The sequence below is a fragment of the Erythrolamprus reginae genome, chromosome 2 (assembly GCF_031021105.1).
Source record: "Erythrolamprus reginae isolate rEryReg1 chromosome 2, rEryReg1.hap1, whole genome shotgun sequence".
NCBI classification, from domain to species: Eukaryota; Metazoa; Chordata; class Lepidosauria; order Squamata; family Dipsadidae; genus Erythrolamprus; species Erythrolamprus reginae.
This window is the reverse complement of record NC_091951.1, coordinates 195605963-195673736: the sequence shown is the minus strand read 5'-3', so window position 1 is coordinate 195673736 and position 67774 is coordinate 195605963. Positions and strand designations below refer to the sequence as shown.

The 67774-nt window shown below is 41.6% G+C and overlaps 1 protein-coding gene across 1 annotated transcript; it reads left to right on the top strand.

Annotated features, from left to right (window-relative positions):
• The first annotated feature begins 9675 nt into the window (after window positions 1–9675).
• ENDOU (endonuclease, poly(U) specific) lies at window positions 9676–37396 on the top strand. Its single transcript, XM_070736069.1, has 9 exons — window positions 9676–9816; window positions 19920–20054; window positions 21895–21918; window positions 24208–24373; window positions 25578–25780; window positions 27706–27822; window positions 29590–29696; window positions 34508–34650; window positions 35724–37396. Exons 1-9 carry the CDS (start codon window positions 9759–9761, stop codon window positions 35836–35838), a joined length of 1068 nt encoding a protein of 355 aa, XP_070592170.1. The 5' UTR covers window positions 9676–9758; the 3' UTR covers window positions 35839–37396.
• Window positions 37397–67774: the final 30378 nt, after the last annotated feature.

Here is a 67774-nt window from a genome sequence, read left to right as displayed (position 1 = left end):
CAACTCCCCCCTGGTTAAGAAGGGAGCGGGTCACCCTAAACAGAGCGGCCGGGCGGGATTCCGCTGATGCAATCAAGGCGGCATGGTACGCACATCTTGCCGCCTTGAGCGCCACTTTGTAAGTCTTAATAAAAGCTCTTACAAGTGTTCGATCAGATTCAGACCTACTCTTCCTCCATCGCTTCTCTAGACGTCTCTTTTGGCGTTTCAACTCCCGGAGCTCCTCGTTGAACCATGGGGCTCTACGGGGTCTAGCGCCACAGAGAGGTCGCAAAGGCGCAATCCGGTCAAGAGCCTCCGCAGCAGCCCTGTTCCAGGCCTCCGCAAGAGACTCCGCCGAACTGTGGACGAGTGCCTCTGGAATAACCCCAAGCGCTGTCTGAAAGCCCTCTGGGTCCATCAGGCGTCTGGGGCGGAACATCTTCATTGGTTCCGCCTCCCTGCGAGGAAGGATTGGAGCCAGGAAGTCAAGCCGTAGTAGAAAATGGTCTGACCATGACAAAGGCAACACTTCTAAGCCCCTTAGTCTCGGACCATTACTCAATTGCTCGGAAAGGAATACCATGTCAGGTGCGTGCCCTCCCTCGTGAGTCGGACCCTGTACTACTTGAGTCAGGTCCATGGCTGTCATGGTGGCCATGAACTCCTGTGCCAACCCAGAGGTTTCGCCGAGTGATGGCAGGTTGAAGTCCCCCAGGACAATAAGTCCGGGGAACTCCACCGCCAACCTGGATACCTCCTCGAGTAGCACAGGCAGGGCTTTTGACACGCAGCTGGGAGGCAAGTACGTGAGAAATAAGCCCACCTGAACCCCTAAGTCCAACTTCATCAAGAGAGACTCGCAACTCGCAATTTCCGGAGCAATGAGTCCACGTAGGCAAAGGCTCTCCCTGGCTATAATAGCCACTCCTCCCCCCCCTTCCCTGGGGTCGAGGTTGATGCCATATCTGAAACCCAGCTGGGCAGATTTCAGAGAGAGGAACACCTCCCTATGGGCCCAGCCAGGTTTCAGTAATACATGCCAGGTCGGCCTCCTCATCCAGGATCAGATCCCGGATGAGGAGAGCTTTATTTACCACCGACCTGGCATTGAGCAGCAGCAACCTGAGCCCAGGGCCAGAGTTACACTCACCACCAGTATCCAAGATTGGGCTCACAGAGCCAGAACAAGGGATCGTTATTAAGCAACGATCCCTCGTTCCCCTGGAACGGCTAACTCTGTGGCCCCCGCCATATCTGCCTCTCCCCAGCAACACTGGAATATTCCGACCCTCTGCCACCCCAGAGATCGGTGCCCCTTCCTCTCCTGTCTCCCGAGCGTCAGGTGGGCCAAAAGTGTCATTCATACTATTTTCATTCATCTCATGCATACCACAACCCCACCCACTCCAACCGTCACACTCACACCAATCATTCATCCTATGCACAATATTACATACACCCCAGTCATCCATTCATTAAGAAGCCCCCCCAATAATATTAAGATTAAATTAGCAATAATTAAAATAGATTAACTTGATTATTAAAATACAGTAAGAAAAATATCTAAATTTATCAAATTTAAAAACTATAAATATTATATATATATATATATATATATATATATATATATATATATATATATATATATATATATATATGTAGATTGTTCTGAGTTCGGGTTTTGCCCTGTGTAATATTTTGCATGTTTATGCGACGTTTCGGCGAAATCATATTCACCATCATCAGGCTAAAGTTCCAATCTTTGTGTTGTTGTAAAATGGAATGTTAGCAACTGACATTTCTTCCTAGTATATAGTGTGGGGGTGGAGATTTGTTTTGAATGTAGCAAATAGATTGGGTGATTATGTTTCAGTGATCTGATTGGTTGGTGTAATCATAATTATTAGAAGGAATGACATGGAGATTTTTATGAAGTGTTTTGTTTAAGGCTGATTTCCAAATATCAAATTTCTAAAATCATAATTATTAGAAGGATTGACATGCTGATTATTATGAAGTGTTTTTTTTGTTTAAGGCTGGTTTCCAAATTTCTGGTAGTCGGGACGTGTCATCTCTTTTATTTATGCAAAGGGGTCTCCTCTCAATCTCTATAGCTTCTAGAGCAATTCTTCTGTATAAATTCTCTGTTTTGTGGAGTAATTTAGTTTTTTCAAAGTCAATTTCGTGCCCTGTTTTTTTAATGTGCTGGACAAGGGAGGAGGTCTTTTCTTCTTTTTTGACTGCATTCACATGTTCTGCTATGCGTTGGCTCACTCTTCGGTTAGTTTGTCCAATGTATGTGGCTGCACATGTTTTGCAAGGGATTTCATAGATTCCTTGGTATTCCAATTGGATTTTATCTTTGGGGCTCCTTAGGATATTAGATATTTTTGGGTTGGTGCAAAATGAAGTTTTGATGTTATGTTTGTGCAGAATTTTACTAATTTTATCCGTGGTGCCTTTGATGTAAAAAATATCAACCAAAAAATATCTAATATCCTAAGGAGCCCCTTTTTCTAGCACTATGTGTTCACTTTCCTATTAAAAACACTTCCCTCCTGGACCTTATTTAACCCTTTAATATATTTAAATGTTTCGATCATGTCCCCCCTTTTCCTTCTGTCCTCCAGACTATACAGATTGAGTTCATTAAGTCTTTCCTGATACGTTTTATGCTTAAGACCTTCCACCATTCTTGTAGGCCGTCTTTGGACTCGTTCAATTTTGTCAATATCTTTTTGTAGGTGAGGTCTCCAGAACTGAACACAGTATTCCAAATGTGGTCTCACCAGCATTCTATATAGCGGGATCATATTTATTTATTTATTTATTTATTTATTTATTTATTTATTTATTTATTTATTTATTTATTTATTTATTTATTTATTTATTTATTTATTTATTTATTTATTTATTTATTTATTTATTTATTTATTTATTATTTGTTTGTTTGTTTATTTATTCATTAATTCATTTATTTATTCATTCATTTTATTTTATTTATTATTAGTTCAATTTCTAGGCCTCCCTTCTCCAAGGACTCAGGGCGGCTTACAATATAAATAATACATAAAAACATGTTAGAAATTGAAAATTTTAGGCTAAATTATAAATTAACCCCAATAAAACATTTTAAAATCTTTCCAACCCGACTCATCCCAACATTCATACCATCCATTCAATCTCCACTCATACCAAGGCTGGAGCAGTGTGTCCAAGCTCAATGGCCCCAGGTCCGCTGGCAAAAGTGCGTTTTAAGCATCTTCCAGAAAATCGGGAGAGTGCGAGCGGTGCGAATCTCTGGGGGAAGTTTGTCCCACAGGGCCAGGGTCCCCACAGAGAAAGCTCTTCCCCTAGGGACCACCAGCCAACATTGTTTGGTTGACAGGACCTGGAGAAGGCCAACTCAGTGAGCCCTAGCAGGTCTCTGGGATACATGAGGCAACAGAAATGTCACACACGCGTGTGAGAGAGCACATGAATTGGTAGCAAAATTATGTAGAACCCACCACCGATGAGGTTGGTGTGGTGGCTGTGGCCTGCTGTTCCAGGCAGCAGGGCTTGCAACAGGTCTGCTTCTGAGGCTCTATGAGAAAATGGTATTGCTCAAGACAGGATACAAAACAACTTCACTCTCTTTCAGTTTTACAAAATCAGTGGGCAAGAATCATTCCTATTTGCTCACGTGTAATCTCCTAGTTGACTATAGCTTCTATGACACAGGTACAGCCTCTGTGGGCTGGATGCATCACATGCTGGCCACCCCACCCCCAATTTAACAAAGGGGGCAAAGGATGTGATACATCACATGGTCACAATGTAATGCCGTGTGTTTGACACCCCTGCTTTATGAGATGAGGCAATTGGGTCCATTTGGTGATGATTAAATCCCTGATGAGCTGGTGGTTTCCTCCTCTTCAGTAAGTCATTGCTCGACCCTTGTCAGGTGCAAGCAATTGGAACAGCTCTTAGGCCTAGGTCAAGTGGTTTCTTTATTGTTGATTCACCAGTTCACAGGCATCTCACAAGACTTTCTGCTTTCCCCTGGAGAACCTCATACAGATCTAAGTGTTTGATCTCATACAACTTATAGAGTCCCAGTTGAAATATATCTCAACTTCCCTTACTCTACCAGAACCTCCTTCCTTTCAGCTGTTGATTCTATCAAAGCCCAACACTTCTGGACAATTTTTATGCAATCTCTAACAGAGCCTTTTTAGGAATAGTTGATGAGAAAGTGATCAGATTGCAGATTTAGAATAAGGGGATTATTTGGACCCATTTCTAGTAGGCTAGATTTGGCACTCACAGATGATTTTGGGTGGAGACTGGATGGAAGTGGTACAGTCATCCTAATTTTCTTTGATCATTAAGCAGCTTTCAGTATCACCAATCATCGCCACCCTGAGTCCGTTGGAAAAGGGCGGCATATAAATCTAATCAATTCAATTCAATGATGCCCCTCTAAACTGATTATGGGAATTGGGAGTGGAAGACAGTTTGTTATAGTGGTTCTCTTTTCTCCACTAACGGCATCGAGGAAGGGAAGAGATTGAACTCAAACACCTGGTTTGTGAGTTGCTGTAGGAACTCACTTTGGCCCCTCCTGTGCAAGGTCTACAAGAAGGTACTATATGAGATCATCTGTCAACATGACAACACCAAGTATCAGGAATATGGCATTGATACTCAGTTATAGGTCAATCAGGTGATGATATCATTGTCTCATCCCAATACATAGAATAGAATAGAATAGGATAGGATAGGATAGGATACAATAGAATAGAATTTTATTGGCCAAGGAATTTGTCTTGCTTCATATGCTCTCAGTGTACATAAAAGAAAAGATAAGTTCATCAGGATCATAAGGGACAACACTTAATGATAGTCAAGGGACAACACTTAATGATAATCTAGGTACAAATAAGTAATCCAATCATATTAGGAACCAGTCAATATAAATTGTAAGGATACAAGCAACAAAGTTAAAGCCATACAGTCATTTGTGGGAGGAGATGGGTGGTGGGAATTATGAGAAAATTAATAGTAGTGCAGATTTAGGAAATAATTTTACACTGTTGAGGGAATTATTTTTTTAGCAAAGTCATGGTGTTCAGGAAAAAACTCTTCTGTATCTAGTTGTTCTGGTGTGCAGTGCTCTATAGTGTCATTTTGAGGATAGGAGTTGAAACAGTTTGTGTCCACGATGTGAGGGCTCTGTAAATAGTTTCACAGCCCTCTTTTTGACTTGTGCAGTAGCCAGGTCCTCAATGGAAGGCAGGTTGGTAGCAATTGTTTTTTTCTGCAGTTCTAATTATCCTCTGAAGTCTGTGTCAGTCTTTTTGGTTGCAGAACTGAACCAGACAGTTACAGAGGTGCAGATGACAAAATAATAATAATAATATAATATAATAATAATATAATAATAATAATAATAATAATAATAATAATAATAATAATAATTCCTCTATAGAACTGTATTAGTAGCTCCTTGGAGGTGGAGATGATTTAAATGGAAAAAAACAGGCAACCCTGATAAGACTGACTATACAAGGCAAGGTTCTTCCTGCGCCAGGAATTTTTCATCCCAGATGGAATTGCACTTTCCTAGGCAGAATAGTATGAAATTTATGAGACTTCCTGGACTCATAACTCGTGCTTAAATTGGAAATGGAAGCTATGGGCAGAAAAAACCCTTGAAAGATTCTTTTAATGTCAATTGCACACTTTCTTAAATTGTAAATCCTTTCTCATTGTCATTTATATTGTATAGCATTATCCATGAATATAACATTTTTCAACCACCGATAGTCTCACTGTTGCATATCAATTGGTCTGCCTTAAATTCTGCATCACTTTACTCATCAAGTCTTTGACTTGGTTCCTTTCTGAATTCTATTTCAAGATATAGATCAGCTCCCGGAAATAGAAACATAGAAGACTGACGGCAGAAAAAGACCTCATGGTCCATCTAGTCTGCCCTTATACTATTTCCTGTATTTTATCTTACAATGGATATATGTTTATCCCAGGCATGTTTAAATTCGGTTACTGTGGATTTACCGACCACATCTGCTGGAAGTTTGTTCCAAGGATCTACTACTCTTTCAGTAAAATAATATTTTCTCATGTTGCCCTTGATCTTTCCCCCAACTAACTTCCGATTGTGTCCCCTTGTTCTTGTGTTCACTTTCCTATTAAAAACACTTCCCTCCTGAACCCTATTTAACCCTTTAACATATTTAAATGTTTCGATCAATTTTCTGAATTTTGTGTAACAGGTTTTTCAAACTGTTGAATTTCTCAGCATTCTGTCTTGATTTGTAATCCATTTTGAACTATTCTGCTTATTTGTAGATACTGAAACTGAAGATGTGGCTCTAGCAATTTGAAGGAGAAAATTTTGAAGTATTTCAGTTATTGTCCCTTCCTGATTACATTTCTTTGTACATTCTCTATCATGGAAATTACTATTTAATATCAAAGTAAGTTTAAATATATAATATAATATAATATAATAATATAATATAATATAATATAATATAATATAATAATATAATATAATATAATATAATATAATATAATATAATATAATATAATATAATATAATATAATATAATATAATATAATATAATATAATATAATATAATATAATATAATATAATATAATATAATATAATATAATATAATATAATATAATATAATATAATATAATATAATATAATATAATATAATATAATATAATATAATATAATATAATATAATATAATATAATATAATATAATATAATATAATATAATATAATATAATAAATAGAATGGAATGGAATAGAATGGGATAGAATAGAATAGAATAGAATAGAATAGAAGACTTGGAAGGAAATTTGGAGGTCTTCTAATCCAACCCTCTGCTTTGGCAGGAAATTTATTTATTTATTTATTCAATTTTTATGCCGCCTTTCTCCTCAGACTCAGGGCGGCTTACAACATGTTAGCAATAGCACTTCTTAACAGAGCCAGCCTATTGACCCCACAATTTGGGTCCTCATTTTACCCACCTCGGAAGGATGGAAGGATGAGTCAACCTTGAGCCAGTGATAAGATTTGAACCGCTGACCTACAGATCTATAGTCAGCTTCAGTGGCCTGCAGTACAGCACTCTACTGCACCACCCCGGCTTCAGACAAATAATTATCCAATATCTTAAAAACTTCCAGGGTTTGAGCAATCACAATTTCTGAAGGCAAGCTGTTCCACTGATTAATTGTTCTAATTGTCAGGAAATTTCTCCTTAGTTCTAAGTTTCTTCTCTCCTTGATTAGTTTCCATCCATTGCATCTTGCCCTACCCTCAGGTGCTTCTGAGAATAGTTTGACTCCCTCTTCTTTGTGGCAACCCATGAGATATCATTTAATATCAAAGTAAGAGGCCATAAATCAGGCCATAAATCAGGACTGTTGCTCTATCCATACTTTTACAATGCTATTTATTCATTTCTTTCTCTTTCTCTCATACATGCACAAACCCACATCTATTTATTTATCTATGCAGAATATCATGGTACTATGAACTATAGGGGTGTGTGGGGTGCTCAGGGAGGGGTAGCACCTCTGGTGTAGGGGCATGTTGTATCCTTTTATGGCAGTTCATTTAGGGCAGCTCATTCACCTTTGGTCCCCACCTGTCACTCAGCTCTCACTTGTGGCTCCTATTAGTTGTAGCATGTGCAGCGGCCACACCCCAGGCAACAGGTTTGACAGGCTGGCCAAACCAGTTTGATAGTAGCTGGTGGGTCATTGACCTTTGGCAAGATAGGGACTTGTCTATCCTGAGCATGTGAAGCTAGATTCTGGTGGACTGAGCAGATGAAGTCTACTAGAATAGGACAATGGTCATGAAGGCAGTCTCTGCAAGTGATGTGGTACGCTAAGAGCACGTCAAGACATGAAAGACGCCTTAGTCAATCACTAGGAAAAGGGGAACTCTGACTGCAAACTTCCTTTGCCTTGTGACTATATCCATCATTGGAAAAGGCTTCATGAGTAAACCTTGAAGCAAAATCCAAAGCCAGAGTCCCGGAAGCAGTTCTGATAACTCCTGCGACATAACTGGAACAAGTTGTATTGGCCTTTGCCATTCCATTGGATTATTTCAGAGACGTGGAGAGGGGGGAATCTGCTACTTGGGTAACAGTCTATCCTCCATACTAACCTACCCTGGCTTCATGCTTTGGGGTGTCCAGAGAATGATACCATGGTCTTTTGAGACTGAACGATGCCAATGCAATGAACTATACAATTGGCTGCTACTAATCTGCAAACAAAATCACAGAATGTTAGGATTTAAAGGGCCTTTTAATAATCCCCCTTACCCATACGGGAATGTACTATCTTTGAAGTCCCAGGATTTGAAGACAGGCTCAGGATCCAGATGGATCTTTGCAGACTTGAACACTGGGCCCAATCAAATAAAATGAAATTCAATGCATAGAAAAATAAACTCTTACATCTAGGTAAGAAAAGCCAAAGGTATATATATAAACTGGGTGAAACCACACTCAATAGCAGTGACTGCGAGAGAGATCTTGGAATCTTGGTGGACAACCAATTAAATACGAGCCAGCAATGTACAGCAGCAGCCAAAAAAGCCAATACAATCCTAACTTGCATTAACAGAGGGATACAATCTAGTATTAGGGAGGTACTAATACTACTCTATAAAGCCTTAGTTAGACCACATCTAGAGTACTGTGTTCAGTTTTGGGCACCAAACTACGAAAAGACATTGAAACTCTAGTGAAGGTGCAGAAAGGAGCAACCAGCATGATAAGGGGACTGGAAACTAAAACATATGAAGAGGAAGGTACTGGACATGGCCTGTTTGGTGAAGAGAAGGATTAGGGGAGCCATGATAGCAGTGTTCCAATAGCAGAGGGGCTGCCACAGAGAGGAGAAGGTCAGGCTGTTTTCCAAAGCACCAGAAGGCCAGACAAGGAACAATGGAAGGAAGCTGACCAAAGAGAGATTCAACCTGGAAATAAGGAGGAACTTTCTGACAGTAAGAGCGATCAACCAGTGGAGCAGCTTGCCTGCGGAGGTTGTAAGAGTTCCAACACTTGAGACTTGTTTGAAATGGTATAGGGACTGCTGCTTGAGAGGAGAATTGGACTAGATAGACCTACTCTAATAAAAAAAAATTAAAAGTCATCTCTGACTTTAAGGACCCCAGTGATATTTTGCCAAATCCTCACACATTGCTAATGGATATGAAGATGTGTGCCTGAAAATATGTAGCTTGTCTAATGCTGCAAATTTTGTGGCTGAGAGGTGAGATTGTGTCAAAACTGACCTAGATCAACTTCTTAGTGATGCTATCATTTTAGCATCATGTTTTGAAGGTGTTAATGGGCATCCTATACAGATAAAAGCCCTTCCTAAATGAATTCACTACAAATAGCTGTATCTCAGCACACTTTTGTCTTATGGGCAGATGCGTGTGTCACAGTAGCTGCAAACAGGAATTTCCTGCTTGGATTGATTTCTATCAGACTAGAAGACATAGACTCATGCCTATGGCAAGGGTTGATATTGGTGGACACGCCTCTTCCCTTCTTGTGGGATGCTGTGTTATCTGTCCTTGAACCTCAAGCTCCTCCTAGCCTGTCTTCACATGAACCACCCATGTAATATATACTGATGTAGCAATGACAATTGACTGAAGTTGGCTGAGTCTGTTTCCTGTACCTCTTGGAGACTTAGCATCTGGGCTGCGGCGATAATGAAGAGTTGGACATTTCTCCTCCTGCCCCTAATGATTTCCAAGCTAGCATCTGGATGTAAGTTTGCTTGTAAATAGACCTTGTATTGTTTAGATGAATTGCAACCAGAGATGGTGGCTTCATAGTCTGATTCTTTAACATACTGAGAACGAACTTGCTAAAGGAACTTCAAACCTTAAGAAATACTTAAATGTCCATTCTTTGTAATCCCATATGGGAAGAAAGCTGAAGTCAGTTATGTATAGGCAGTGATGGCTAGGCTGTCAATCCACAATAAAGCCAAAAGGTAGAAAGCAGAAAACAAAGCTTTAGATCAGGTTTACATGGATGTTAGTTAAGTTTTTACATATTTTAAGATGATGTGTTAAAAAAGCCACAGCTGTACCGATTTTGTAATAGATGATTGAGTTGAGTGATAGGAAACTGAGGTTGAGTAATAGGAAAGATTCAGTATGACTAGATGAAGTATACGTGAATGTCAACATTCCCTTGCAGACATCAAGTCAGTGGACCTAGAAGGGAGGACAGTTCTCCAGCTTGTTTCATACAACTATGTAACTCAATCAAGTCTATTGCTAGTAGAAATTTGTAGATCAGGGTTGAATTGTTGGGTCTTTGGTATTCTCTTGGCTTGGTCATTTTCTTGCAGCTGTTTCATTACTGAACTAGATAACATCTTCAGTGCTAGGAGGGAGCGGTATTTGATCTCTGTTTATGTTCAGTGCAGGCAGGTGTTGCCGCTCTCACCACTATCAGTGCGCTGTGCATGCAGTTCTACATCTCCGGCATGCGCGTGTGCATGTCCGAGCAAGATTTTGCTCCCTGCACATATGCAGAGCTCCATTTTTGCTACTGATATAATGATGTTGACCATACCGGTAGTACAGTGGCTCGCCAACCTCTAACAGAGACCAAAGAAACATCTGCAGAAAAGCAACCAAGCTCAGGGAGTAACAAGGATTCCACAAACCTGTTGCTTTGGTAATTTTTCCTTCTATGGAAACCCTCACCTATAGTCCCTCAACCAGACACACACATACACAATGTATACAAGTGTACACACATACACACACGTACGGTATATACTGGGTTGTAATTTTCCCCCTTTTAAAATTATTTGTTTTATTTATATATTGCCATTTCACCTATGAACTTGGTGTCAGTTTTCTTACTATTACCGTAGCTTGCTGGATGGAGAGCCCTCATTGTTGATTGTAGACTTTTATTGGAGAATTTTGTTACACATTCACGAAGAATGCCATAATTGCAGCAACATCCCTGTACTAAAATAAGATTGAACGTGTTAAGAATCTGTTCAGTTCTCACAATTTATGATTCCTTGATTATCCCTTCAAGTAAGAGAACTCTAGAGATATACAGCTTTGTAAAAGTGGTTTCAGAACTTGTAGTTTATGAATGGCTGATATAATGAGGAGCAAAAAAATGGGCTGAATATTAAAAGTGGTTAATTGAAGAAGAAAAAAAGTTGGATATCATTCCTATTTATGTCACACTTGGAATTTTCTCCCCTGGAGTTTGCTAAATTTTTGTAATGTTTTTGTTGCATCAAGTGATGCGGTTGGTAAGCAAGTCATCGGATGATTGGAACCAATTTGATGACCATTTTAAAAATCATGATTATTAAGTAAATTTACATCATTGTTAAGGAAATCTAGCTTACTCAACTGATTGGTTTTTCGGAAGCCATCTGGGCATGTTGTAATCACATGACCCCAAGACTCCGCAACCATCATAAGTGTGAGCCAATTGGCAAGCACCACAATTGCAATCACATGATTGTGGGGTAGGGCAACAGTCATAATTAGGAGAATGGGTCATACGCAATGAAGGGCTACCAAAATTTTTACTACCAACTGTGGGCGTGGCTTATGCAGGATGCCCTGCATTTTCTTTCAGCGTCTTTCAGTGCAAATTGGGTACTCTTGGGTGGAGCTCCATTTTAGTTACTCCACTGTGTTCCTCCATGTGCGGGCAGCAGCCCGCCCCTTGTCATGCATCACTTTTTCTGGAGCTGTTGTAACTTCAAGCCATCAATAAACAATTGTAAGTCAAGGACTGTATGGCATCAAGAAAATATTAAGATATAACAATATTGGTGGGGAAAAGGTTAACCATCAGAATTGCCTCAAACTGGAACAATCCAGAATGCATTTTAGGTGGGAGGAAGAATAAAATGCCTCCTCCCAACCATATGCACAATTTTTCAAGCAAGCTTTGGATACGTTTGATTTCTTTTCTGATCATAAAAATGTTGCATATGGCAGAACTCAACTCATTTTTTATTTAAAAAATCAGATATTATTTTTTGAGGATTTATACTGTTGGACTTGGTAAAAAATATGATTTTCTGTTTCAAATGAAAGAAACAATATATTAAAAAGTTAGGATATTTATGTAGTTACTTACCAAGCACATCTAAATTATATATATATTATTTATTTATTTATATTTATTTATTTGTCAAACATGTACAGGATAGTAGTTTGTAAAAAAAACATAAGATACGTAAAAGGTAATGATAAAAGAGGACAATAGGGCAGTAGGACAGGGATGGTAGGCACAGTGGTGCGCTTATGCATGCCCCTTGCATACCTCTTAGAAAAGGGGAGAGGTCATCTGTAGACAATCTAAGGTTAAAGTTTTTGGGGTTTGAGGAAGAAACCACAGAGTCAGATAGTGCATTCTAAGCATTGATCACTCTATTGCTGAAGTCGTATTTTCTGTAGTCGAGTTTAGAGCGATTTACATTTACTTTGAATCTATTACGTGCTTGTGTGTTGTTGCGGTTGAAGGTAAAGTAGTCATTAACAGGAAGGACATTTTGGTATATGATTTTATAAACTACAGTTAGGTTGCATTGGAGATGACATAGTTGTAAATTGTCTAATTGCAGTATTTCAAGTCTGGTGGAGTAAGGTATTTTGTTGCAAGTGGAAGAGTGAAGGATTCCTCTTGTGAAATATTTCTGGATTTATTTATTTATTTTATTTTATTTATTTATTTTGTCCAATACACAATGAGGGTTTTAGTGGGTATATATCTATATACACATAGTAAAATACATGTTGAAGGTTATAGAGGAGATACTCATAATAAAATATATTTAAGAAATAATAGAAAAGAAAATATAGTAATAGAACCTAATAAAAGAATAGAAGAAGAGATACAGGAATAGAAGAAAGGAATAGGAGATTGTGTTAATGTCTGATATGTAATGCGGGTTCCAGACAGATGAGCTGTATTCTAGAATTGGTCTAACAAATGTTAGTAAATAGTTAACTAACTAACTTTAGTTAACAAAACTAACTTTACAATCCCCAAGGCATGCCACAACTTTTGAGCACTCCTAATGTTTGGAAATTAAAAGCTGGAAAAAAAATCTTTTCACTGTTCTGGTCCAAGTGTAGTGATTTTCTCAGTCAGATAAAGCTCAACGCAAATGGGTAAAACATATATTTATTAACATTATATTTATTGTCTGGCATCATGCACATTCAAGATGAGGTTCTTCAGAGACAATATATTCATAATCTGTCCCATTACATGTAGGTTAAAAGAGATTAATTTCTCCCAACTGCAGGCTTTGCATGGTCCTTGTATGACTTAAAAATAGTTGTTGGAGAGTATGGCACAATTACTGAGCAGCCTAGGCATGGCTTAATGGCCAATAAGTACACACAGATGAAGTCACATGTCACGGACTACATTACCCAGAGTGCAATCTGCTTCTATATTCCCCTAATGCAATCTCTTAAAGAAGCAACTCTTAAACTGAGCTAGGTATCCCTATTAATTTTTTATTTGTTTGTTTGTTTGTATTTGTATGCTGCTCAACTCCCGAGGGACTCTGGGCAGCTCACAACCAGAAAATAACACATACAATGTAATATTTAAACCCTTTAAAACAGTTTAAAACAATTTAAAACCAATCAGTCTACCAGCACAACGCCCTAAGCCCAAAGACATAGTCATAGGAATCATGTTAGGTAAGAGGGCTAGGCTACTCCTTGAAGTAATGATTATTGATCAATGCAGTCATAAAATGTTCTCCCAGTATTTTAAATTAACACTAAGAAAAACAGCATTTGAATGCTCACAGAAAGCCATAGTTGTGCCTCCAGAAATAAGCAAATCGGTGCATCTTCTTCATTAGTCTTCAGCGCATTAGGCTGAGTCAGATGGCATTTTCAAGCTACAATTTTGTAGCATTTTCTTCCTTCCAGCTGAAATAAGGGTGGAAATCAAAGGAGCTGGTGTGGGCGGAAGCATGGCAGCAATGAGAAACTATGAGTAAAGAGGTGTCCGACGGGTCTTTGAATGCAAAGCAAGAAATGCAGATGTATCAGGTTTCTTCCGGCAGGTTACATCGGAACCAGCTCGACTGGCATATCTGATTGGGAGTTTTATAGTAGAAAAGCTAAGAAGTGATTAAGATAGAATTCCAAGAATAGCAGTGTATTAAATCTGATTCTTTGCGAAATCAATGTTCAGACCCTTTACCTCTTTCTTTGACCTAGGCTTTGCCATGGGACAGATGACCTCCTCTTATGAGTGAAAGGTGTGTGGGTGGTACTTTCCATATTGCAATTTCTATCCATTTTGATAATAGAAAGATCAATTATCAAAGTGTTTATGAACCTCAAATATTCATTGCAGCAAAAACTCATTGCTAGAAACATGGAAGAAGAGTTTGGGAGAGGGGAACAGTAGTAAAATAGGCACCTAAGGCACCAGGGTGTGGTATTTACTTCAAGGAGTAAATTGTAGTTAGCTGGAACCATTTATGCTTTTCATCAAGTTAAATTGTCCTCCATCTGAGCTCACAGTTTTTGGGGGGATGGTTTGCCAATGTTGTCTTCAGAGAGTTGTTTCTCCCTCACCTCCCCCAGTGCAGGCCTGGGATTTCCTTTAAAAAAAACTTCATTTAGTATCAAAAAGAACACAAGTTAAAGAAACATGGAATATTTAAGAAAGCAGGAAATAACACAGAGATAATAAAGCCTGGGTATATAAATAAATAGATCTAAGAACGAAGCTCCTAATATGTTTGTCATCTCACCTCTCTTTTAAATATTAGATTTTTATTCCATCTTTATTACTTTATACATAACAAAAGGTGGCAAGTATATAGTATCTAATACTCCTTCCTCCTCCTATTTTCCTCATAACAACAGCCACAACAATCCTGGGAGGTAGGTTGGGCTAAGGAAAAAGGACTGGCCCAGTAACCAAGCCAACTTTACTGTAGTCTTAATGTATACACCTTCCCTAAAGATGAAAATGTACACAAATGAAAAAAATAAAATAAAAGTTTGGGAAAGGTGGATTTATTGCAACAATGTAGCCAGAGGTGGGTTCCTCCTGGCTCGGACCAGTTTGCCTGAACTGGTAGTGACCCATGGGTGACATCATGATGATATCACAGAATGGGCTCGGTTGGTGCCGGTCCGTGGGGGCTGCCATCTTTTTTTTTAATTGAATTTTTTTTCTTCTTTTGAGCATGCCCAGAAGCTGAGTTTCTGGCACTGTGCATGCGGTAGCCATCTTGGTTTTGGGTTTTTGTTTTTTTTTAAGTTACATTTTTCAGCACTGTCAGTGATGGGCTCCTACAGGAACGGTCAGGAACGCAGTTCCGGTAGCAAAATTTGGAGCTCCACCCCAGAGCACCCAATTTGCACTGAAAGATATTGAAACAAAATGCATAAGCCACACCCACAGTGTGGTAGTAAACATTTTGGTAGTCCATCACTGAGCATTGTGCATGCCCGTGCAAGCAGAGTGCACACACACAGCCATGCGGCGTGGGAGGAAGTGAACTGGTACCAAGCTAAATTAGAACCCACCCCAAAATGTAACCAAAAGATTCTTTACATCCCCCTGGACTCTTACTGCAATGACCCAAAGGGGATAACATTACACAATTTGGGAAATCCTGAACTAAGGTATCATAAAAACTAACATGTTTCAGTATATATTTAAGGACATATATTATTCTGGAATATTTCATCTCCTTTCTCTAAAGCAGTGGTTCTCAACCTTTCTAATGTCATGACCCCTTAATACAGTTCCTCATGTTGTGGTAACCCCCAACCATAAGTCTAGTGCCAATTCTCCCGACAGAACTTTAAGCTGATTGGCAGGAAGGTCAGAGAGACACCCCCACTGTAAACACCTGATTGGTTGGCTTGTAAAAATATGTTCCAAGGCGCCAGAATAGAAGCTTTAGTTCCTAACACCATGGAAAATTTGTCTTAGGAAATCCCTGTGAAACGGCCATTCGCCCCCCCAAAGGGCTCCCGGCCCCCAGGTTGAGAACTACTGTTCTAAAGAAAGCCCAAATATCCTTATAATGTAAACACACATGGTGAACATGGTCAATTGTTGAGATGGGCAGCTACAGAACAGAACATTGGAGTGGAGTGGAACGGAATGGAGTGGAGTGGACTGGAAGGGAAGGGACAGAATGGAACAGAACAGAACAGAATGCCTTGGGATTTTCTGGATTCAAATTCTAACCAGGCTGCTTAGTTTTCTAGGTCAGCTAAGGTTGGTTAATATCATCAATTCCTTACGTAGGAAGGATCCCATAGCCCTGGCAGAAACTATATCCAACAAATAGATATAATCTGGGTCAGATGTCCCAAGAGCATGGCTGATATAAACCATCTTCTCTTGCTCAAACACAGTTTGGAACTTCAAAACACTTTTATGGCTTAATGATCCCCCTTGACACTTGGCCAAGTTGTGCAAGAGAAGCACTTAATGGGTCACCATAGTCGCTGCAGGGCACAAGTGCTTCTTTCATCATTCTGCTTCTTGTTGGTCTGACAACTGATTGCTAAGTGTTCAGTGTTGATTATGAAGTATGAATCACCACCAAAGCGATGATAACAAGAAGTGAATATCTCATAGATTGAAATTGCATTTCTTAGTATCGAAATTAACTGCTCCAAGGTTGGGCTTTCAAATTAAAATTTCAAAATATGAGGGGAGACAATGGGAAGAGTGTAGCATGATGTATTATGTAATATCTGCAAGTTATGTAACATCTGCAAGTAATGCATTAAATGAAATGAAAAGACCTTAAACCCGAAGATCAGTATTTTGTAAGAGAGTTGAAGGCTATTAAAGAGGACTTACTTTTCAGTTTACTTAGGTTCATGTATTTTCATCATTATCAAATTATGCATCCTTATGGCTAGACGGCCAGTATGATTATGGAAGTGATGGCAAACCTATGGCATGAATGCCACAGGTGGCACACGAAGCCATATCTGCTGGCACGCTATCCATTGCCTTAGCTCAGCTCCAACATACATGTGTGTGCCAGCCAGCTGATTTTTGGCTTGCACAGAGTCTCTGGGAGGACATTTTTGGCTTCCAGGGGGATGGGGAAGGCCATTTTTACCCTACCCCAGCTCCAGGGATGCCTTTGGAGCCTGGGGAGGGTGAAACACAAGCCTCCTGGGCCCAGCAAAGTTGGGAAACAAGCTGTTTCCAGCCTCCAGAGGGTCTCCAGGCAGTTTTTGCCCTCTCCAGGCATTGAATTTTGGGCGTGGGCACTTGCCCTTGTGGCACCCGAGGAAAAAAAGGTTCGCCATCACTGATTTAGGGGTTATAATTTTGGACTAGGACTGGAAATCCCAGGTTCAAGCATGCACTCATTCATGAAAGCTGACCAATTGTTAGTACAATCCAGGGGTGGGTTTCACTAACCTTCATTATCAGTGCGCATCGCAACATTTCATGCATGCGTCACTCACTCTGGTCTCTCTCTCACATTTATAACTGGTATATTCCTGGAGAAAATACTGTGGTTTACATAACAAGTGAGGACATGCATGAGGTTAGACCGTGGGATTGCAAGTAAAAATCCCTACCTTCTTTATGAAATTAAAGCACGGAAACCGCTTTGGTCGCACTGATGGATGATCTCTGGTGGGCCCGGGACAGGGGCTTGTCCTCTGTCCTGATGCTTCTTGACCTCTTAGCAGCTTTCGATACCATCAACCATGGTATCCTTCTGTGCCGGCTGGAGGGGTTGGGAGTGGGAGGCACTGTTCTTCAGTGGTTCTCCTCCTACCTCTCCGATCAGTCGCAGTCGGTGTTAATGGAAGGTCAGAGGTCGTCCTCTAGGTCTTTCCCTTGTGGGGTGCCACAGGGATCAGTCCTCTACCCCCTGCTATTTAATATCTACATGAAACCGCTGGGCGAGATCATCAAAGCCAAGGGCATGAGGTGAGGTATCATCAGTACGCTGATGATACCCAGTTGTACATCTCCACCCCATGTCCAGTCAGTGAAGTGGTGGAAGTGATGTGTCGGTGCCTGGAGGCTGTTGGGGTCTGGATGGGTGTCAACAGGCTCAAACTGAACTCTGACAAGATGGAGTGGCTGTGGGTTTTGCCTCGTAAGGACAATTCCATCTGTCCATCCATTACCCTGGGGGGGGGAATTATTGACCTCCTTGGAGAGGGTCCGCAACTTGGGTGTCCTCCTTGATCCACAGCTAACATTAGAGAACCATCTTTCGGCTGTGGTGAGGGGGGCATTTGCCCAGGTTCACCTGGTGCACCAGTTGCGGCCCTACCTGGACGAGGAGTCACTGCTCACAGTCACTCATGCCCTCATCACCTCGAGGTTCGACTACTGTAATTCTCTCTACATGGGGCTGCATTTGAAGAGTGTTCAGAAACTTCAGATCGTGCAGAATGCAGCTGTGAGAGCAATCATGGGCTTTCCCAGATATGCCCATATCACATCAACACTCCGCAGCCTGCATTGGTTGCCGATCAGTTTCCGGTCACAATTCAAAGTGTTGGTTATGACCTATAAAGCCCTTCATGTTATGGGACCAGAATACCTTCAGGACCGCCTTCTGCCGCACGAATCCCAGTGACCGATTAGGTCCCATAGAGTTGGTCTTTTCTGGGTCCCATCGACAAAACAATGCCGTCTGTCGGGACCCAGGGGAAGAGCCTTCTCTGTGGTGGCCCCAACCCTTTGGAATCAACCCCCTCCAGAGATTAGGACTGCCCCCACCCTCCTTGCCTTTTGCAAACTCCTAAAAACTCACCTTTGCCGCCAGGCATAGAGAAATTGATTCCCCTCAGTTGCTCCGTTTTATGTATGGTTTGTTTGGGTTGTATGAGTGTTTTTAATTAAGGGTTTCTAACTGTTTTGCTTTATAATCATTGGATTTGTATTTTATATTCCTGTTGTGAGCCGCTCCAAGTCTTCGGAGAAGGGCGGCATACAAATCTAATAAATAATAATAATAATAATAATAATAATAATAATAATAATAATAATAATAATAATGGTAGCAACAGATGCAGAATTCCATCAGGCAGAGCCCAAGATAAGAGTATTCTCTTTACAAATAATAAATAATATTATATATTATAGCATTATATTATACATATTATTGCAAATAACACAATGCCCACCAGGGCCTGGCCCAAGCTGTGCTATAAAGAACAGCAAAATAAAACAGACTTGTCAATAAATTTGAAGATATTTGTGATAATTTAAGTTTTCTTTGTCTGCTGTGAAGCTCATGGGAGATTTCTTGACTTCAGATAAAATCAGTGATAGTTCAGAACAAGCAACACGGGAGAGTGCATCATTAGTCTGGCATTTCTGTACTATAATGAAAAAAAAAGTGCTTTCCCAGAGCAAAAAAAAAAATGCTGAAATCTTTCTTGTGCACGTGTCCTCTTGCGAGATTTTGCTTCCTGCATTTGTGGACGCTTGATTTTTACTACTGGTGCGCAGTGTGGTCTGTACTGGATAGGAACCCGCTATTGGCTTTTGCATTTTAAAGATCATCACCATTATTTTGAGCAGGTACCAAAAACTAATGTGGTAGCCAATTCAATCAAGTGTTCTCTATATGCCATCCACACTGCATTGGGGTGTTGTAATCTCTATACATTTAGAGAGACCACCCCCCTCCTTCTTTGACAATATTCAAAGGAACAGAACCCAAATGTTCTTGGAGCCAACTTCTAGCTGAGGGAGACACTCCGTTAGCCCTCAAATACTGCACCAGGATCATATTTTTCACTGCCACTTGCTGCTAATATTCGTGGCCCTGCTAATTATTTTGCCCCTCCAAATATACTTCTGTTTTTCAGCTTTGTATGGTCCTGTGGATTCCTGCAAAGGACGATGTAATGAAAAATATAACAGGGAAGATGAGTGCCACTGTGATGATAACTGTGAACGAAATCAGAACTGCTGTGAGGATTACCATATCCACTGCAAAACAGGTAAACCATTCTCTGGTCAAGCTTGACTAAGTGGCTATCATTACTATCTATTAGTTGTCCTGTAATCAGAATGGAACTACACTGCTCAAAAATATAAAGGGAACACTCAAAAAGCACATCCTAGATCTGAATGAATGAAATATTCTCATTGAATACTTTGTTCTGTACAAAGTTGAATGTGCTGACAACAAAATGAAATTGATTGCCAATCAGTGTTGCTTCCTAAGTGGACAGTTTGATTTCACAGAAGTTTGATTTACTTGGAGTTCTATTGTGTTGTTTAAGTGTATCCTTTATTTTTTTTTTGAGCAGTATAGTTTATGCATTGCCTTTCCCCCAGGTATTATACTTTTCAATCGAGACACAGACTTGGTATACTAGTTGTCTCCCATCTTACTATTTACCCTTCTGACTTCCTGATCTTTTTTAAAATTAGCCAGGATTAGCAGCAGACTGCCTTCTATTGAACACACACACACACACACACACAAACACAAACACCCACCCACACATCCATAAAAAAAGTGACTGTCTTCAGGCATATCCATATTCTCCAAGATTGTGCAGATTTAACAAGAAATAAGATAAAACGTTCTATAATAATTCCTTGTTTCAAAAAGTTACGGTCATATAGAAAATGCTGCATTGTCAAATTGGAGACACCTAATCTGGGGTAGAGATTTGATATGTTGCTTCTTGTTGTTGAAGGCTGTTTGCATCCAGCCAAAGAAAGCATGGGGGCCTAAACCCTGATGGCTAACCTTTTCTGGACTGAGTGCCCAAAGCGTGTGCATTCGTGCATGCGTGCATGAACTCCCAAAATGCAATGCGCGCACAACCCCATGCATGCACTCCACCCATGAGCATGCATGGCCTCCTTCATGTACCCCGTCCTCAAGCATGTGTGGCAGAGACCCAAAGACCAGCTGGCTGGTGGCAGGCATGCATGGAGCTGAGCTGGGTCATGGCTCATGTGCCCACTGAAAGGACTCTATGTGCCATAGATTCACCATCACTGGTCTAAGCCAATGGAAGAAGATGGTTTACTAAGCTATTTAAACCACGTCCCATCTTTTGCCAACTTAAGACTCTACTTTGCAGGATGGACTCTGGGGTGGATGCCTGAGCCCCCAAAATTCAGGAAGATGATACACCCCCCTACAAAAAAATAATCTCAGAGGTCCAAGCTATATGGCCTCTGTACATTTCTCCCACTTCAGTTAAATCCTAAGGCAAGACCTCAGGAGATCAAATTCCTCCCATGAGACTTTTTCAGTAGCAGCATGGTTGATTTTGTTGCAAAATTTCTTTCTTCTTGTGCCCACTCCTAAATCAATGAGATGCTGTCTTTGAGGATGCAAAGCAAAATAGGGTAGATAGTGTCAAGATAGTGTTGTTACATTGCTTTGAATGTGGGTGGCTACTTGTGTGGTTTATTCTTTTAGCAACATGTGTTTAAATTACCATGTTGCCATGATTTTATATGTTAAGTGCTTGGGCTTTCATTGGGCTGGTTTTAATCTGTTGTAAGCCTCCCTAGGAAAACCTGAAGGTAACATTTTTAAAAATAAATAAATAAATGTATAGTTCAAAAGGGCAGCACCTAAATAGTCCAGCTGCCGGCCCTAATCTCTATTGGGAATCAATAAATTGGAAAGTGTGGATATATTCCTCCAGATGAGATGCAAAAAACCAAAATGGATAAGTGCATTGCAGCCGTCTTTCCAACACTGACAATATCCCCTGGTTTTGACAAGAAGGCCATATCTATAGAAATAAATGACAAGTTTTATGCTCTGTAACCAGGGGATTCACACCAGATTTCTTCCTTCTTTAACAGGTACTACAGATGACAAAGAAAAGGGCAAGTATTGGCACCTCCTCTTCTTTATATGAAATGGGCAATGAAAACTGCTAACTGCTTAAGTCATGCAGCTATTTGCAAATTTTTTGAGGAGCTAATGAAGACAGGAGTGAGCTGATTGGGTAGAAGTTCCTAATAAGAAGGAATTCCTAGCCAATTATCACCCCTACTTTATCTAGGCTCTTAGTTGCTTAATTTTGCTATTGCAGTTTCAACAGTGACTGGAAGCTGCTTCTATCAATAGTAATTGCTAGCTTACCATCAGTTTTTTACTTCATTGATGATACAGACATTCCCCAGTTCTATTTCCTTTAGCTAAAATAAACTTTTACTTCCCCTTCACTGACACCCAGTGGTAACAACTACTTCCTCTGGAGATCTTTTAGATGACAGTTCTATCACTCAGTTCTATCACTCTCCAACTCTGCTGGTTGGAGTTTATAGGAACCATGTTTAAAATACCTTTAAGGCAACATGTTGTCTAACATTGCAAATCAAACATTAGCAGTTACAAAACTGAATTTATCTGTAGGCCTTTTTGGTCTTGGTTCTCTTAATTTTAAGGATTTTGCAGGAAAAAAATACCTTTAAAAACATGTTTTCCCTTCTAATGATTTATAGCCAGAAGCATGTGGATCTTTTGACACTGCTAGGAACTACAGTGAACAGAAAACTAAAGTCCAATGTATACTTGAATCCAAGAGGTACCTACTCTATAAGTACTACTTTGCCACGAATGTTTTCCAAAATATCATCCATATACCCCAGGTTTAGGGGTCTTTCTAGATCAGTTGCCCAAACTTTTTGAGCACCGGGGACTGGTTTTATAGGGAGAGTTTTCTATGGACCAGTGGGGGCATGGTTTTGCATGCTGCCTGCATCCCGAGATGGGCTTTTGCTTGTTTGTGTAGCCCTGTTTCTGGCATGCCAAGACCTAGTACCAGTCCACGGCCTGGGAGTTGGGGACCCTTGTTCTAGATGACTGGTTCTTAAACAGTTTGATCTTATTCTCAAGCAATTTAAATTTTTCATGGTTTTAAATAATGCCATTAATACCCCTCCCCAAAAATCAACCTCAAATTAAAATAGGCTTGTTGTTTTATACAAGTGTTTCAAAAGCAGCAATCCCAAACTTGGACCATGACTAACAAACAATTACCAACTTGTTCCTTACCCTCAGGATACCCACAGTTTAAGAACCATTGCTCTAGAATCTAGATAGACCTTGCTGTGAAATAAGAGGAAATTCATCAAGTGGCTTTGAATGTGTTCTCAGGTGGCTGTAACAATATCTGGAGCTCTCCATGGTGATCAGAACATGGAACACTGGGGCAGTCAGGCTGGATCCCTCCTGCTTTGTGATCTAATGATTCTAGTATAAAAACAGAACTAGGAAGAGACAGATGTCAATCCCCCACAGCCATAAAATCCATGAGGACTGCCGCCAATTGTATCTTTCGTTATTGTGCCTCAGCCTATAAATATCTCACTACATAGTTGTAAAGATAAAGTAGAAGTAGACACCTTAGGAAAAAGACAGAAACCTTGGTAGAATTAGGTCTTGCACACAAGACACAATGCGTGCATTAAAAATTAATCATCCACATTCTAGGTTGTTCTGTTGAGTAGCCTAATCTCACTGTTGAGTAATGTGATTGTGCATGGATTATTGAACCACTCTTACTCAAATAATTTGGTATATATACATTGTTACTAAATGCATTTGCCAAAAACTGATTGTGCTACTATGTGTGCATGTGTGTTATACAATTTTTGCAACTTTGCACTCCCAGTATCTTTGTTTCTTACAATGATGTGCTAATCAGAAAATAAATCTTTACGATAGTGTTTTTTTTTATTTAAACACAAAACACAAATGATATATGATGTATTCTGATATACAGCTACATTTAGAAATGTATCTTTTGAAATTTAAACAACTTTAAAATAAAACATGGTCAAAGATCGATGTTAAATACATATGAATAGAATAGAACTCTTTATTGGCCAAGTGTGATTGGACTCACAAGGAATTTGTCACTGGTTCATATGCTCTTAGTGTACATTAAAAAAAGATACAGATAGAGATGACAGAGACAGACCAGAAATTATTTCTGCTATATTTTCTCAACACATTATACTTAAAATAATTTTCCCATTGTACTAAAAATTCTTCAGAAGCTTTTTATCTGCTATCTTTGAATCATCCTGGATGGATGGCATCGTTTCCTGTTTTCTAAGCAGCTTTGCCCAGTGACTGATTAAGCTAAAATAATTATTTTTCAACAGAAGGATTCTCATACAGAGACAATACTATAACGGATGAAGAACTACAAGAAGCATCACAGAAGATTTATCATAGTGACCACAACAGAGCAGATGAATCTGACATTGTCCTGAACAAGCAATACTTCACTTCCGAAACAAATGGGCAAGAAGATAATTCTCCAGATAAGTGAGTTTAACTTAATATAAATTACAAAGTGAAGATAGGCATAGTGGATCCTTAATTACAGATAATCAAAATTCCAGAGATGGAAAAATAGGGGGAAAATAACTGTTTAGCATTCTTGTTTCTAAATTTGGAGCTGGAAATATTTATTGGTGTCTATATCAATAAATGGAATGCTTTACATTATTAGATACTGTATTTATGTTCATTCAGCCATAGTAATGTATTCCAGGAGTATAGGAACTTCAGCAAGAGCCCAGATTTAATGGCCAAATGTTGCTTTTTCATGTAGGGGGAAAAAATGCCAGGTTCAAACCCAGGGGCTGCTTCATTAGAAAATTGACATTAGAAAATTATTATTATTATTATTAATATTATTATTATTATTATTATTATTATTAATAATAATATTTGTTATTTATTAGATTTGTATGCCGCCCCTCTCCGTAGACTCGGGGCGGCTCACAACAGTGATAAAAAACAATACATGGTAACAAATCTAATAATTAAAATCTAAAATAACAGTTTTACATTAAAAAGTCTAAAAAGAAAAAAAACCCAATAGATAAAATACATACACACAGTCATATCATGCACAAAATTACATAGGCAAGGGGGGGGATGTCTCAGTTCCCCCAACCCTGACGACAGAGGTGGGTTTTAAGGAGTTTACAAAAGGCAAGGCGGGTGGGGGCAGTCCTAATCTCTGGGGGGGGAGTTGATTGCAGAGGGTCGGAGCCGCCACATAGAAGGCTCTTCCCCTGGGTCCTGCCAGATGACATTGTTTAGTCAACGGGACCCGGAGTAGACCAACTCTGTGGGACCTAACCGGCCGCTGGGAGTCGTGCGGCAGAAGGCGGTCTCGCAGTTATCCTGGTCCGGTGCCATGAAGGGCTTTATCTAAGACAAAATATTGACCGGTTACAATCCACTTGGAATGGATCCTGAAAAGACATATGTCCATGGATGCTTGACAGAAATAGGGAAGGCAGTAGATGGCTCTCAGCATTATAATTCTATGGTGGAAAAGTCAATTCAGTTTATGTGTGCTGCAACTGGGAAACTTCCAGTCCCTCACAGGAACAGCCAAGAGGCTCTCTGCCTCTGGTTATGAATGAAATCACTCTTCCAATCTGTTATGGAGTGTGGGATGAATCCTGAGCCTGTGGTAGGCTAGCCTCATTCCAAATGGTTTTTCATTGGGCAGGCTCTTCAGCTATGTCAACCACGATAAACTCTTCTCAAGGCCAACTTATGCCAGTTTCATCAAGCTACTGGATAATTATAATGCACATGTTGGGACAGGGGAGAAATTCACCAAAGAGCAGATGAAGGAACAAGACGTTTTCCTCCAGGAGATCATGAAGACTGAGGTCATGAAAGAGCTCTATACGTTTCTTCACAGCAAACGTAAGTCTTTGGAAATTGAGGGACAATGAAAATTATTCCATACAGATTCACAGAACCATAGCGTTGGTCAACCTCAGTGTTGTGCTCAATGCAAAAATCCCAACCCCATTATCCCACCTTGTAAAATGTATGGTTGCATGAAAAAACATTAGGCAGCCCTAGTCAAAATTCATTCCAAGGAATCTCTAAGTCAGGGGTTCCCAACCTTTTTTGGCCATGCCCCACTTAAGCTTTTATAAAATCCTGATGCCCCCCCATCTCCAAGTGACATAATTCTTACTATTCAAAAAGTGAACTCCTCTCACCTGGATGAAGCCTAAAAGACCATTAACTTGGTTTAAACAGGGTTCCAATTGCCCCCATTAAAAATAAAATTGCCTCCCTGTGGGGCGTGGGCCCCACCTTGGGAACCACTGCTCTAAGTGAACAGAAGCTGACGTAGTTTGTACATGGTGCAAATCTAAATATCTTTCTAGAAATTTGCTTACTATTGTCTTGGGGGATTCATTAAAACCTACAATTTGACCAGGGTTGTTGCAAATGTTGTATAGACAGTAATTATGCTTAGCATGGGGAACCCTCAATTCCTCCAGAAAATTGGTTTTTCTCTCAAACTCCTTCCTTTGTGGTATAACTAGGGATAGGTTCCTCCCAGTTTGGACCAGTTCACCCAAACTGGTAGTAACCCATTGGTGATGTCATGATGATTTCACTGAACGAGATCAGTTGGTGTTGGTCCTTTGGAGCTGAGGTCAGGAAGGCAAAAGGGGTGGTTGTGGTGGCAAGGGCTCTCCAGGACAGCACATGGCAGGGGATGCACCACTGTTGGGTTAGGCTGGGCCGCTCACCCTCCCAGTCCCAGAGCACTTTCTTCCTTCTCCCACTGTTGAGAAGAGAGAAAAATAAAGTTAATTTAATTTAATTTATTTGACTTCTAGGCTGCCCAATACCGTAGGACTCAGGCTGGCAAAGAAAGAAAGAAAGAAAGAAGGAAGGAAGGAAGGAAAGAAAGAAAGAAAGAAGGGAAAGAGGGGGGAGGGAGAATGAGACAGGAAAGGAAAGGAAGAAAGAAAAGAAGGAAGGAAAGAAAGGATGAAGGAAAGAAGGAAGGAAGGATGGAAGGAAAGAAAGAAAGAAAGAAAGAAGGGAGAGAGGGGGGAGGGAGAAAGAGACAGGAAAGGAAAGGAAGAAAGAAAGAAAAGGAGGAAGGAAAGAAAGGATGAAGGAAAGAAGGAAAGAAGGAAAGAAGGAAGGAAGGAAGGAAGGATGGGAGGAAAGAAAGAAAGAAAGAAAGAAAGAAAGAAAAACTTATGACCACAATTAAGCCCAAAATTTTGGTTCCTAAGCAAAGGTGTTGTTAAGTGAGATTCACCATATTATACAAGCTGGCCACGCCCACCCAGTCACCTTACCAACAAGACATGCCCATCTGAAGCCACACTTTGCTGACCTCCAAGCCACACCCACAAAATAAGCCACGGCCACAGAATCTATAGTAAAAAAAAATTAGAACCTCCTATGGGTCTAATGTTGCATCACGGGGAAGTTGGATCTTCTTTTTGCAGACTGTATGGATGAATAGATCAAGCATTTATTCTCTCAGACATTCCTGGAAATAGTACTGTGACTGAAGAAAGTAACATATGAGATGGTTCACAGTACTCTCATAGCCTATGATTCCTAGAGCAAACAAATTAGACATTTTCAGAATGAATGGGAAAGTTGTGCAAAAGCAATTTCAAAAAGCACATTTTTTCCCCTCCCAGCCTTCTTCCCACCTCTGTCCAACATGTCTCCTTTGGATTTCTTTCAAAATATCTCTGATCCAAAGAGCATTGTTGGGATGATGTGAGTATTCTTTGTGGGCTCCTTGAGTAATGAGAAAATCAATGATTGTTGGCCATCCCTCTGTATCTCCATCCTAGATCGTTATGACACAGAAGCAGAGTTTGTTGACGATCTTAAAAAGATGTGGTTTGGCCTTTATTCCAGAGGCAAAGATGAGGATGATGACTCCAGTGGCTTTGAACATGTCTTTCTAGGTAGGTTTAATTAAAACAAGTTGACATTCATTCCTGTATTTAATTACAGGTGATACTCGGGTTATGAGCTTTCATTCAGCAACTACTCAAAAATACGACAGTGCTGAATGAGGGAGATTCACAATGAGTTCTTGACGTTCTGGCTGTTGCAGCATCGTCATAGTTACGTGATTGCAATCGGAGCGATCCCTATCAGCTTCCCACAAGCAAAATCAATGGGGAAGCCAGCAGAAGTTGCAAATCTGGATCATATGAGATCTTTATTTATTTATTAGATTTATGTGGCAGCCTATTGTAAGTAACTCCGGGCAGCTCACAACAACCATAAATTGGGATTCCTTGGACTGCTGTCGTTAAGCAATATGATCCCATGAAATTGCACTTTGCAACTGCATCACTTAATTGGGTTCTCAGTCCCAATTGCTGTTGTAATTACCAGTAGAACCACAATTTGTCTGACTGATATTGTTTTAGCACATTTTACCCCTTTAAAAAAAGATGAAAGAAAGACAGTTCTGCTAAAAACAAATTGATGACCTTGACAGGATGAAGAGCTTGCTGATATAAAATGATTTGGATTAAGATATTCCCTACTTGGGACTCCCTCATGCCTTTTCAAAATATAGTTGCATATGAACTCCATGTTGTTGAGGTGCACCAACAGGGAAGAGTGGTCTATGTCAGTGATGGCGAACCTTTTTTGGTTTCATATGCCAAAAAAAGGGGGGTCATGTAAGGGTTACGTGTGTGCATGCCCTCACCCATAATTCCATGACCCCCCACCTGTGCATGTGTGCATGACATCCTCCTGGCACACAATGGCATTTATTTATTTTATTTTATTTATTAGATTTGTATGCCACCCCTCTCCAAAGACTCGGGGCGGCTCACAACAAAACACTGATACAATGCATTACAAATCCAATAGTAAAAAATTTAAACCAATTTAAAAACATTAATAATATAGTAAAATCCCTAACTACACAATCATACACATTCAACCCAGTCCATCATACAATAAAATCGAAAACATAACAAAGGGGGAGGTGGTAATTATCTGTTTATTATAGTAATTATAATTGTAGTAATTATCTGCATGTCTGTTTATTGCTGTCCACAGACTTCAAAAGCTTTCTAGGAGCCTACGGAGGGCAAAAATGGCCTCCCCCCTGAAGGCCCTCCAGAGGCCAGAAACGGCTCATTTGCCAACTTCTTCAAGTTGGGAAACGGGGCATTTCTGCTCTCCGGAGGAGCTCTGGGGAAAGGGGAAGGAAGAGGCCATTTTCTCCCTCCCCAGGCTCCTAGAAAGGTTTGGAGCTTGGGGAGAGCAAATAATGGTTTCCCGACTCCTAGTGGCCCCAGAAGGCCAGAAAATCAGCTGGCCGGTGTGAGCATGTGCACTGGACCTGAGGTCGCATGCCCACTGATATGTCTCCATGTGCCACAAATCGCACGTATGCCATAGGTTCGCCACCATGGGTCTTATAGTTCAACTTGCAGAAGAAAGTCATTAGGTTTTTTGGGGGTCCATCTCTCTGAATTTCCAACCAATATATCATTTACTGATTCAATTTCATTTCACCTTTCCATTAAGCTTTACCCATGTCTTCCTTTTTGCTATTAGCATCCTTCCTGTTTATCCTCCATCATAATATAGTGAACTTTCTTAATAGTATATAAAACTTCTTTGCAAGGAATTATATTGCATGACTTATAATTTTTGTTATGAATATAAATTACTGTTCATTTTTTTATGTTTCTTTCTAGGAGAAATCAAGAAAGGAAAAGTATCTGGATTCCACAACTGGATTCGTTTCTACCTTCTGGAGAAACAGGGCCTTGTTAATTATTTCAGCCATAGCTATGATGGTCCGGTACGTTTCACTGGGGAAAATGAATACTCTTGCACTACTGCGGAAAAATTAATGCACTTTATGAGAAGAGATTCCAATTCAGCTGTTAATTCACTGGCACTTTCCCCAGCATGCCAGAGCACATTGCCCGATGAAATAGGCATGCAGTGTTGCTATTTAGCCTCTCTGTGAAATAATGAGCTATACTTTCCAACATCCTTTGCTATTGACTGGATAGTATCTTGTCTATAAAGCCAATTTCTCCTTGTTTAAGGGATAAACATCCACACAAATATTAGGGAGGCCTGCCATTCATCAGGAAGTGGAAGTGGATGAGAAAATAATGACAGGAGTAATGGCACTAGTTATATTGTTGCAATGTCAGGCTGTTGCTAAATTTAATGGCACATATGGCTCCCTCCCTCCCTCCCTTTCTTTCTTTCTTTCTTTCTTTCTTTCTTTCTTTCTTTCTTTCTCATCTATTTGTCTGTCTCTGCCTGCCTGGCTGCCTACTTACCTAATCTATGTATGTACTGTATTTTTAGCTCTATAAGACGCACCTGCTGATAAGACGCACCTAGATTTTAGAGGAGGAAAATAAAAAAAAATATTTTGAGCCAAAAAGGGGAGAGGAAGAGAGGAAGGAGTGAAAGAAGGGAGTGAGGGAGGAAAGAAGGGAGGAAGGAAATTAAAGCAAGAAATGGAGGGAGGAAAGGAAGGAAGGAAAGAAAGAAAGAAAGGGGGAAGGGACAGGAACAGAGGAAGGAAGCAAGGAAACTTATGAAAGGGGAGAGTAAGAGAGGAAGGACTGAAGGGAGGGAGGGAAGAAGGTAGGAAGGAGAAAGAAAAGAAGAAATAGAGGAAGGGAAGGTAAAAGAGAGAAAGAAAAAGAGAAAGAAAGAAAGAAAGAGAGAAAGAAAAAGAGCAAGAAAGAAAGCAAGAAAGAGAGAAAGAAAGAAAATGAAAGAGAAATAAAAATAGAGAGGGGGAATGAAAGAAATGGAAGGAGGGAAAGCAAGAGAAAGAAAGAAAGCAAGAGAAAGAAAAAAGAATGAAAGAGCAAGAGAGCAAGAGAGAAAAAGAAAGAAAGAGAGAAAGAAAGAAAGAAAGGCAACTTCAAAGAAAGGCTCACTGAGCATCTCTCACTCTCTCTCTCTTTCTATCCCTTTCTTTCTCTTCCTTTCTCTCTCTCCTCTTCCTTTATCTCCTCTCTCTCCTTCCCTCTCTCTTTCTCTCCCCCCTCTCTCCCCCTTTCCCTCTCTCTTTCTCTCTCTCCCTCTCTTGCTATCTCTCCCCCCTCTCCCTCTCTCTTTCTCTCCCCCCTCTCCCCCCTTTCCCTCTCTCTCTCCCTCTCTTGCTATCTCTCCCCCCTCTCCCACTCTCTTTCTCCCTCTCCCTCTCTTTCTCTCTCTCCCCCTTTCTCTCTCTCCCCCTCTTTCTCTCTCTTCTTCTCACTTTCTCTCTCTTGTTTTCTTTCTGTCTCTTTTGCTTTCTCTCTCTCTCACTCTTTCTCTCTTGTTTTCTTTCTCACGCTCTTTCTTTCTCTTGTTCTCTCTCTCTTGCTATCTCTTTCTCTCCCCCCTTTCTCTCACTCTCTCTTTCTCACTTTCTCTCTATCTTGCTGTCTGTTGCTCTCACTCACTCTCGTTCTCTCTCCGTTCTTCTCAGCGGTGACGAGCGCACGCCCTGCCCGCCTCACCTTTGCCGAGAGCACTTTCGTCCCGGGCTCTCAGCAAGGGGGTTGTAGGAGAGGCGGGGCCAGCGGCAAAGGTGATATTCAATGTCGGGGGCGCACGGGCGGTTGCACGCGCTCCCTATCTCCCTGCTAGCCCACTTGGAATATTCAAAATAAGAAAAACCTTCGCCGGCAAAGGCTTTTCTTATTTTGAATATTCCGAGTGGGCTAGCAGGGAGATAGGGAGCGCGTGCAACCGCCCGTGTGCCCCCGACATTGAATATCACCTTCGCCGGCCTCCGCTGAGAAAAACCTTTGCCGGCATTTCCTCTCGGCGTCAAGGAGACGCAGCGGCAGGCGGAGAGAGGGAAGGGGGGGCAGCGGCATCCCTCCTGGCCTTGGCCGGCCGCCCGACCCTCCCCACCTCCTGCAAACACGGCGGGCGGCGGGGGGAGAGCGAGGAGCCGGTTCCGGTGGGCGCGGGGCTTGGCTGGCTGGCTGGCAGGGGGAGCGCCGCTGGTGGTGCGGAGGGAGACCCTCCTCCAGGAGGGAGGGGGCCAGGCAGCAGCTAGCCAGCCAGCCGGCGCGATGGCGCTTCCGAGTTCGCAGCCTCCCCCCCTCCCTGCCTGCATCTTCGCTCCATAAGACGGGGCTGATTTTTCATCCTACTTTGGGAGAAAAAAACCTGCGTCTTATGGAGCGAAAAATACGGTATGTATCTATGTATGTATCTATGTATGTATCTATCTATGTATGTATCTATCTATGTATCTATGTATCTATGTATCTATGTATCTATGTATCTATCTATCTATCTATCTATCTATCTATCTATCTATCTATTATCTATCTATCTATCTATCTATCTATCTATCTACAGTATCTATCTATCTATCTATCTATCTATCTATCCATCCATCCATCCATCCATCCATCCATCTATCATCTCTCTCTCTCTCACCACCACCACCACCACCACCACCATCATCATCATCTATGTAGAAAATTAACAAGCTATCTTGCAGGTTTTATTCTTTTTTTTTAGTATTTTAAGTATTTAGTGTTTCCCCTGGATTTGTTTCTAATGGAAAAACAGTATCATAACTATGTAAGAAGAGTCAACCCTATTGCAATAAAAGCATGAAAGATCATTACAGTATGTTAACAGTTGACTCCTATTTTATGGGTGCAAGGTTTCTCAGATTGTAGCCCAACAGCTGGGAGATGTGTGGCTTGGAGCAAGAGGAATGCCTGCTCCCCCTGCCCTAAAACAGACTGCAGAAAATAGGTTATTAACAACAGTGGTTCAAAAGAGAGAGAAGGAGGAGGAGAAAGAAAAGGGAACATCTTATACATAAGTATCCAGTTGTGACTGATGATGCATTTTAGGGACACACCATGTCACAAAAACAGTCTTTCCCTGGATTTAAGCCTCCAGGAAATGCCATGAGTTAAGTCCTTGTTAGATGCTTCTTTGCGGACTCCTCTTAGTAATGCAGGATAGGTTCTTTAAGACTAATGAGAACAACACTGTAGCCATCATTCATTTCCTCTTCTACTCCTTCATGACACACTCATCATCTTGTTCTAAGAATGTCTGGGACACAGCACAATTTCTCTTTCACAAAGAAACAATGGTTTGATTTTTCTCTAGGGGAAATGCTTGCTTGCTTGCTTGCTTGCTTGCTTGCTTGCTTGCTTGCTTGCTTGCTTGCTTGCTTGCTTGCTTGCTTGCTTGCTTGCTTGCTTGCTTCCTTCCTTCCTTCCTTCCTTCCTTCCTTCCTTCCTTCCCCCACTGAACCAGCCTTTCCAAGTCCCCCTTTCCACAGGCTATATTACTAGTTGCCTTTCTTCACCAAACTTCACTATCATGCTATTGCTTTCCCGAGTCCATCTGATCTTTTTCTCCTCTGCTATTGGCTCAAATATGGAGCAGCATGACCAATCAGGAGCTTCCACTGGAATCTTCTTTTCTTACAAACACTGTGTTAGCCTGCCACCTAGCATTGCCAGTTGGTGAGGCAAGACCGGATGGCATCTTGGTTATGGAACGATTTCTAAGGTATTGCAGGAGCTTGAACATGTCGAGTACTAGGATGTCAGTCACTTGTGGGAATCTAACCCAAGACATTTTTCTGAGGGTGAGATAAAATCATAAATGCCCTCCCACCTGACCAAGTCTGGTTGTAATGCTTGGCTATGTTATTTTGATACACAGTTAATCTTACAAATATATCTTTTCCTATATGTATGAGTGTATGTATTTATAAACACTCTTATACTCTTGAAATATGTTTAAATAATCACTTTCTTCCGTGTTCATGTTGTTATCTCTGTCTAGTGCAAGGGTAGGCAACATTGGCTCTTCTATGACTTGTGGACTTCAACTCCCAGAATTCCTGAGTCAATCATGCTAGCACAGGAATTCTGGGAGTTGAAGTCCACATGTCATAGAAGAGCCAGCGTTGCCTACTCCTGGTCTAGTGGTAGGGCTGGCCATGGTCACATGTTAATATCCATTGACTTTGTTGGAACCCTGACTACGTTGGATTCTGAGCCAAGCAAGGATAGATTGAGAATTAGAGACTTGAGAAGAGTTTAGGAACATTTCTTTCTTGAGCTTTTCTTGGGCTGCTTTGGGCATAGGCCATCATATGACTTATTTTACTAACTGCTGTGATATTTGTCACCCCATTGATTATTTGGGATGATTTGACCTGGCTGGCTAGGTGAATGTCCCTTTCCCCCCTCACTGTTCCATGTGCAACTAGAAGTTCCATACTCATTGAACGAGGACAACAATCTCCAATAGAAGGAATGTACTCATCTTCAGTCAAAACGACATTGGTGGCCTCACTGGTCAGCTTTATGTGGAACAAACACTGAACCCTGCTTGCCATATGACAAATCTCTCCCACCCCTTCTCATAAAAGAAGCACCAATGTATTTTCTTTGCCTCACACTGCTGAGAGAATATGGTATCTCTCTGATGTTCACTAGATTCCACAAATAGTCATATCTCATTGAACAGGTATAATAATTTGTGATTTGTATGGCTTCCCAGTGCAAAATTATTCCTGGGAATTATTGTTGCAAACACCATAGACCAAAGCTCTTGAAAAATTTCCAGCATCATTTTTTTCTCCCCTCTCTTTAGTGGACCTCATATCCAGATGTGCTGGGAATGCAATTCGACTTTGATGGGTTTTACAAACAGGTTGGAAGTGCTTTTATTGGAAGCAGTCCTGAATTTGAATTTGGACTCTATTCCCTGTGTTTTATTTCTCGGCCTGGAAAAGTGTAAGTATATTGTTGGGGCCAACAGTTATTTTCATGGCAAGGGTAGCTTGGAAGCCAATGCATGTTTTTGATGCGCTACGTCCCATGTATCAAAAGTGAAAATATTCACGTTCTGAATGAAATTGGATTGTTCTTTCCAAGTGAAATGAAAGCTTCGATCCAGTCAATTGTTTTCAGAAACAGGGCTGACAAGCAGTGAATGAAATAGCAATGTTCTTACATCGACTGCACATTCCCTAACATCTGATTTGAAATGATCTGCCACTTTTGAAGACAAAGGTTCCATTTAGCTATCTTAGTCAATAGATGGCAATAAACTTAGCCTTCAAATCAAAGCCTGAGCAAAGTAATAGTCATTAAAACATTTCAAGATCTTGATTTAAGGTGGCAGCAAAGGTCTGATTTTTTTCCACTAATGTTCAAGCAAATTATTTTCATGATTTAGGAGTAGTGCATAATAACACCTTGCAGAATTTAGCAGCTTCAAGGCATGAATCACATCAGTGGGTTTATTTCAAGCAGTTTATTAAGGTTGTTCCATACACGATCCTACTCAAGGAAGAGCTGAACTTTTCATGAAGAGGTTTCCAAGGGGTTGAAGCAGATAACATTCATAAAGGTGGTGCTAGAGAGAAAAGGTGAAATTGTTATAAGGCTTGATTCAGCTAGTAATTTGACTCAATTGTAACCTATTCCAAATAATTATCTAGAGCAGTGGTTCTCAACCTGGGGGTTGGGACCCCTTTGGGGGTCAAACGACTAATTCACAGGGGTCGCCTAAGACCATGGGAAAAGACAATTTTTTCATGGTGTTAGGAACTAAAGCTTCTATTCTGGCACCTTGGAATATATGTTTACAATCTGACCAATCAGGTGTTTACAGTGGGGGTATCCCTCTGACCTTCCTGCCAATCAGCTTAAAGATCTGTGGGGAGAATTGGCGCTAGACTTATGGTTGGGGGTCACCACAACATGAGGAATAGTATTAAGGGGTCATGGCATTAGAAAAGTTGAGAATCACTGATCTAGAGCTTTTAAGAAAGATGATTTTATACCAATTTTCTATCCTTCAGGTGTCATCTGAAAATTGGAGGCCACAATCTGGATATCCAAACGTATACTTGGGATAAATCCACTTATGGCAATGGCAAAAAGTATATTGCCACAGCTTATGTGGCTACCCCATGAGATTGTGAGTTGAAAAAACCCCAAACCTCTGAAAGACCCAGAAACAATCCACAGAAGATCCAATGTTAATTCCTCTTCATGCCATTTCACAACTGCTGTATATTGTAATGTGTTCTTTGATCTTTTAATGTTGTACTCCTGATACAGTAGTACCTCTAGAAACAAGTTTAATTCGTTCCAGAACGGAGCTCGTATGTCGATCAGCTCGTATCTGAAACAAATGGCTTTAGACTTTGTTTTTCCCGGGGAGATAAACAGAAGCAAGGATTCTTGCGCCATCTAGTGGAAGCTCGGCTCATATCCCGAATTTGAGCTCGGGTCTGGAACAGAAATTTCGCTCCCATCGTGGCTCGTATCTTGGAATACTCGCATGTGGAGCAGCTCATATCTAGAGGTACTACTGTAGTTGGAATCAGTCATAGTGAAAAGCGATTATAAATCTACAAGTCTTTGGCAGACTGTAAGTTCAGCTGGAAGGCCTAGATGCCAAGCAACTTTTTTCAGGAGATGACACACATTTTGCCTAAAGTGAGAAGAGAAAGAAAAGTAAAATAATGTTTGATTTTTTAAAAAAAGAACAATGGAGAGCACGCAGTTTCTGAACATTTCTAAAGTTACCTGCCATTTCTTGAAATAAAGCTGCTTTCTATTTAGACATAAAAGAAGAAACTTTGCAATAAGTGGAATGTATGTGTGTGTGTGCTCTCTCTCTCACAAACACACACCACACACATCTCATTCTTTCATGTATTCATCCACCCTATTTAGTAAGAGTAGCTGCTCAGGAAACTAAATGGAAATGGGGACAAGAAGGAGAAGAGAATCTAAATCAGTATTTAATATAACTATATGAAATATCTAAACAGAATCTTTAAGAATGGTACTTGATTTCCTATTTCTGAGTTGCTGAGTTCCTATTGAGTTGCTCTATGACATTTTTTTCTTTTGTATAATTGTTTAAAAAACCAAAATCGGTTCTCAGGTACCTGCCGTGTTACAGAAACAGGCACAAAATTAACTGTCCAGGGTTCTTTGAATTCCTTCCCTTATGCTGGTCAGCCTCTAAGCAGCATTAAAATTGAGAAAACTAAGAAATTGCACTAAAAGTTTAATACAGTATTTGTGTTCAAATGTTGCTGAGCCATGAACCAAGTGATTAGTCTTTAACTAAACCACCATTTCTCATGCCTTTGATTGGTCATATAGAGAAAATGGTCTCCTACCTACCTCATAGGGCTATTGTAAAGTTATAAAAGTCTGATGGCAAAATATATATGTAATAAGATGCAAAATATTATATATTAATAAGATAATGAACCTATATGATTTGGTTAATAAATCTTTGTTTGAGTAATTTATTTTCAAAACAGCTATGATGATGTTTACATTAGCCCTTTATCTCCAGTAGTGATATTATATATATTTTTCGGGAGATATGCATATCTTGAAGCTCTACAGTTTCTTCAGATTTTCTTTCTGAATCTGGAAGAATTTAACTGTAGCATTCAATTGAAACTCAATAAAATGTCCAATAAATTCACATTTCATGTGGTGAAAACTGTGTCCTGTTTGACTGATTCTATCGCATTCCAATTCTAATCTCAGGAAAGATAAATATGTAACTGATCTATTTCAGTTCAAAAGTCAAAGATTCAAGAGTCTCTATTTCTGAAGCTGCCTGTCATCACAACGGAACTGATAGAATAAGTAACAACTTCCAAGAGGAAATTTTCAAACAAAAGTTTGCCAGTACATTGGGGTCTGATAATTTAAGTCATTATCAAGCAGCTAAATAATTAGTGAGGAGAAATTCAAATAAGAAACTTTAATTTTAACTTGTTTAATTTCAGATGTTTAGATCAATGCACAACCAAAACAGGGTTATCTTTGGACTTTCAGACCTATTGAATTTTGCAATAAAGTTGCTTTATAATAATAATGCATCTTGTGATGACACTTTTAATACCATCAACAACAACATCTACCCAAGTTCTTCGGAAGGACTTGACAGGTGGACAAAAATGTCAAATCCTGTCTAACATACCTTCATGATACAACAATAATAGATATTTTATAAAACCCCTTTGCACTAGAATTTCTTGCAAATTATTTGCCAGGTTGAACTATATTTGGGGAAACTGTAAATCGGTGCACATGAGCAATGAAGTATTATTGTGTCTCACTGTTGAGTGACCAAGTTAGCCTACTCATTAGCTGAACATCCAGAAACTTGATACTACTAACCACCTCCACAGGTGAATCATTAATACACAGAGGTGGGTGGCTGGCTCTTCTGAAATCGACAATGATCTCTTTAGTTTTTCCTACATTGAAAAGGAGGCAGTTTTTATTACACCAGTCCACCAAGCCCTTTACATCCTTAGGGTAAGCACTCTCATTGTCTTCCTGAATAAGTCCCACTACTGTTGTATCATTCACATATTTCACAATATGGTTGGTGGCAAACCTTGACCAATAGTCATGGTTGAACAATAGCGGACTTAGAACACAGCCCTGTGGAGAGCCTGTGCTCAAGAAAATGGTGTTAGAAGCATTAATCCCTATTGCAGAGGTGGGTTCCTGCCAGTTCAGACCTGTTTTATAGAACCAGTAGTGGGGATTCCCCCTCCGTTCGCCAAACTATCCATGATGGCCAACTGGACATGCCCCCCAACTGGCTCTTTCAGTAGCGCCGTAGGTGCCGCCATCTTGTTTTTTGCTTCTGTGCAAGCAGAGAAGGTCCGAGAGGAGCGGCATACAAATCTAATTAATAATAATAATAATAATAATAATAATTATTATTATTATTATTATTATTATTATTATTATTGTTGTTGTTGTTGTTATTATTATTATTATTATTATTATTATTATTATTATTATTATTATTATGTCAAAACAACTCAGGAAACGAGATCACTATGCTGGATTTCGTATTTCATCACCATTCGGGCGCTTCCCAAGCACCTAGGACTGCATGATGTAGCGGCGAATTATGTTTGCCGATCCCAGTAAAGCAGCCTTTTGCAATTGACAGATGGAGATTTTGTCAATTCTGATGGTTTTCAAATGTCCGCTGAGATCTTTTGGCACTGCGCCCAGCGTGCCAAGTACCACTGGGACCACTTTCACTGGCTTATGCCAGAGTCGTTGCAGCTCGATTTTTAGATCTTCATATTTCACTAATTTCTCTAGCTGCTTCTCCTCAATTCTGCTGTCCCCTGGGATTGCGATGTCGATGAGCCATACTTTCTTTTTCTCCATAATCAGGATGTCTGGTGTGTTATGCTTCAGAATTCGGTCAGTCGGAAGTCGGAAGTCCCACAGTAGTTTTGCTTGTTCATTTTCAACCACTTTTTTGGGCTTATGATCCCACCAGTTCTTTGCCACTGGTAAATGGGAAGCAAACTGGCAGTGAGGTAAGGCAGAACTCACCCCTGCTCTATTGGTACTCCATTACCCACTGCACCTGCCCGGCGTAAGAGAGGAGCAGCAGCAAAAGCAGCCTCCTGGGTGGATAGATAGACCCAACATATGCAGGAAAGTTGCAGCAGTTTGAATAGTAGCCCAGCGGATGCTGAGCTTCAAGCTGGAGCTGCAGAGAGCTGAGCCATGAGTGGGTTTGACAGATGGCTCAGCTGCAACTGTTTCAGAGCAAAGAGGTTGGTCTGCCTTCGCCATCTGCCAGGGGGTCACAGGTGACACCCAAACATCGGGGTCATGTGTGTGTGTGTGGGGGGGGGGGAGGGGAGCTAGAGAGCAATCACACAAACAGAAAGGGAGATGCCAGCGACTGATTTATAGGCATGCATTTGTTGGGCTCAACTGGACAATTTGCTTATTCCAAAAGATTCTGTACAGAGTTTACAGCTGTGGCCTGTGCAAGCTTCCTAAGTAGAGTGGAAAGGAAAGACTATGGACCTCTGGCTGAAAGCACATTAGTTGGTATGCATCAGTATGTGGCAAGCTGACCATAGGGCCCAGACCATATACTGATAAGCTGACTTGTTGGCCAAGCCTCTTTAAGGCTCTTAGCATGCACAATCTGACATTTGCCAAATACCTCTATCTACTAGCCTTCCAAAAGGCTGTGAGGACCTGGTTTTGCCGGCAGGCTTGAGGGCCGTGAATATTACATCTGTCATGGCCAAATTGTGTATGAGTAATATGCATGTGTGTTGATTGGAATGCTTGCCTTGTGGGTTTTTATAATGGAGTTTGTATGGTTTTAATTTAATGTTTGACTAATATTTTTATTATTGTGCTGTTTTTATATTGCTGTAAGCCACCCTGAGTCCCATTGGGATTGGGCAGCATAGAAGTCAAAATATAAATAAATTCATCATGACATCATCATGCAAATTATGTGCCATAAGGCATTGTGGTGTTTTGATGCAGTTAACACAAATTACATATACCCATTGTGCTACTAGCATGACTTCATTGTGATGCCTACAAAAAGCCTACCCCGTGATACAGATTGGGATATAATTGCACAACACACTGTGTCATCTTATTAGAAAAATGAGGGTCCTCACAACTTACAGTCTGGTGTGGCTCCTTATCTACAAAACTAGTGGCTTTCCTGATTTAAGCATATAATCTAAATGTGGATTAGAACCATTTCCAGTTAATGTAAACTAAAACTGAACATATTTTCAAATCTCAATTTGTATTAATCCAAAATGGCCACTCTGAGTTTAATCAATAAAATACAGTACAGTACAGTACAATAGGAAAACTACCAGCTATGATCAACTAGCCTCACAGGCTGTGAGCTGTGGTGGCACAGTGGTTACAATGCAGTATTGCAGGCTAACTCACTGCTCACTGCCAGGGGTTTGATTCTGATGGCTCAAGTTTGATTCAGCCTTCTATCCTTCTGAACTTGGTAAAATGAGGACCCAGATTGTTGGGGGGCAATATGCTGACCCCAGTGAAGAGCTGCAAACATTTTTACTACCACACTGTAGACGTTGCTTATTTTATGGGTGTGGCTTGCCAACCATGTGACCAGCTGGGAGTGGCTTGACGATCATGTGACCGGGGGTGGCTTAAAGGTTATGGGACTGGCTTAAAGGTGGCCAACTTGACAACACGCACGTCAAGGGTTTGGGTTAGGGTGCCTGGCCTCTCCTCGCCTCAAAGAGATACAATTTCCCTATCTATTTACTATTACTGAACATCCAAAATATACTATTTAATTCTATGTATATATGCCATATATGTACATACATGTTACACACAGGCACACACAAATATACATTATCTACTATATAAACTGTATGTGTATGTACACACACATGCACAGCTCTTCTAAAATTATACACATTCAACCTCATTTACTGTGATAGGAAAAACATACCCAGAGCCCAAAAGGGGGAAAAAAGAAAAAAAATCAATTTTTTTTTACCAGTTCTGTGGACCTGACCAAAGTTTTTCTACCAGTTCTGTGGACCTGACCGTACCCACAGGAGCCCATCACTGACCAGCATCTTATTTTCTGGCAATAGTAAGAGACAAGAAGTAGAGATTGGTTATGCTGTGTGGTTTTAGTTTCCATTCATCAAGTAGGCATTATAAGGTTTGGGCAGAAGGGGGAAACACTGTGCATATTTATGTATGAGTTTATGGGAAAGCTTAAAGCAAAGAGGACAATCTAATTCAGTCATTATTTTCAGGAGTGACTTTTTCAGCGCAAGTGGCTTGGGAGGACAGAGGCTGGGGAATGGATTGTTAGACATCTGTTGCCAATGGAGGGGCTGCCAAGGGGCTCCCCTAGGCTTGCATCTGACAGGGGGAGCTTCATATCTCAAAGGGTTTGTCCAAGCATCACACCCCACCTGAGCGCAGCAAAGTTGGGGAATTTAAAAGGGTGCTGAAAGCCAACCTTATCCATGATTTCCTCTTTAGTTGTGTTTAGTTAATGACTTTCCAACCGAGCATCTGGGTGATAGTTGGATAGTAGTCCCTGTAGGTTGCTTTCTGGCACGGCTTGGAAACAGCAGAAGGGGCTTCCAATGAGACATGGTTGGTCCTAAGAGGCATCTTCTTCTTCTCTAAGTAGGGGGCGGTGAAACCCTTTCTGCATATTTTGGCTCAGAATGACAAACGATTCCCACCTACCCTTCAGCTGTAATTTTGAACAGCATTGTTTTCCAGCCAACGACGCTAATATTACATGCCTAGAAGTTGAGAATAAGCTGATGGGGGAAATTTTAGCATTTTGCCCTGGGAATGGATATTGCAGCCAAATGTCAGAAGTCATGTCAGAAGCCCTAAAGACAGCATCATTTTCGATGTTTGGATTAATACTTGTCTCGAATTGTTCAAAGAACTGTACACCGTGCAGAAAAAAACCTGCCTGGGATTTTGGTGATTTCTCAGGAAACCGTAGTTTGCCCAGAATGAATGGCCCTAGAGATAATAGAGGAAGAAGTTTAATTTCCCAGGTATGCCAATGCAAGCCCCAGTTTGGTGATACCACAATCCCTGTAGAAGGCTAAGAGCACCCAGACAAATCAATAGCTAAAGGAATAGTTACGGGCATCTTGTCTTGACAAATAAAACAGTGTTTCCTGAATGCGAAGAATTTCTTAAGTGGAAGATTTTTTTTTACTTACATGGATGATCAAGTGGAACCATTATTAAGGAGATGTGTAATTATTGCAACATGCTCTACATGGGGCTACCCTTGAAGAGCGTTCGGAGACTACAACTAGTCCAGAATGCAGCCACACGAGCTGTTGTGGGTGAACGCAGGTGCACCCACATCACACCAACTCTCTGCGAGCTACACTGGCTTCCAATCAGTCTGTGGATGCAATTCAAGGTGTTGGTTATCATCAGTGAAGGGCTACCAAACTTTTTACTACCATACTGTGGGCGTGGCTTATGCAGGATGCCCTGCATTTTCTTTCAACATCTTTCAATGCAAATTGGGTGCTCTGGAGTAGAGATCCATTTTTGCTACTCCACTGCATCTCCCCTCCCCCTGTCTGGGCAGTAGCCCACCCCTGGTTATCACCTATAAACCCCACAAGGCTTAGGGCCAGACTTCAGTACTACTTTCAGCCGCACAGTTCCTAGTGGCCAATAAGGGCCCAGTTGGCTAAGCTGTATTGGTTGTCAAGGCTGTAGGAGTGGACCTTCTCTGTGGTGGCACCGGATCTCTGGAACCAGCTACCTCCAGAGATCTGTACTGTCCCCACCCTACTGGAAAGCCTTAAAGACTTGACTCTGCTGGCAAGCCTGGGGCTGTTGATCAATGGCACACCTTCTATATCTGGCCCCAAACAAAACAATATGTATGATTTTTCAAGGGGTTTTAAAGGTCTTTAATTGTCTTTTTTGATATCCTGTTGTATGCCCCACAGAGTCCTTCAGGAGTTGGCCAGCATATAACAATAATAGCAATAATAGCAATACAGTAGTACCTCTAGATACGAGCTGCTCCACATTTGAGTATTCCAAGTTAGGAGCAGCGACGCGAGCGAAATTTCTGTTCAACACCCAAGCTCAAATTCGGGATACGAGTCAAGCTTCCACTAGGTGGCGCAAGAATCTCCTTGCTTCCAGTTATCTCTGCCCGAAAAACAAAGTCTAAAAGCATTCGTTCGAGATGCGAGTTGATCGACTTACGAGCTCGGGTCTGGAACGAATTAAACTCGTATGTCAAGGCACCATTGTAATCGCAATAATAGCAATAGCAATAACAACAATAACAATAATAACAATAACAACAATAACAATAATAACAATAACAATATTAACAACAACAACAACAACAACAACAACAACAAGCAAACAAACAACTAACCAACTAACTAACTAACTTTGGCAATTGAAGATAAATACCCACTCTCCTCCACAATACCATTCAGGAGAAGGTAAGGGGGATTTATATATTTGAAGATAAGGGAAGTGAGTTATATATCTGAAAACTACCCAGATGGTACAGCTGGTCCAAAATATGGTAGCTCAGGCAGCAATGGCCTAATGCCCGTGTACTATCATCATCTTTTTTTTTAAAAAAAAAAATTATATTCTATCATTCCTCTGTGAGCTGCACTAGATACCGGTAGGCTTCTGGGTGAGATTCAATTTGGTTGCTGATTGTCATGTTCATAGCATTTGGTGTTTATGGCATATGGCTTGATTATTGGAGGGACCACTTGTCTCCAATAATTTCTGAATATCCAATAAGATTGGGCAGAGTGAGGATGTCCTGAGGCCCCTCAATTAAACAAAATCACCTAATGAGAGCCCAGAATTATGTTTTTTTTATTAAGGCACCTGCCCTCTAGAATAGCATTCTCCCACCCCATTTTTTGCATGATTCCTATCTTTCAAGTCTTAAAAAATGACTTTTTAAAAAGTGTGAGTTACTGTAGGTAGGGTTTGTCATCCCTGGTGGTTGTTATTGGGATGGGGTTTATTTTGTTGGGTTTTTTGGAATGTGTTTTATTCATTTTTATTCGGGCATATATATTTTTCTCTCTTTGTACGTTTTTAAAAAATAAAAGTTTAACTATGTAAGCCACCCAAAATGATTTGGGGGTTGGGTAATTCTAATTCTAAATCTAAATAAACAAATATCAACTGAAAGTTAGCAAAGGGAAACAGAAAATAACTATGGAAAACTGTTGTTTTTGCTGTCAGGCAGAACTCATCTGGATTTTTGTAGCCATGATCAGGCCACGCAACAGAAGCATACTTTTCATATTCTAGTTCTCTCTAGGATTTCATTGTGCTTCATTATTCCCAAATAAAGAAGGTGACCAGACGTCCCATTTTTGGCGGGACAGTCCTGCTTTTGAGCAATTTGTCCCATGTCCCGTGGCAATTTTTAAAAAACGAGATGTCTGGTCACCTTAGCGAGTCTGGCAGCTTCTCCTGATTGCGAAGTTGGCCAATCTGCAAAGCGAAGGAGTTTTATAGCTGAATGCGAGAAAAGGCAACGCGCTCCTCGGGGCCACGCAACAAACTTCTCCACTCCGTGCTCGGCTGCAGCGCTTCCAGCGAGCGGCAAAGGAAGACCCCGAAGGACAAGACCCAGCGAGCGGGCTTTTTTGAGAGGAGGGAGGCAGGCAGGCAGTGTCCAAAGGAGGCGGAACAGGAAAGTTGTGGAGAAAGCAAAAGTGGAGACTCGGAGCAACGAAGCGCGCTTGGGCAAACGGGCTAAAAGGAGGCGTCGAGAAGCAAAAGGCAAAAGGTGGCTGGGATGAAACTATGCGGAAACTGCAGGGCGAAGTGAAAGCTGGGGCGAGAGAGAAGCGCAGGGGGTGGGTGGAAGGAAAGCAGCTTCGGTTGAGCCCGCGGAGTTTCCACACTTACGCAGCAAAGGGGAAGGGTCAGGGATTTGGGGTTGGAGACATTGGCTGGAAGGAGCACCACCTCCGACATCCTGGAGAGCTGAGGTATTTCTTACATATACACACACACACAAACAAAAGTTGTCTGCCCCCCCCCCGTTCGGTAAAGTCCCCCCCCCCCACACTTTGTAAAACAGGACACAGTGGTGTCCCGCTTTACCGAGGTTATAATCTGGTCACTTTACAAATGAACCAAAAATGTACATCATCTTTGTTTTATCAGAGTTTGTTGCAGAAAAATCAAATCCAGAAGCACACACAGATAACTGATCCAGCTAGATTTATTAACTTATTTATAAATATATATACAATACCACTAGTAAATAATTTCTTCAACCTGGCAACAATTACAAGCAGTTTCATTTCCAGCAGCAGACAAACTTTCAGTTCAGAATTCAGAGCAGACTGAGTGGACTGAGCCACACCCAACCTTCTAACTTCAGTTTCGATTCTCTGCACAGACTCAGATGTATTTAAGCTCCCATTGGCTGGCTGACTTACTTGCTATGCCTATTCATTGGCTGAGCTTGTTACCATTGGCTCTCCCAGTTCATGAATAATCTGACATGTTTTCTTTCTCTGTGTCCTTTTATGTGCATCTGTGTTTTGTTCATTCCGTGAATGAAGGGAATTGTAGCCTAATGTATATAGGTTTATTTATGCTTTGTTTCTCTTTTAAATCCCACTATCTATTTTTGGTTATAAAATGTTTCTCCTCCATGTAAATATAAAAAAATATATATCAAAACCATTCTGAGAGTGTGGGTCCCTGTGATCATGGCTGTGGCTTTAACATGGCCAATGTACCAGTTCCTAGCTTATATTTTTCCTCTGTTTGAAACATACTCTCCTACCTCTATCTCTCACACCAGCCTCAGTAGTATCCAGAACTGGACCAGTCCCAAGTTCAGGACAGGATAAATAGAGTCTAGGATGCCTAGCCACATTCTGAAGTGATTATTTATTTGTACCTTGGTTTTTCTAGTACTATATGAAAGCTGGGTAGGTCTACCACATGCAAGTATAGCCAATAAATTGGCTGATTGGGAATGCAGATATGCTGTTGGCCTTGTCAAGAATGAATTCAGGCTGATGCAGTGTCCATAAATTGAGGCCAAAAGAGGTTTACTTCCTGCTCTGACACTGATTTCAACAAATCTGGCTGTATTAGATGTTAATCCTGGAGACTTCTGGGATGCTACATAATCCTTTGCAGTAAATGATATGGCTCTAATTACCCTGATGGGACTCTAGGCACATCTGGTAGTATGGTCCATGTCTATCATGTATTCTATTATCTCTCCCTATCTATCTATCTCTCTATCCCTATCCCCATATCTCTATCCCTATCTCTCTATCTCTTCTATCTATTTCACTATTTCTATCTATATGTCATCTCTCTGTCTCTCTGTTTACCATATTTCTCTGAAAACACAAACCACTCCAATAATAAGCCCAACCCTTTTGGGGGGCAGGGATGTTTAATATTACCCATACCCCCAAAACAAGCCATTCTGGGATCAAGATTTCTACTCTTTGGGTAAGTTCATATTATCTCAGGTTATCACTTAATAAAGATCTCTTAAGAATGAGTTGTGAGTTTTCATGCAGAACAGTGATCTGTATTTTATTATGATGCAGTGCTTAGAATGCAGTATTGCAGGCTAATTCTGCCGACTGTCAGAAGTTCAATCCTGACTGGCTAAAAGTTGACTCAGCTTTCCATCTTTACGAAGTCAGTAAAATGAGGACCCAGATTGTTGGGGGCAATAGGCTGACTGTGTAAACTGCTTACAGAGGGCTGTAAAGCATTCTGAGCAGTATATAAGTTCCAAGCGCTATTGCTAAAAATAAAACTGTCTCTATTAAATGTCTCTATTAATATTATCTTGCACATGGACCTAGCAAGCATTATTAACTTTGATATGAAAATGAGTGACTTAATTATATGAAAATTATGCACAACTTTCTAAGCCTTTGATAGCTTCAGTGCAACAAAATCCCAAAATCAAAAAATCTCTTATTTGCCTCCTATCTCTATGTCCCTGTTACTAAATGATTGATTTAGAACCATGGAAAATAAGCAGCTGTTATCAGAAATACAGCATGAAGGAATCATAATATTGACCCCATCATTTCACTCTCTGTATGTAAGCCTCAGTTCTTGCAATACTTAACGCAGCCTGGGGATGGATTGATTTATTTATTTATTTATTTATTTATTTATTTATTTATTTATTTATTTATTCATTCATTCATTCATTCATTCATTCATTCATTCATTCATTTATTTATTTATTTATTTATTTGCCGCCCCCCCTCCGAAGACTCGGGGTGGCTAACAGCAATCATAAAACAGCGTACAATAGTAATCCAATACTAAAAACAATTAAAAAAACCCTTAATATAAAAAACCAAACATACATACAAACATACCATGCATAAAATTGTAAAAGCCTAGGGGGAAAGGGAATCTTAATTCCTCCATGCCTGGCGGCACAGGTGGGTTTTAGTAGCTTACGAAAGGCAAGGAGGGTGGGGGCAATTCTAATCTCTGGGGGGAGTTGGTTCCAGAGGGCCGGAGCCGCCACAGAGAAGGCTCTTCCCCTGGGTCCCGCCAAGCGGCATTGTTTAGTTGACAGTTAAAGGATATTAAAGGCTGTATCAATAGAGCACAGGATCCTTCATTTCGTTACTGATTATGGTGCTGATTTTTCTCTCTCTGTTTTAGGCTTAGTGAAGGGGAAATATTCATTTACAGTATATTCATTTGTCTTGATTGTACAGTTTTGGGTTCCTCGTCACAGAAAGGAATTTTCCGTCATACTTTAACTAACAAAAAGTTTGGATTACTTCCCTCCATAAACATTTTGATCAATAACCTGAAATATCAATAAGGATCCAGGGTGGCACGGCAGGTAGAGCGCTGTACTGCAGGCCACGGAAGCTGATTGTAGATCTGTAGGTCAGTGGTTCAAATCTCATCACCGGCTCAAGGTTGACTCAGCCTTCCATCCTTAAGGGGTGAGTAAAATGAGGATCCAGATTGTGGGGGCAATATGCTGGCTCTGTTTAAAAGTGCTATTGCTAACATGTAAGCCACCCTGAGTCTAAGGAGAAGGGTGGCATAAAAATTGAATGAATGAATGAATGAATGAATGAATGAATAAATAAATAAATAAATAAATAAATAAATAAATAACTCTTAGACTTACGTACTGCTTCACACTCTTGTTCAGGCATCTTTAAGCAGTTTACAGAATCGGCACACTGGCCCCAACAATCAGGGCTGAGTCAACCATGAGCCAGTGAGAATTGAACTGCTAGCAGTTGGCAGAATTAGCCTGCAATACTGCATTCTAACCACTGTGCCACCATGCAGTGAAATAAAGTCCACCTGCCCAAACCTATTAACAGTACTCCTCAACAGGTGTTTTCTGACAGCAAGAAAGTGAGGAAGGGGAAGTGAAAAAGACCAAACAATGAGAAAGACACTTAAGTGAGCATGACAGAGCATCACTGAAAGAGCAATAAAGCAGGAACGATGAGTGAGAATGCTAGATCAAGCGATAGAATGAGAAAAGGCAATGGGGCAAGTGATAAAATATAAAAGGATGGAGCTTGTAGTGGAGCAAATGATGGAGCAGAGGATAGATAGTAGAGGAGTGGAGCAGATGATCGGATGGAGGACAATCATAGGAGAGGCAATTGGATCAGTGATGGAGCAGATGATGGAGAGATTGAAAACATAATGTTGATAAAGCCAATGAGAAAACTAATAATAGAGTCAGAGCTGGCAAGAGAACTGGGAGAACAGATAACAGAATAGGAAAGTGATAGACCTGGTAACATAGGAAGAGAGGATGGTGAACTAGGGCAACACAAGAGAACAGAGCCGGGGTGGCGCAGCAGGTAGGGTGCTGTACTGCAGACCACTGAAGCTTGACTGTAGATCTGCAGGTCAGCGGTTCAAATCTCATCACCGGCTCAAGGTTGACTCAGCCCTCCATCCTTCCGAGGTGGGTAAAATGAGGACCCAAATTGTGGGGGCAATATGCTGGCTCTGTTCAAAAGTGCTATTGCTAACATGTTGTAAGCCGTCCTGAGTCTAAGGAGAAGGGCGGCATAAAAATTGAATAAATAATAAATGATAATAATTGGGGGTGAGAGAAATGGGCTATAAAAACAGAGGGAGTTCTGGATCAGATGAGAAAGTTAGAGAATGGTGAATTGGGAAGAGAAACAGAATGAGCAAGAGACCGAGAGGGTGAGGAAGAAAGACTGTGCAAAGGAGGCTCAGCAAGAGAGATAGCAAGAGATTACGAAAGAATGAGTGAGAGAGCATGTTAATGTTGGTAAGGCTGCGGTTTCCAACCTGTGGGAGTGAGCAGGGGCTTTCTGAAAAGAGCAGGAGAGGGGGAAGATAAAACTTTCGTGTTAGCTCAGCCATATTTATTTATTTTTTATCATTTCTTTATTTTGTCAAATACGAATTGGTGGTATACAAATATATAACAATATTTATATATATGACACTACTATGAGTCTACGGAGAGGAGCGGCATACAAATCTAATAAATAATAATAATAATAATAATAACAACAACAACAACAACAACAATAATAATAATAATAATAATAATAATAATAATAATAATAATAATAATAATAATAGAAGCATTAGGAAAGGGGACGGTAGGCACGCTGGTACTATTATGCATGCCCCTTACTGACCTCTTAGGAATCGGGAGAGGTCAACAATGGATATTCTAAGGGTAAGGTTTTTGGGGTTAGGTGATGATAGAAAGTCAGGTAGTGAGTTCCATGCATTAACTACTCAGTTACTAAAGTCGTACTTCCTGAAGTCGAGTTTGGAGCAGTTTACTTTGAGTTTGTATCTGTTGTGTGCTCGTGTGTTGTTGTGGTTGAAGCTGAAGTAGTCGTTGACAGGAGGGATGTTGTAGCAGATGATTTTATGGCTATGCTTAGGTCGCGTTTAAGGCAATGTAGTTCTAAGCTTTTTTAAAAAAATCTATCATTTCCTCTCCTTAGCTTAGCCTACTCGCTATCCTTCTTGCTGGGACCGAATAGAAATCTGCAGTTGGAGAAGAGGCCTCCTCCCGCCAGGGGAACAGCCCATTAAATCAAGGTCTGCCTGGGCTAATGATGGGATATTTCCTTTTAGGCAATGCCAGGAGCCTACCATTCATCCCACAGAGCCCCAGCAGGGCTTAGCTTGCTACTCTCCTGGGGGAAAGGAGAGCCAGCAGTGCTCTCCTGCTGTTCAGACAAGACCATTTGGCGCCCGCATGCACACAATGTTCATTTTCTTTCCCTGCTATTATTGTTGGTAGCGAGGGACACATGGGGTGGGGAATAGGGAGGGCAAGCAGGCAGCCGGTCCCTTAAACCGGCTGGAAGCTTGTTGAAAGCTGGACAGGAAACAAAGCAACTTGGAGCAAAGGTTAATGAGGGAACGGCGCTCTTTTGAACAGAAGAACGTGTGGCAGTTATTCCAATGGATACAGGAAACACGTTCACCAGCTCCTGGAAAAGAAGCTTTCTTGTATGTTTGCATGTCTGAGAGGGTGGAGGTGGGGGTGACATTTAAAAAAACCTAGAATTCTTGCCCATATGGTGAATTGATCAAAAAGTGTTCGCAGGGCATTGCATAAAATCTGAACCTAGTGAAATCCAAAGTTTCCAAAACACTGATTGTGGGGACGGCCCTTGTAAGTACACACGGAGTTACACTAGATGTTTCAAAAGATACTTTATGCAGACTGTCTTAAAAACATGAGCCAGGTTTTCCTGTCCACTTGGCATCATGATCCGAAGAATGAAGCTGACCCAGAAATGAAAAGAGGTGTTTCAAGCAGCCATGCTTTTAGTCAATACTCAAAACTTGGAACTATACTGGCTGGAGAACTTTGGGTATTATATTATCAGTAGTGTTGGGCGAACCGAGCCTGCACAATTTGGGTCCGTACCGAATTTTGTGGTGTTCGGCATACCGGACCCAAACCCGATTTTTTTTCAAAATTCGTGCTTTGGTTTGGCGTTCGTGCCAAACATCGCCAAAGTCACAGCCCATCTGTCATCTGTTGAGAAGAGGAGGAGGAGCCAGGCGCTGGTGGTGGCGGAGGAAGGCAAACACCAGGGAGCTGTTGGCTGGGAGGGAGGCTGGGAGGGAGGCACAAAAGGAACTGGGGAATCCCAGAAAGAGATTCCGGGGGCGGAGCTTTGACGTCACATATACTGGCAGGTTGCTACTTCCATGGAATCCAGGAAGTGATCACCTTGGGAACCTTAGCAACCTGCCGGTATACGTGACGTCAAAGCTCCACCCCCGGAATCTCTTTGTGGGATGGATTCCCCAGCTCCTTCAAAGGGAGGTCTTTTCATGTTAAAATATTTTTTTTTATTTTTACGAAAAAGGATGTCGCAGCGGCACTGCAAGCAAAGGGAGGTATTTTCATGTAAATTTTTTTTAAAATGTGAAAGGACCTCCTTTTGCTTGCGGCGCCACTGCGGTGTCCTTTTTCCTAAAAATTAAAATAAATAAAAATTAAAAATCCGTAAAAATAAAAAACGATGGGATTCCGGGGGTGGAGTTTTGGCGCCATGGACTGTTCGGGTTCGGGTTCGGACGAACTTTGCGTGAAGTTCGTCCGAACTTGCCAAACCCGAACACCGTTGGGTTCGCCCATCACTAATTATCAGTGCACAGTGGGACAGGTGCTATATTTTAATGATCAGTACAATAATTGTCAACCAGAGAACGTATAGGAAGATTGTTTACTTACATTTTGAAATCATGGAAATAGGTATATTAGTCTTTCCTAACTTTCTAACCAAGTTATGGTTACTAACCATAACTTGGTTTCAAACCAAGTTATGGTGCCCATACATGTGGCAGAACATTTTGTGCCCGTATAGACCTTACCAGCCACCTGTGGACACATCGTGTACAGCCTACAACCCATTAGATGTCAAGGTCCTCCTCGATCACGATGGCCGAACATCATCAACCAAGTTAGAAAAGTTAACAGTAGACCTCCAAGGTTCCTTCCAACTCTGTTATTCCATCATTCTAACTTGCTACTAGCCTAGAGACTGTGAAAGGTATGAAATATGGAGAACTGCATTCTGAAGTTAAAAGTTCAAATGTGATTAGTTTATTTATTTATTCAGAAAACTTACATGGCTGCCTAGCACACTCGATAATCCTAGGCAGGTCACAATAACAGTCCAAACACCCCTCCCCTAAAAAATAAAAAGCCAAGCCCCCCAAACCCCAATTACTTTGATTGCTAAAGGAAAATCAAACCATATTCTTAAGTATCTACAGCACTAGTTTAGACAGGAACCCCAGATGATTTTCCTTAGCCTAGCCAATATTTATTGAGATTATGAATTAGTGACCCTTACAAAAGGTTGTAAATCTATGTTATCCATGTATTCCACTCCACTGATCATGCCTGAGAGTGAAGAAGGAGCAGATCCAAGAATCTCATTGTGGCAGACCTGGGTTTCAAAATCCCATCCAATGCTACATTTGATTTCCTCAACCACAGACACTTCTTGTGCCTTGCTGCCATGGCTTGCCATATTCTCTAGCTCCTCTCCCATTTTCATTTTGCAGCCAGTCAGTATGAAATTTAGAAAGGGCTTGGTACATTCAAAGTGGATTGGGCTATCAGTGGTTGTGAAAATGGATAGCTGTTTACTCTCTTGAAATATAGCCTTCGGTACTGATTACTAAGAGTTTACAATAGAAAGAGGGCATTGCTTCCAATCCAGGCTTGCAAGCTTCCAAATGCATCCATTGTGACAACAATCCATGAATAAATGGGCCTTTGGCTTTGCTCTTGTGTGTATTTCCTAGGCTCTTAAACTTGGACTTTGCCTAATGTATATGAAGAGTGGAAGCACTGAGGTGGGGAGAGATTGTGGAAGAGGAAACCTGCGATGCAGCTTTGCTAGATCTGCTCCCTCCCTTGTATGCTCCTTCACCCTTCATGCATGGCCTCTCTGCTGTACTAAAAACCGCCAACTGCTCCCCATGGAGGCCAAGGCAGCAGCAGTGGCCTTCATCCTAATCCAATTTGTCAGGAAGGTAATGAAGTATAAAAGTGTGGATTCAATTAAAAGGGATTTTGATGTAGGATGGAGCCCGTGGGTAGGGAGGGATAGAAGCCTACTGTTTGAAAGGGACCATCTGTGCCACTAGGCTGCTGCTTTTGTGCTTGTCCTGAAAGGACCACTTTACTTGAGACAGGGTCTTTGGCGTGCCTCATGGTTGGCCCGTGGAAACAGTCCGACCTGCAGGGAAGGAGGTGGATGTCCTTCGACTCTCCAGAGCCTTGACCTCTTTCTTCCAGGGTCTGTCCTATATTAGTGCAATTGCATCCCCCGAGATCTTTCCAACAGCCCCAAAAGGCTTTGCAAGCATGGGTGAAACCAGCTATCAGTTCGGCAGCATGACTGAAGCAATTACAGATGTTAATATGGTGAACCTGGACTGGAGACATGTGCAAAGAAATGTTGGGGAACGAGATGGACATAAAGCCCAAGATTTATTTGACGTTCATCAGGAAAAAAAAGTCTTATTTCATCTCTTGCTCTTGATTGAAATTCTCCGTTTCAGCCTTTCAGTCTATTTGTGTGATGCTAAGTGTAATAAAAAAGGATGTTAGAGTCAGTAATATTTATTACATTCACTTTTTTTCCAAGAAGTTAAATTTGTGGTAGGTTAGGCTGATGGACATAGATGATGTTTCCTTCAAGACAATCTTGACTCCTGGCTACTGTGGACACATCTGCATGGCTTTCATGGCAGAATAACAGATGTGGTTTGTGTTGTGTACCTATGTTAATAGTTAGTATATAAGTAGGTTATGTTAATATTGTATGTAAATCCACACCATTTACATGTTGCCCGCGGATTTTTTTGTTTTGTTAACTTTCTTTTTAGTCCTGAGATTTAGTTTTCTCTTCAAGAAACTCCATGCTTAATTTCTAAGACCAGGCATTTATCAATAATGAGTGATGCAACTGTTGAGAGTAAGTGGGCGGAGCAACCCAGTCTGCAGATAAGAGTGAAAGGATGGGAGCAATAATTAGAATGGAAGCATGAGCACAACAAGATATGAATAGCCATTGAGTAAATATCTCCATAGTGGTTATATCCAATCTTTCATTTAAATCTCCCCCAATAATAAAATAGGCAAAATGAACTATGTTAAATATTTTGCCTGCTAATATCCAGGTGTCATTGTATCCCCCTTTTTAAAAAAAGTAATAATGTACAAAAAGCAACTGCATATAACCTGTCTGATGCTGACAGTCAGAGTGTCACTGTCTACCCATCATATGAAAGCATAAATTCTCTTGCTATGTCCTATGTTTAGTAAATGTACAATTGCTCATGAATATTGTTCATAAATGTAGTTCATAAAATCATCTGCCACAATGTCCTACCTGTCAACCATTACTTTAGCTTCAACCACAACAATACACGAGCACACAATAGATACAAACTTCAATGTAAACCACTGCAAACTGGACTGTAGAAAATACGACTTCAGCAACAGAGTGATCAATGCCTGGATTTCATTACCTGACTCTGTGGTTTCATCCCCCAAAGTTTTTTTTTTATTGATGTAATCTCATTTTAAGACCAATATTTGAGGGGCTGCATATTGTAAACATACAGTAAGTTTAAGACGCTCAAGCAATCATTTGTTTTTATGGGGTATTCTAATTCTTTCTCCCAAAGTTCTTGCAAGTAATCACAATTGACTTTAAAGATACTCTATTTTCACAGATTTCCATTTCAAATACTGTATTCTCTGCAATTTAATGCTGGAAAAGTAGTTGAATTATTACTAAAAAGAGGATTCAAAGCTTTCAATAAAAGCAGAGGGGTCATTTAAGTCAAATTTAAGGCATATAAGTATAAATAGATAGATGGATAGATAGGTAGGTAGGTAGGTAGGTAGGTAGATAGATAAGCAAGCAAGCAAGCAAAAAACCCCAAACAAACAAACAAACAAATAAACAAATTAATTAATTATTTGATTGATTAATTAATTTAGAAAAAAAGGCATGCAGTCTTAGGAGACGGGACTTGATCATTTTGATTTTACGAAAAATAAAAGTCATGGTATATGATTAGTGATACAGCTGAAAGGTCAGAATGTTAAAACCCCCATCACTGTATGAAATTATGACAACCATAATTGGGTAAAGAAAATTGCCCCCTGTCTCCAAAACTCCTAACTTGACAGCTGTCACTTGCAAGCAGACAAACATGTCCCACTTAGAAACACACAGTTCAGGAGCTCTCGCCGCTTAATCTCCGACAGATAAACTAACTGAGGGGAGATTTGGAATTATTTTCAAAATCTTGCCGCTCCGACGAGATTAGAGCTCTGTTAATCTTGCCCAACGAGTGTTTGGGGGATGGTTTAATGAGAATTTGTGGAGGCATAATCCTGTTGTTAAACTCATTCCCTAAACTAATCTTCCGAGTTGCACAAGATGTTCTTAGGATTGAAGCTGGGATGCAGGGACGCTGGGAGGTAGGTGGTAGGGATGGGATGGCAGCATGCTTGGGAGCTATGAAATTCTAAATGGTGAATCTCTGCTGTGAGTTCTAGTAACTGAATAATAGAATAACTAAATTGGAAATGATCTTGGAGGTCTTCTAATCCAGCCTGTCCCCCAGCAGGAGACTCTATACCAGTGATGGTGAACCTATGGCACATGTGCCCAGAGATGGTGTGCAGTGCCTTCTCTCATGGCACCCCAGTTCAGCTCTGATGTGCATGAGCACATGCCTCCCATCAGTCAGCTGACCTTTGGGTCACTGCTGCGTATGCACAGGGATGGGGTGCATGCTCAAGAATCACATGTGCATGTGTGGGGGCAGGGTCGTGCAGGGGTCATACAGGCATGCACAGGAGGCATGCAGGGGAGTCATGTGTGCATGCGTGGGGTCAGGCATGGAGGGGCACATATTAGATTTTGGGGGTTTGGGCACTGTTATGGTTAGCTCTGGCCGAGCTCCTGCCCCAAGGAATGTGGAGGTGGAGGTGGGGGAGACACCCACATGCCGCAGGCCTGTTTTGCTCCCAGTAGAATCTGCCGATGAAGTCTCCTCTGACCAAGGAAGCGTGATTGATATGGAAGAGGGGAGTTTGGCAGACAGCCCAGGAGGAGATCAGTCATCCTTATCATCCCTGGATTCTGAACAAGAATTAATGACACATCCACGCATGTGTAGAGTGATGCATAGGAGACAACAACTGAAGGATTATTACAAGAGAAAATGAGGCCACCTGTGGTTGGGTGGGGCTGCTGTAATTAGTGCTACAGATAAAAGTGCAGCCTGGTGTTTTAGCCTCATGGCAGTTTATCTGATTCATTGTTTCGTCAAGATTGTGGTTTGTGCTCTTCAGGATTGTGTGGGTGGACTCTCTGGACTTTAGAATTGGACTCAATTTCCCAGTTATTGGGTGAGCAATTGGACTGCATTTAGCCTGTGCCTTGTGTGTACCAGAAAATCCCTTTGACATTTAAAAAGGGAGCTGTTTCTGTTTTTCTGTTTATAAAAACTTTTGGGTTTTCCTTTTATCATGTGGTGTGTGTCTTCCTGGACTAATTACCCTGTAATTACGGGAGGTTGAGACACACAGGCAGAACAGGACACATGCATGCTTTGGGCATTCAGTCCGGAAAAGGCCTTTCATCTGGAGTGTTGGGCTCAAGATCAGAACGGTCCAAACTAACTTTCCCTGATGTACAAACAACTTGTGGAAACATACGGTAACCTTTTCTGTTGGCTTCAGAAACAGAGATGGTCCTAGAGTGGCTTTGCAAAAACAGGACTTCTCTAAGATTTTCACCTTTGTCACCATTTGACTTTTCATTGCAGAGAGCTACAGAGATACTAAAGAGATACTGTGAACCAACAATTGCAAAAAAATGCTTTAAGCCAGTGGTTCTCAACCTGGGGGTCGGGACCATTTTGGGGGTCGAACGACCGTTTCAAAGGGGTCGCCTAAGACTATGGGAAAATACAAATTTCCCATGGTGTTAGGAACTAAAGCTTCTATTCTGGTGCCTTGGAATATATTTTTACAATCCGGCCAATCAGGTGTTTAAAGCGGGCATGTCCCTCTGACCTTCCTGGCAATCAGCTTAAAGCTCTGTTGGGAGAATTGGCACTAGACTTATGGTTGGGGGTCACCACAACACGAAGAACTGTATTTTTTAAAAAAATATCTTTATTAGTTATTTACATTTAAAACCACAAAAAGAAAACATAAACATACACTCTATTAAGGGGTCCCAACATTAGAAAGGTTGAGCCCATAGCAGAAGAAAACATGACAAAGAAACTGGAATTTGCTCTGGTTTAGATGCTTGACATTACGATTTATTTATTTATTTATTTATTTATTTATTTATTTATTTATTTATTTATTTATCTATCTATCTTCTGTCCATCTGTCGGTCCATTTATTATTATTATTATTATTATTATTATTACTATTATTATTATTATTATTATTATTTAGATTTCTATGCCACTCTTCTCGAGGTGACTCAGAACGATCTATCTATCTATCTATCTATCTATCTATCTATCTATCTATCTATCTATCTATCTATCTATCTATCCATCCATCCATCCATCCATCCATCCATCCATCCATCCATCCATCCATCCATCCATCCATCCATCCATCTATCTATCTATCTATCTATCTATCTATCTATCTATCTCTATCCTAAATGGCTCAGGGCCAGACTATTTATGGGACCGCTTCCTCTCTCATATCTCATTGCAAACAGTTAAGGGCCCAAAGAGTTAGCCTTCTCCAGGTCCCATCTACCAAACAATGTTGGTTGGTGGGACCTTGGGGAAGAGCCTTCTCTGTGGCTGCTCCAACCCTATGGAATCAACTGCACCCAGAGATTCGCATTATCTTCTCCCTACCAGTTTTCTGGAAAGCTGTTAAAACCTGGCTTTTCCGGCAGGCCGGTAATTAAGATTGATTGTTACAAGTATGGTTTTTTTGATACAAGTGATTTTAGTGGTATCAGTATGCCGATGATACCCAGCTATACATCTCCACCCCATGTCCAGTCAACGAAGCAGTGGAAGTGATGTGCCGGTGCCTGGAGGCTGTTGGGGCCTGGATGGGTGTCAACAAACTCAAACTCAACCCAGACAAGACGGAGTGGCTGTGGGTCTTGCCTCCCAAGGACAATTCCATCTGTCCATCCATTACCCTGGGGGGGGGGGGAACTACTGACCCCCTCAGAGAGGGTTCGCAACTTGGGCGTCCTCCTCGATCCACAGCTGACATTGCAACATCATCTTTCGGCTGTGGAGAGGAGGGCGTTTGCCCAGGTTCGTTTGGTGCACCAGTTGCGGCCCTATTTGGACAGGGAGTCACTGCTCACAGTCACTCATGCCCTCATCACCTCGAGGTTTGATTACTGCAACGCTCTCTACATGGGGCTACCTTTGAAAAGTGTTCGGAAACTTCAGATCGTGCAGAACGCAGCCGCGAGAGCCATCGTGAGGCTTCCAAGATTTGCCCATGTTTCCTCAACACTCCGTGGCTGCATTGGCTGCCGATCAGTTTCCGGTCACAATTGAAAGTGTTGGTCATGACCTTTAAAGCCCTACATGGCTTTGAACCAGACTACCTCCGGAACCGCCTGCTACCGCACGAATCCCAGCGACCGATAAGGTCCCATAGAGTTGGCCTTCTCCGGGTCCCGTCGACTAAACAATGTCGTTTGGCGGGCCCCAGGGGAAGAACCTTCTATGTTGCGGCCCCGGCCCTCTGGAACCAACTCCCCCCGGAGATTAGGATTGCCCCCACCCTCCCTGTCTTTCGTAAACTACTCAAGTCTCATTTATACCACCAGGCATGGGGGAGTTGAGATATTCCTTCCCCCTAGGCCCTTACAAGTTATGCATGGTATGTTTGTGTGTATGTTTGGTTTTATAATAAGGGTTTTTAGTTGTTTTATTATTGGATTGTCACATGCTGTTTTTATCATTGTTGTTAGCCACCCTAAGTCTACGGAGAGGGGCGGCATATAAATCCAATAAATAATAATAATAATAATAATAATAATAATAATAATAATAATTATTATTATTATTATTATTATTATTTTTATTTTTTTTACTGCATTGTATTTATAACTGCTGTTAACTGCTCAGAGTCCATTTGCAGTGAGCGGCATATAAATCAATCAATCAATAAATGTGATCACCTTTTGTGATCTCCGGGCAAGCAAAGTCAATATGGGAAGATATACTTAACAACAGTGTTACTAATTTAACAACTGTAGTGGATTCACCCAAGAAATATGGTAAGAAAAATTGTAAAATAGGACAAAACTTACATAACAAGTTTTATTTATTTTTTATTCAATTTTTTTTATGCCGCCCTTCTCCTTAGACTCAGGGCGGCTTACAACATGTTAGCAATAGCGCTTTTTAACAGAGCTCGCATATTGCCCCCGCAATCTGGGTCCTCATTTTACCCACCTCAGAAGGATGGAAGGCTGAGTCAACCTTGAGCTGGTGATCAGATTTGAACCACTGACCTGCAGATCTACAGTCAGCTTTAGTGGCCTGCAGTACTGCACTCTACCTGCTGCGCCACCTCGGCTCTAGTGTATTTCATAAGTTGAGAACAAGTGTGTGAGACTGTGAAAGTGTAAAATGTTAGCACAGAGGTCCTTCCAGTGTCAGGACCACACCCAAAATGACTCTATCCATATTAATAGAGATTATCTAGAGCTTCTCAACAATTTATGTTACTCCATGAAGTTTGGGTGGATTTTGCTGCCTTGGCCTCTCTCACAGGGTTAAGACAGAGAGAGGAGGGAACTGGAGGACAGTGGTCTATTATTGTTATTAAATTGCCACCATTAGTCCCTCTTAGCTTAGTTTTTCGGGGTCAAAAGATCAGATCTCCAGCCATGAAACCATTTTAGCTCCCCTCCATTTACTTGTTCATCTTCAGTTCTAAGAGAATTTAAAGACCCCTCTTAAAAGTGGTGCTACAGCTGAGTCCCACACCTCCCCCCTCCTGCCACACGCACCATGCTTTGGCCTCCCTGGTGCATCCATCCATCAGAGGACTGGGTTTTGCTAGTCGCTGCTGCTGCTATTTCTGCTCCATCTAACCTTGGGCCCTGCAGTCAGCAGCCCAACCCTTCCAGGCAGCCTAAGGCACTGAGAGGTGGGAGGAGAAGGGGGAAACCCAGCCTCTTTGCAAGGGAAAAGGCCATCTGCCATGAAAACCGACACCTGCTGATGCTCACAGAATCAGAGGCCACTCCGTCCGCCGCCTCCACAGTGTGAAACAAGCATCCAAAGTGGGATTAAGATGTGGCCAGGTCACCCTGTTCCTGGAAATCCTCCTCCACTTCCTTTGGCCTAGAAAGGAAGGCTCAAACCTTAGTCAACTGAGCAAAGTTAAAAAAATCCTGAAAACCAGAAAGATGAGAAAGTAGGAAAGAAAATGGGAGAAATCTGACAGCAGGTGTGGGGGGCAGAGAGAGGGGTAGAGAGACAGGGGGAGAGGGAGAGAGAGAAAAAGAGGGGGAGGGAGCGGGAGAGAGGGGGAGAGAGAGGGAGCGGGAGAGAGGGGGGAGAGGGAGAGGGAAAGTGAGGGAGGGAGAGGGAGAGGGAGAGAAAGGGATGGAGAGGGAGGGAGAGAGAGAGGGAGGGAGAGGGAGGGAGAGAGAGAGGGAGGGAGAGGGAGGGAGAGAGAGAGGGAGGGAGAGGGAGGGAGAGGGGGAGAGGGAGAGAGAGAGAGAGAGAGAGAGAGAGAGAGAGAGAGAGGAGATAAATTAGAACAAATGGCCTTTATCTTTCCACCTGCTGCATTTGCTACTTTTCCTCCCACCCTTCGGTCTCCTGTTTCAGCCAAGTAGAAGCTACAATGATCCTAGAAACTGGGAAAGTGAGACCTTTCTAATCTCGGTGCTGCTTCTGCGCAAGTGTAGAAGCGAATTTTTACACTTTCATCGTGATGCATACAGGTGGGGAAGGGAAGTAGAACCCACCCCGGTGACTACTCTGTGTAAAGAGAAGCATAGGTGAAAGGCACCTACACATATTAGCTCTACATGTTGAATCTGGTTTGTGAGTTAGCCTGTTTGTTTGTTTTTTAATTAAAGATGCCAGGTTGGCATAAAACAAAAACACACCTCTCTCCACTTTAAGATTAACAGTTTGGGTTCTGACACAGTCTTCAGAAGAAAGTGAAGGCCTGGAGTTAGATTGCTTACCATATTTTCAGGTACAAAGCAGATATAAAAAAGATCTAATTGAATTTGGAATATGTAAAAAACCTAGTGAAATAGATAAAATTTTAATAGGATCAGATAATAATATTATTTCCAAAATGTACAATTAAACTATGAAAATACAGAAGAAATAGTTAAACATAACATGATAGCATGGATGACAAATTTTGGTTACTCTATTCAGCTAGACCAGCGTTTCCCAACCGGTGTGCCGCGGCACACTAGTGTGCCGCGAGACACCGTCAGCTGTGCCGCGGCGAGAGGCGGCGGAGGAGAGTGGGCGGATCGGGCGGGCAATGGGGCAGGGCGGAGAAGCCAGGGGCGCGTTTGGCCGGAGGCACCTACTGCCGCACCTCCCTGTCCCTGCCTCCCCACGGTGCCTCCGGCCAAACGCGCCCCTGGCTTCTCCGCCCTGCCCCATTGCCCGCCCGATCCACCCACTCTCCTCCGCTGCCGCCTCCTGCCTTGGGGCGAGCAATCCGGGAGTCCGGGACTGTGTGGCTTTGCACCATGAAGAGAAAACGGCCAACTTTTCCCTGCTGCCATTTTCTCTTCATGGCGCAAAGCCACACAGTCCCGGACTCCCGGATCGCTCGCTTCTCCGGTCAGCAAAGCCATCTGCCCAGGAAAGCGCTGCGCTGGCCGGAGAAGCGAGCGATCCGGGAGTCCGGGACTGTGTGGCTTTGCGCCATGAAGAGAAAACGGCCGACTTTTCCCTGCTGCTGTTTTCTCTTCATGGCGCAAAGCCACACAGTCCCGGACTCCCGGATCGCTCGCTTCTCTGGTCAGCAAAGCCATCTGCCCAGGAAAGCGCCGCGCTGGCCGGAGAAGCGAGCGATCCGGGAGTCCAGGACTGTGTGGCTTTCGGCCGGGCTAACGGGAGGCGGCGCGAGGCCGGGCGCTGGGGGCGTCTGGGAGGGCGAGGAGGCTGATGGCTGCTGCGCACTCCACTCTCTCCGGCTCTCTCTCGCTCTTTCTTTTTCTCTCTGTTGCTGGCGTGGTGAACGAGAGAGAAAGAGAGAGAGAGAAAAAGGAGGGGAGAGAGAATGAGAGAAAGAAAGCAAGAGAAAGAGAGGGAAAGAAAGCAAGAGAGAGAGAGAAAGAAAGGGGGGAAGGAGGGAGAGGGAAAGACATAGAGGGAGGGAAGGAGGGAGAGAGAAAGAGAGCAAAAAAGAGAGGAAGAAAGAAAGAAAGAGGGATGGAGAGAAAGAAGGGAAGGAAGAGAGAGAAAGAGGGAGGGAGAAATAGAGTGAAATGGAGGAAGAGATATTTTTTTTGTCCAAACTTTTCTTTAGCCCCCTCGCCCCCCCTTCAGTGTTCCCCAGAATTTTGAAAACATGAATAATGTGCCGCGGCTCAAAAAAGGTTGGGAAACACTGAGCTAGACGATTGGGAAAAAGTATGGAAAATTAATTACAAGATGACATTGTCTTTATCATATAAAGAGAATTTACACAAGATGTTTTATCGGTGGCATTATGCTCCAGCATGTCTAGCCAAAATCCATCCAAATATAAGTAATAAGTGCTAGAAATGCAAATCTGCCATAGGAACATACTATCACATTTGGTGGTTATGTCCGGAAGCAAAAAAAAATTTGGTCTAGGATTCAAAATTGGTTGAAAGAAATATTAAATTATCAATTGGAAATGAAACTGGAAATGTATCTGTTGGGAATAATCAGAGGACAGCATAGCAAAGAAGATTACTATTTAATAACTCATATATTAACATCAGCAAGGTTGGTGTTCGCACAAACTTGGAAACAAGAAAATATACCAAATGAAGAAATGGTGATTAGGAAAACATTAGACTGTGCTAAATTAAGTAAATTAACATATGAATTACAGAATAAACAAAATAAGGACTACTATACAGTTTGGAGGAAACTATATAATTGGATAGGAAAAAAAAAAATTGAACTAATGTTTAAGGGAAGGAAATGAACTAATAGAAACAGAATTGTAAAACATAAAGCATTAAGCAAATTTAATTTGTATATAAGTGTGTCTATATGTCTTGTTTTGTTTGTATTATAATTTAAAAAAAAAACAGAAGAAAGTTGAGAGGCATCAGTGAGCATCCAAGGAGTAGCATAGACAATTCTTAAAACAGACACGCAACTGTAAAGCTTGGTTTGACCCATCTTTGTCACTGGCGACTCATCAGGTTGCATAATACCTTAATGCCTTATTCATAATTACTGACCCCCTCAGAGAGGGTCTGCAACTTGGGCGTCCTCCTCGATCCACAGCTAACATTAGAGAACCATCTTTCAGCTGTGGCGAGGGGGGCGTTTGCCCAGGTTCGCCTGGTGCACTAGTTGCGGCCCTACCTGGACCGTGAGTCACTGCTCACAGTCACTCATGCCCTCATCACCTCGAGGTTTGACTACTGTAACACTCTCTACATGGGGCTACCTTTGAAAAACATTCGGAAACTTCAGATCGTGCAGAATGCAGCTGCAAGAGCAATCATGGGCTTTCCCAGATATGCCCATGTCACACCAACACTCCGCAGTCTGCATTGGTTGCCGATCAGTTTCCGGTCACAATTCAAAGTGTTGGTTATGACCTATAAAGCCCTTCATGGCATCAGACTAGAATATCTCTGGGACCGCCTTCTGCCGCACGAATCCCAGTGACCGGTTAGGTCCCACAGAGTTGGCCTTCTCCGGGTCCCGTCGACTAAACAATGTCGTCTGGAGGGACCCAAGGGAAGAGCCTTCTCTGTGGCGGCCCTGACCCTCTGGAATCAACTCCCCTCGGAGATTAGGACCGCCCCACCCTCCTCGCCCTTTGCAAACTCCTTAAAACCCACCTCTGCTGTCAGGCATGGGGAAATTGATTCCCCCGGGCCGTTCCCGTTTCATGTATGGTTTTTGTCTGGGATGTATGACTGTTTTTATATTAAGGGTTTTAAATTGCTTTTTAACTATTGAGTTTGTACTGTGTTTTTTGTTGTGAGCTGCTCCGAGTCTCTGGAGAGGGGTGGCATACAAATCTAATAAATAAATAAATGAATGAATGAATGAATGAATGAATGAATGAATAAATAAATAATGCCTTAACTACTATACCACACTTCCCTTCTGCTTAGATCCCATTATACAGGGTTATTCAAAAAGAACGAACCATTTTCATGACACATTGCTTCGGTTCTCAAGCATCGTCATGCAATGAGTCAGTGACCATTTGAAAGAGGAGTTATCTAAGTTTTGAATGGCTGCCACAGGGGCGATGTAGTCGCGTCATTCTTCTAACAACATTCACATGTTTGTTTACCCTCGTGATGGCAAGACCTTAGGAAAAGGCATTCTGTGTTGGCAGAATGCTCTTTGTGCTTGGCCTGTCAGATCCCCACATCTACCTGTGTGTGATTTTTTTCTTGTGGGGATAAGTAAAAGATTGCATTTATATTCCACCGCTAATCACGAACTTAATGATTTAAAAATTGAATAACAACGACAATCAACTCAGTGGATTGTGATATGCCCATACCCGCCTGGGAGGAATTATCTTATCACCATTGATTTTGCCTATGCTGCAGGTGATAGCCACATTGAACACTTGTAAGACGGGAAATAAAAGTTGACTGAGAGTAGAATAATTCACCATAGCAAATTGTTGCCTAGCTCCAAATCTGTGAACAGATGTAATGCTGATGCTGCTGATGTAAAAGAAGATCAGGTGAGCCTTCATTTAGTTTCTCGCATGTGTAGATTAGCCAACCTGATCTAGGAATGGAGAGAAAGAAACCATGTTGACTGAAACCTACAGCACCTGGAATCAAATGAAGAACAAATGAACATCTTCCCCCTGAAGAAATTGGCAGATCTGGGGATCCTTATATCACATCTGATTGGGGGAAGGGGCAAAAGTTAAAGTCTTTTTCATAGCCCAGTTCACGCAGCAAGGAAGCTGGCTTTTTATTCTCATTTTCTGAAATTGATCGTTGAAAAATCAAAACCAGAAAGACACACAGAGGACTGATTCAGCTGGATTTATAAACTTCTTTATAAACATAGTAATATATGTATATATATTCGACACAAAAATATGTAATCCTTCCCTGGTGCAGAGCTGAAGGATTTGGATACTGTAGCCTAGAGGATAATTCTCTGCCTTACAAGGCAAAGGTTGCAGGTTCAAGTCCCAGTCGGTATGGCTAGCTGATGCCAAAATAAGGCTGAAATAGATCTATCCTAGTCTCCCTTAATTTTCAAATTCAGCCAAAAAAAATGTGACACACACACACACACACACACACATGTTTTTTTGCTGAATTTGAAAATTAAGGGAGACTAGGATAGATCTATTTCGGCCTTATTTTGGCCTCATCAGCTAGCCATACTCACTGGGACTTGAACCTGCAACCTTTGCCTTGTAAGGCAGATAATTATCCTCTAGGCTACAGTATCCAATCCCTTCAGCTCTGCACCAGGGAAGGGTTATATATATACGATACCATTAGCAGATTATTTCTTCAAGTAAACAAAAGCAGGAATTGGTTTCATTTCAGCAGAGAGCACAGAGAGGAGTGGGCAGAGTGGTCCTGGAGCCACCCCAGCCTTAAACCTAAGTTTCAGTTTCAATTCTCTGCACAGACTCAGAAGTGGTTAGCTCCCATTAGCTGAACTAATTGCTATGCCTATTCATTGGCTGACCTTGTTAACATGGCTCTCCCATTCATGAATATCTTAACAGAATCCCACTCGGCTGGGGTTGGTTGTTGGAGAGTTGAAGCCATTAAGGCAGAGAAGCAGAGACAGTTGGTTGTTGGAGAGTTGAAGCCATTAAGGCAGAGAAGCAGAGACAGTAACAGCCCATACCAAAGGATCCGGGTCGACCTCGACTCCAATTGTAAAACAGAGTCGACTGACAACAAGTCAGTCGAGGTGACTGGGGCACGTACTTGTCCACCTGTCTGGGAAGAGTTTGATCTGGTGACACCTGATGAAGTGGACAAGGCCATTGGAGCTGTGAGTTCCGCCACCTGTCTACTGGATCCGTGTCCCTCCTGGTTGGTCTCGGCCAGCAGGGAGGTGACACGGAGCTGGGCCCAGGAGATTACCAACGCTTCCTTGGGGAGGGGAGTTTTTCCATCACTCTATAAAGAAGCGCTCGTGCGCCCCCTCCTCAAGAAGCCCTCCCTGGACCCAGCCGTACTTAACAACTATCGTCCAGTCTCCAACCTTCCCTTTATGGGGAAGGTTGTCGAGAAGGTGGTGTTGGTTATGACCTTTAAAGCCCTTCATGGCATCGGACCAGAATATCTCCGAGACTGCCTCCTGCCGCATGAATCCCAGCGACCGATTAGGTCCCACAGAGTGGGCCTTCTCCGGGTCCCGTCAACTAAACAATGTCGGTTGGCGGGCCCCAGGGGAAGAGCCTTCTCTGTGGCGGCCCCGGCTCTCTGGAACCAACTCCCCCCGGAGATTAGAACTGCCCCTACTCTCCCTGCCTTCCGTAAAGTTCTTAAAACCCACCTTTGTCGTCAGGCATGGGGAAACTGAAACACCTCTCCCGGCCACGTACAATTTATGTATGGTATGTTTGTGTGTGTGTTTGTTAATATAGTGGGGTTCTTTTTTAAACTATTTTAAATATTTAAATTCATTGAAGCTATTTGGATTTGTACGATTGTTTATATTTCTGTTGTGAGCCGCCCCGAGTTCACGGAGAGGGGCGGCATACAAATCTAAATAATAAATAAATAAATAAATAAATAAATGGCCCTCAGTATAATGTCCAAATGTCATTAGATGTGTTATGGTGTCACCAAATAAATGGCTTTTATAGACTGCATGGTGGGCGGGGGAGCTCTCCCACTCTCTTCTGTATAACAAGAGTAAAGAAGTTTTCATTTAAAGAGTGATGCTGATGCTTAATATGGGCACCTAGGCTGCAACATTTGTGTGTTGACATCTTCATGCATTTGCTACCATTTGACCCTATCAGTTAACGTGATGCCAATGGTAGTTGATAGGCTTTGATAGTTTTTCAGCTGGGGTCATACTTCATTTTTTTAGAGTGCTCATTTTAGCCTCTGAGGACTACAGAGGACATGTTTGGTGACTCATTGATGGTATCAACAACAACAACAACAACAACAATAACAGTTTCTATGGCATGATCTGTGAACATTCTGAGAATCATAAAACCAGAGACTATTCAGTTTAAAACCGCTGATTGGATACTGTATGT

Bases quoted from the DNA above. Each gene is read 5' to 3' on its own strand.
- ENDOU (XM_070736069.1), top strand. From the start codon at position 9,759: ATGAAGAGTTGGACATTTCTCCTCCTGCCCCTAATGATTTCCAAGCTA. The intron at 20,055-21,894 runs GTAAACCATTCT...CTTCTTTAACAG, and splicing joins CCATATCCACTGCAAAACAG to GTACTACAGATGACAAAGAA. The intron at 21,919-24,207 runs GCAAGTATTGGC...ATTTTTCAACAG, and splicing joins TACAGATGACAAAGAAAAGG to AAGGATTCTCATACAGAGAC.